Source organism: Arachis stenosperma, chromosome 10 (genome assembly GCF_014773155.1).
Source record: "Arachis stenosperma cultivar V10309 chromosome 10, arast.V10309.gnm1.PFL2, whole genome shotgun sequence".
NCBI lineage: Eukaryota > Viridiplantae > Streptophyta > Magnoliopsida > Fabales > Fabaceae > Arachis > Arachis stenosperma.
The window spans coordinates 55,774,007-55,845,566 of record NC_080386.1 but is presented as its reverse complement, the minus strand read 5'-3'; the positions used below and the strand labels follow the sequence as shown (position 1 = coordinate 55,845,566).

The window sequence follows — 71,560 nt, the reverse complement described above, 5'->3', positions numbered from 1 at the left end:
ACATGCCTTCATGCTTCACCTTCAATACTCATTTCCAATTACTTACTTATTATTTTAGGTCCCTTGGAAATAATAATAAAAAAAATTCATTTTCTGCATTTCCATTATTTATTTAGTATTTGCTTACTTGTCAATTGATAATACCTTTTTTTTTATCATGTTGTCAATGACCGTTATATATAAGGTGCAACAATCTTCATTGATTCAACATCATGATGAGGTTTCTCAATCTTGAAAAATACTCCAATATAGTGTAACACCTTGATTACATGTATTGCTTGGAAGCATTGTTAATTAAATATCGAAAATATTTGGTAATAAAATAAATTAATTTAAAATAATTAAAATTTGGTTGATTTAATATTTATTAATTATTAATAAATATTAAATAAAATATATTTTGATTTTTTTTATTTTTTTAATATTACTGATTAAATATATAATAAGAATTTTTCAATTTTAAAAAATATAAAAATATTTAGCAATTAAAATAAATTAATAAAAAATAACTAAATAAACTAAATTTTGATTATTTTTTTATTTTTTTAGCGTTACAGTACAAAATGAATGTACTCCCTCAATATCCCTTATAGATAGGGAAGAGGCTTTATTGCCCGTACAAGAAGAGTAATCAAACCGGGGTAGTAAAGGAAAGAACATAATAATTTTCATGTTTAATGTTTGGCCTTTTATTATGTTGTATTTCCCTATTTGTACCTAAGCTTTAATAAATAAATTTTAAAGAAATACATGCAGACACAAAGATGCAGACATATATAGAGTTTGATGCAACAATTAAATAAACTAAATTGGAGATAGATGCAGATGAATGATGGCAATCTTTATTAGGTATTAGTTGCATATTAATATCCAAAATCGTAATCTAGACAACGAAAGGTAAGGTGGGGTTTGTTATATTTGGAAGACCATAGATATTGATTATTATTTTTATGGAGAACAACTGTAAAATATGGAATTTTGCAAGCATTTCTATTTTCTAGCAATTTTCAAGAGGCACTCTTCTTTTAGTTAATGTATATTTTACACTGACTAAGTAACAATAATAATAAAAAAAAGTCAATCAATTGATTTGGCACATTACTAAAAATGGCTGATTTTCAAGAATTTTTTATTATTAAAATTCTACCTATTAATCACATATATTATTTTTAACATAATTTAAAAATAAAAAATCAAGATTTTTTAACAAAGAGAGGTGCATCCAGACGTACTTCTGAAAGAACATACCAAGGGACCAATACATCCTGTCATCTCTATCCCGATTTCCCACTAAACTCATCTCAATTGGGGATTCAAGGGACCTTATGACAAGATCGTCATGGATGCCGATATGTTCTTTCTTTCCAATACTGGAACTTCTTATGGATCGGATCAGTTTCATTTCTGATAGGCAGGATCCTCAAGACTGAGGCAAGCCTAGAGCATACGTGAAACTAGTAAGCAAAGATAAGCATATTGGAGACTCAAGATTTCAGGGAGAGAGAGATTTAGAGAGTATTCATGGTGAATATCTTACAATGGTTATATTGAAGGATTCCGTTCTTCTTCTTTCCCCCCCTTCTACAATGGGAGAGTCCTCTTTATATAGAGGCTCTTGGGTAGTAGAGGATAAGAAAGAATCTTATCCATCATTACAACAAAACAAACAACTTTAAGCAAACTACTTAAATACAGACACGTGGACCGCACTACTAAGAGATAAGAAAGGAATCTTATCCCTAGTTACATCATGACAACTTTATCTCACATCACTCCTTTTTATGATTACAAAAGGACAAACTTACTTTATGTCACACCATATTTTACATGATTATAAAAGACAAAATATCATAATTACTCTTTGGACATTATGGTTGTTGCTGGGTCCCATTCTTCACAGATTGTATTTCGTAATGGGCTCATGTTCATCAATGTCATCCACAAGGTGATGTGGTCCTTCTGTGTATTGATCCTCAGTATCATCGTCTTCAATACCAGCATCCACATATGTTGGGCTTGGCGGTATTGGATAGACCCTTGATCCTGGTTCCTCATCTTCAATATTTCCGTAGCCATAAGTGGCTTGATCTTCAAGATAAGAATTCCATGGGTGTTCATCCTGGTAGAGTGGTGGTGTAGGATAAATCACAGATGAAGCAAGAAAGTTGGCTTGGAATTCTCTTAATTCTTCCTGAACAGTCCTGGAGGAGGAAGCTTCCTCTTCTGATGAAAGTGAGAGTCCTTCAATGGCTTCTGTGAGTACATCAACGTCAGGATTGTTGTAGAAGGTGAGATGTTTGGCCAGATTGTTGAGACAGTATTTTTCATCCGTTGGCCATATCTTTTCCGTTTTTACAATGGTGAATATCGGCATCCATGACGATCTTGTCATAAGGTCCCTTGAATCCCCAATTGAGATGAGTTTAGTGGGAAATCGGGATAGAGATGACAGGATGTATTGGTCCCTTGGTATGTTCTTTCAGAAGTACGTCTGGATGCACCTCGTGGTATCAGAGCCTTAAAGAACTAAAGCAAAGAGAAGGTATATTGGAGATGATAGAGAGTAAGAGAGATTTGAAATATTCATGTCAAACCCTGAATCTAGCCAACCTATCTTTTATAATACAGAGCTTTCTCTTGATCGTTTACCACCATCTGTTCATAAAACTCTATCCAACAAGATAGAAAACCTTGTAGAAATCACACATGTTCCAGAAGACTCAAAGATCCCTGCTACTCAACAACCTCTCATAAACCCATATACTTTTTACCATAGAAAAAAGCAGTTTAGTATTCGTCACCTCATAAGAAGGGAATCATCACCTCCTGTTAAGGAAGTGATTCAAACTTCCCGTTTAAAACAATGTGGTCTTCAAGCCACCTCTGCAGAACAGTACGTCACTATTGAGATCCCTCAAGAACTTATCCGTGAATACTTATCACAAGGATATACTCACCTTCACCTTGGAGCCATAAGGTTGATTCTGACCTTACATGGCAGAAAAGGACTGCCTGTCACCGCAAAGATCGCACTTTTAGATACCACCTTCAAAGAATATCAACATGCGCTTATTGGAGCGCTTGTATCCACTCTCACCAATGGAAGTGTGATTCTTACAATCTCGCCAGATTTCACCATCAGGCTTACAGATCCGACCCTTTCCCAAAGGATCCGGATACAAATCCAGTTGATTGGTGTTACACAAGAAGCTAGTGCTGAACAAGCAACACTCCATCACCAGGTGTTGTACAGAATCCAAGACCATGCTTTGGATCTGAACCTTCCAAACACCACCCATGATGCACTTTTAATGTTCACAGACAAGAATCATGGTCCGGCCATAGTTAGCATCCCAAGGATGATTCCTCCAGATGAGCTTGCTGCTATAGTACCACTGGAATGGATTACTAACTATGAGAGAGCTTTTCCACAAAGCACTCCTGACGTTCATACAACGGCACCACCAGCGGTCACACGAGAGACTGACGGAACAGTCAGAACAGTTTTTCAGAGGCCCGGAACAGAAGGACGACCATCCTTTTCTAGACAATCATCTTCCAGGAGAATCTATATGATCTCTCCTCTCACTGTTCAACATACCAGTGATCAAGATGACCCCCCAATCCACTACTATGAAGAAGGAAAGCCAGTCTATGTCTCACACGTCAATGGCCATTTCATATGGGATGTTGATCACAGCATGTGTGACTCAGATTGCGACTGTGATGCTTGGGGAGAATCAGAGGATGAGGACTACTACAAAAAGAAGAAGTCCAAGAAGAACAGGAAGCAGAGCTGTACTGCTCCTCCAAAGTGCTACCCATCAGATGACCCTGAAGAACCACCAAAGTTTTACCTAAGGCAGAAGAAAAAGAAGATCCTTAGGCCTCAGGTCTCAAATCCTATTGCTGTACCATGTATAGCAACCCTCAAACCTTATGAGCAGGAGTTTCCTCCTCTACAGGTTTCCACTGACAGTCAAAGGATTACTAGGCGGCCATATATAGCCCCAAAAGGAGTAACTCCACAAGGAGTCCAGTCAACTTCGCCTCAAGATGAGGTCCTGAATTGGCAAACGGAGAATGCTGTTAGCCAAAACAAAGTCCTGTTGAGAATCGATCACACCTTGGAAACACTCGTTGAGAAGACAGACAACCTTTCCTCACAAGTGTACTCAGTTCAAACTCAAGTTGATGAGCTAAAAAGAAGACTGACCATACAAGCCCAAAAACTTGACCAAGACCTAAAAACTTACATCCAAACCCATTACTTTGGCCCAGATTTCCAAAAGAAAGACCAAGAGCTTACCCGTATTAAAGCCCAGATCAGACAAATCGAACAAGACCAAGCTAGACAACCCAAACCACAAGCTTTGGCCACAGATCCATTAGCCTTATATCCGCCACAGTATCCCATATACACACCCACTTACATCCCTCCACAGCAGCCAACCATAAATGAACCTGACTATGACAACATCTTCAAGACCCATTACCATCTTGCCCGAAGACTACATACAAAGCCTAAGCCACACCCGGTCCAACCTACAAGGCCTTCACAAAAAAGGACGCATAACCCACCATGGTCAGAAAGAGAATTTCTCAGAGGAGAAACCTCTGGAGAAAAAACTGAGACAACTTCCAAAGGAAAAGAAGAACAGGCACCCGAAAAGGACACAATTGGAATGCTTAATACAGACATTACTTCAAGTGATTCGTTTGAAGAAGTAACGTCTGACTCATCAGACTTTTCGGTTGAAGAATCATCTGAGGAAGAATAAATTGCAGATCTTTCTGCAATAGCAATGGTTGATCAGGCCAACCCAACCTCAGAAGAAGAAGGAGAAGGAATAGTCGTAGAAGAAGAAGATGATAATCCTCCACAGACTAAGTCCACTCAGACAAAAGCAGGCAACCACTATTTTACTTTCGATAACCTTCCTCCTCACAAGTACAGAGAAAGGTTGAATGATTTTGGAGCCTGGATTGATACCAAGATGTCCAGCCCTAATGCAGATATCCAGCAAGTACTCTCTGAGTTTGTCACCAGGATGACCGGCAATCTTAGAGAATGGATAAACACACTAAGTGAGTATGAGCGAATGCAGCTCACTGGTGGAAGCGCTGCTCAGTTTCTAGGAAGGTTGCATACAGAATTCCTAGGAGACATTGGGATTATTCAGCAAAGAAATTCCCAAGAATACTATGAGATGAAATGCTGTTCACTCAATAAGAAAGATCTGGAAAAGCATTTCAAAAGGATGCAAGCCAAATACTATCCTCTTGGAGGACAGAGCAACTCAACGCTTAAAGAAGTGTATCTTGCTTCACTTCCAAAAGAGCTCCTACCAGAGATACGAAGAACAATGACCATCTACCAGAAGGATATTCCAACAATAACCTTCGGAGAGATCTATCAATTGGCTCTGGCAGCTCTCGATAAGCTTTGCAATCAGCAAGACCTGTTTAAACAATTAGCCAAGAATTCCCTCAGATTAAAGGGAGCGTGCAACAAGTCTTATCTGCAGATCAAATGCAAAGATAAAGACTCTTGTGATTGCCACACAAGAAAGAAGCACCACTTCAGAAGAACCAGACGATCAGATTTTGATCACAGCTATTTCGGTAGAAGAAGGAAGTTCAAAGGAAAGAAACGGTTCTTCAGAAAAAAGACTTTCAAGGACAAGCGAACCAACAAATGCTTTCTTTGTGGACAAACTGGGCACTTTGCCAAGAAATGTCCCAATAAGAAGCAGACAAGCAAAAGGGAGATAAAGATGCTTCAATCTTTACAAGACGCTGTCTTAACTCGAGAAGATGAAGATCTCGAATCCATCCTTGAAGAACAGTCAGAAGCAGATGAATATACAAAGTATATGCTTCATAATCCTGAAGATAGTTCCTCTGATGATGACTACAGACCAATCCACTGTATGGCGCCTGCTCCACCTCAACAGCGGATGACAGAAGGAGGATGTCTAGGAAGCTTAGGATCCAAAAGAATTGATGGAATCCAACGACCCCACTTTAAAGTCAAACTTTTGGCGTCCAAGTATGATGTGCCAAAAAAGGCCGTAGCACTACTTGATACAGGATCTTGTGCAACCGTTGTCAGGCCCAATCTGTTACCTGATGAAATTTGGGCTCCTCATGACAAAATCTACACAACCGTCAGTCAAGGAAGATTCACTATTGACCGTATCTCCAAAGGAAATATTGGGATTCAAATATTTCCTGAAATGATGATTTGGCTGAAGGTTCTGGGAAGCTACCTCCCTGAGAAAGATATACTGTTTGGTTTTGATGCGTATTATCAAACACAGGGAATGTCAATATGGCCTGAAGGATTGAAATTCAAAAAGAAGTTCTTGCCATTTATTGGAAACAGAGGTATTTATGAAATTGGCAAGGCTCCTTCAGACTATGAAGCTATTCAGAACAGGTTACTGAAAACTTGTTGTGACAGCCATGACAAGTTCGACCACCCTCTTCCTTTATGGAAGAATCAAGAGTTCTTCATTCAATTGCCCTTCAAGAAGAATGAAGACATCAACCCTACCAAGGCAACCCATTCAGGAATGAATCCTGAAGATCTGAAATTAGCAAAGGAGGAATGCGCTTCGTTGCTGAAGCAAGGTTTAATCGAACCAACAACTTCCAACTGGGCATGCCAAGCATTCTATGTGGAAAAAAGATCTGAACAGATCAGAGAAAAGAAGAGATTGGTTATTGATTACAAACCCTTAAACCTCTTCTTGCAAGACGACAAGTTTCCACTACCAAAGATTGACGCCATAATTCCTCGGCTTAATGAAGCTAAGCTTTTCAGTAAGTTTGACCTCAAAGCAGGATTTTGGCAATTGGGCATCCACCCCAAAGAAAGATATAAAACGGGCTTTTGCATACCTGATGCACAGTACCAATGGACTGTCATGCCATTTGGACTGAAGGTAGCCCCATCATTATTCCAAAAAACTATGATCAGAATCTTTGAGCCCATACTCCACTCAGCTCTCATCTACGTAGATGACATCCTACTGTTCTCAAAGGACGGCCCAACTCATCAGGCCCTTCTGATCCAGTTTACTGAAATTGTGGAAAAATATGGAATAATGCTATCTGAAAAGAAAAGCCTTATTGGTCAGGCCCAAATAGACTTTTTGGGAATGACTTTCAATAATAGTTTTTTCCAGCCTGGAGAGCACATCTCAAAGGAACTGTTAAACTTTCCTGATGATCACCTGACAACAAAGCAGGTCCAACAGTTCTTAGGCATCATCAATTACATCCGTGACTTTATTCCGGATGTGACGAAACATACAAGCCAGTTGTCAAAGCTACTAAAAAAGCAACCCCCACCTTGGGGTCCTGAGCAGACAACAGCTGTCAAGCACCTAAAAGAAATAGCACAGAAACCCCCACCATTGAAGATTCCTAGCAATGGACAACGCATCTTGCAAACTGATGCTAGTGATAACTACTGGGGAGCTGTTCTCCTTGAAGAGATTGATGGAACAAGACACTACTGTGCGCATGCCAGCGGACAGTTCAAGGAGTCAGAAAAACACTACCATGCTACATACAAGGAGATCCTCGCAGTCAAAAGAGGAATCGAGAAGTTCAGTTTTCACTTGAGTGCATATCATTTCATTGTGGAAATGGACAATACGTCCTTTCCGTCTATGCTGAACACCAAAGGGAAGATACTACCAAACTCACAACTTCTGAGATGGAAAGATTGGTTTTCACGTTATAAATTCACAGTAAAGCACATCAAGGGAAACCACAACACCATAGCTGACTACCTTTCCAGACCAACCAAAGAACGTCCACCCAAAGTTCTTCACATCCTAACCATGAATAGAGCTTCACCACCAACCTTCCCTCTTCCAGACTGCCCTCAAGATCACAAGTTCTATAGAAAAGAACCTGGACCGTTTCCTTTTTCTCTTCGACCTAGGACTACCACTGAGGTCAAGATCCTAGCCGAAAACTGCCTGTTTTACTGGTTACACAGGCTCCTCCTTGTTACCCAAATCACAGCAAAACCTCAACACTTTCACCCGAAAACACCTTATCATATCATACCCACCATTAAAGGTGAAATTCCTGAAGAAATGCTGTGGTTCATGTGGGCGCTCTCTGTTCAGTATGATTGCGCCATCATAGTTCCTGGAATTGCTATGTACAGGTTCCTCTGTGACAAAAGCTTCACAGGAACAAATCTTGAGAAACTTCTCAAGATGTTTGCACCTATTCCATTTTGGAGAGGAAAACTCTTCACTGCACTAACAGACCATGATGTTTGGAACATTTCTGATAAACGGAGACACAAGTTTTACTATGCCTTTGTCTTAAGAAGGCTATTTGTTTCCCGTCAAGAAATCCTTTACACCAGAAACAACATCAACATTGTTGGTTATTCAAAGATATGGCCAACGGATGAAAAACACTGTCTCAACAATCTGGCCAAACATCTCACCTTCCACAACAATCCTGACGTTGATGTACTCACAGAAGCCATTGAAGGACTCTCACTTTCATCAGAAGAGGAAGCTTCCTCCTCCAGGACTGTTCAGGAAGAATTAAGAGAATTCCAAGCCAACTTTCTTGCTTCATCTGTGATTTATCCTACACCACCACTCTACCAGGATGAACACCCATGGAATTCTTATCTTGAAGATCAAGCCACTTATGGCTACGGAAATATTGAAGATGAGGAACCAGGATCAAGGGTCTATCCAATACCGCCAAGCCCAACATATGTGGATGCTGGTATCGAAGACGATGATACTGAGGATCAATACACAGAAGGACCACATCACCTTGTGGATGACATTGATGAACATGAGCCCATTACGAAATACAATCTGTGAAGAATGGGACCCAGCAACAACCATAATGTCCAAAGAGTAATTATGATATTTTGTCTTTTATAATCATGTAAAATATGGTGTGACATAAAGTAAGTTTGTCTTTTTGTAATCATAAAAAGGAGTGATGTGAGATAAAGTTGTCATGATGTAACTAGGGATAAGATTCCTTTCTTATCTCTTAGTAGTGCGGTCCACGTGTCTGTATTTAAGTAGTTTGCTTAAAGTTGTTTGTTTTGTTGTAATGATGGATAAGATTCTTTCTTATCCTCTACTACCCAAGAGCCTCTATATAAAGAGGACTCTCCCATTGTAGAAAAAGGGAAGAAAAAGAACGGAATCCTTCAATATAACCATTGTAAGATATTCACCATGAATACTCTCTAAATCTCTCTCTCCCTGAAATCTTGAGTCTCCAATATGCTTATCTTTGCTTACTAGTTTCACGTATGCTCTAGGCTTGCCTCAGTCTTGAGGATCCTGCCTATCAGAAATGAAACTGATCCGATCCATAAGAAGTTCCAGTATTGGAAAGAAAGAACATATCGGCATCCATGACGATCTTGTCATAAGGTCCCTTGAATCCCCAATTGAGATGAGTTTAGTGGGAAATCGGGATAGAGATGACAGGATGTATTGGTCTCTTGGTATGTTCTTTCAGAAGTACGTCTGGATGCACCTCGTGGAACATTTGGAGTAAGTTCTAAAGTTGTCCTTAATGTTTAAATCGTCATATTTAAGTCTTTAATATTTTAAAATTGGCTCAATGTTGTTTTAGAGATCCGTTAACAAAATTGACAGCGGGACAAAATTGAGACGCTTTTGAAACGTTAGGGACTTAAATAGGATAAAAACGTTGGAAACAAAAATGATATATAGAAATAAATTTTAATTTTATCCTTCAATAATATCAATTTTTTACGGTACATAATTATTCAATTATTTTTTAATCATATCTAAGTAAATTACACTTAATCACATTACTTTTATTATAAATAAATTTATTTTTTTATAATTTTACTCTTAAAAGTTTTTACTCATCATAAAATATTTGTAGAATAGCTAGTGCATAAACTTGCAAAAAAGAAAAAAAATTATACATATACAATAAAGTATAAATTGTACTTTTTGTCTCTAATGTATTAAAATTATTTAATGTTTAATTTAGTTAAACTTTATTTTTTATTTTATTCTTCAATAATATCAAATTTTTACGATAGCTAATTATTCAATTATTTTTTAATTTTATTTTTAATCACATTATTTTTTTCTAAGTGAATTTATTTTTTATTAAAAGAAATTTTAAAAAATAAATTAAGTAATTATTTATCATAAAAAATTGAAATTATTAAAGAAAAGATTAAAATTTATTAAAAAATTAAAATTATTGAAATTATTGAAAAAAAGTTTTTTTAACTTTTTAATAAATTTTAATCTTTTCTTCCGTAATTTTAATTTTTTTACAATAAATAATTACTTAATTTATTTTTTAATTTTTTTCTTAATAAAAAATAAATTTACTTAAAAAAATAATGTGATTAAAAATAATTGAATAACTATGTACTTACACAATTGATATTATTGAAAGATAAAATTAAAATTTATTTCTATGTATCATTTTTATTTTTAACGTTTTTGTCACGGCCCAAAATGAGCCATGACTGGCGCTCAGGGAAAATAATCCCCTAAAAGTCCACACTTGGGTGGCTCCACCTCAATAGGTAGCCCTTTCCTCTCGTGTGTCCTAATAGAATAACAGTTCTAACGTGTAGGTACGTTAGGCTAGCAACACCCCTGCTAGCTGGGGTCTGAGTTAGATGCATCTAAGTTAACGTCATAACAGTTTTCTAATACGAGCCTCCCAAACCAATTCAAAACATATATTTTCAAATACAATAAATCTTTAATCTTTCAAATATATAAAGTATCGAATCAAACCAAATCAGATAATACCTTTTCGTCATAAATCTTTTCTAATCATACATTTTCAATCATAAGAACAAAATTTACAATTTTAAAGTAAGTGAGTGTCAACAAATACTTTAATGCTTTAAAAGTATATATTTGAGTAAAATCAAATATTCTAAAATAATATAAAACTTTATCAAATATATATATAGTCTCACGTAAAATGTCTAAGGTATGAGCATAATAAAAATAGAATAAATTACCATTTGTACCCATGAAAGATATAGACGCTGACAAATGTACCCATATAAGAATAAAACGACAATTGTAATCACGGAACATGGCCTTCGTGTGCCAAAAGTACCCGGATGTTGGTTATGCAATTGGTCTGTTAGGGTACTTTTGGCACACATAAACCATCTTCTGTGGTTACAATTGTCGTTTTATTCTTATATGGGTACATTTGTCAGCGTCTATATCTTTTATGGATACAAATAGTAATTTATTCATAAAAATAATTATCCAACTATAATAAATTAACTAATTTAATCAAATCAAAGTTTTTCAACAATAGTTTTATAAATATAATTAAAAACTCAGAATAGCATAAACCACAAGGTTAATTGTTATAAATGTAAAGCCTACTCACAACTTGGTTCCAAAAGATCGAAGATACCGAACCTGGAGTGCCAGAATCCAAGGTGAGGAGGATTGAAGTAGAATGAAACGAATGAGCGTAGAATTTAGATTGGGGCAGCGACAAGGTGGAACTGGCGATAATTTAGGTTAGTGACAGGAATGGTTCAACTCCACCAGCGGCAACAACAGCTCCAGTAGCAACCAAGGTTCACCCGAACGGCGACGCAACAGCGGTGACGGAACAACCCTCTATTCATGGCGGCTCCTCTCGCACATCCTGTTTCTCTCTCTTCAAGCTCTCTCTTCTCTCTCAATAATGGCAATAGCGACTTGGCATGGCAGCGGTTGAAGCTCAGTGGCGACGGAGACAAGGCGCGGCGACACCCAGCGACTCCTCCTTCCTCTTGGCTTCGGCGGCAGGATAAATGGCGAGAAATGGCGACGAAGGTGGCTAGCTCCAGTGACGGTGACAAGTCGCGATGGGGACGACGATGGCGACCCTCCAGCACGCGCGAACAGCTTCCCTCTCTCTCCTCGCGTTCGCCTCTCTCTCTCGTCCATCGTTGGTGAGTGGTGACGATGACGGCAAGGCGGCGCGATAGTGAGCTGAATGCGGCTGGGCAAGACGGGTGCGGTGGCGGCGCGACGGTATGCTGGACGACAGTGAGGTGCGGCGCCGGTGCGGTAACCCTCTCCCTCCTCTTCTTCCTTCTCTCCTCCTCTCCCTCACTCTCTTGATCTCCATCTTTCTTTTCTTTCTTTCCTCAGCTCGTGGGTGTGTGCTGTGAGAAAGAGAGTGAGGGGAGCGAGGGTGTGTGCGGCAGTGAGAGGTGAGTGAGTGTGTTAGAAGAGGGTTAGGGTTTGGTTTGGAAAAAAGGAGAATAAGGGTATTTTAGGAATTTTACAGTTTTCATCCTATTTAAGTCCCTAACGTTTTAAAATCGTCTTAATTTTATCCCACCATTAATTCTGTTAATGAATTCTTAACAACAGGACAACATTGAGCCAGTTTTGAATCATTAGGGACTTAAATAGGACAATTTAAATGTTAGGGATAACTTTAGGACTTACCCCAAACGTTAGGGACAAAAACAATACTTTATTATTCTTAAAATTTTCTTAAACCTTAAAATCATCAATGTTCAATCATTAAAAAAGAAATACTTGAATACGAAAGCATACCTGAATTTATGAGCATAATTAGAAGAATTTGATTTTTTTATCTTCCTCAACTAAATCCTTCTTTATCGCTAATAGAGCTAAATTGTAACTCTTCTGATGGGAAAAGAGCTACGAAAGCAAATTTGATGTGTTGGGAACCAAAATCTTGAAGTCACTATTTATATTTGAACATGACATCCACTAAACCCTAAAACCCAAATAAAATAATATTTAAAGCCTAAATAAAGATAATATCTGATTTTGTCCTCATTTAATTCTAAATTAAAAGTAATTATAACTTATTCAATTTAGCATTTATAACAATAAATGAGCACCGTTATATAAGTCATTTAATTTGAAATGGCTTAATTTGTGATTATAATTAATATATGTATTGCCCACAAACAAATTAGGAAATTAAATAATTTCTCAACAATCTTCCACTTGGCTTATACATATATTCTTTCTTGAGATAATCACATCTTATAAACTTTATGCGCATATATAAATGCTATTTCACTCATTACTTTAACAATTTGGTCCATCTCATATATTAGTTACGGAATTACCACAACTTTTTATCACATTACTATCGCGACAAAATTACGATTATCACCATACTAATATACTCAACGATGTAGAACAAATTTGGATGGGAAAATTCAGAAATTACATGCGAAAATGATCTCATACATGCCTATTAATTTCCAACTGATCCAACTTTGATAAACTTTATGAGATCATGAGTCAAAGTGAAAATGAAACTTAATACTTTATTTCTGCAGAATTATCTATATTCGTAAATTTGTCTAAATCATATGAGCATTCAAATACACACTCCCACTGAAACAACGTATCATAAAATGATCACATCCACTTGAATAGTACCCACATACAAGACTTTGGGCGCTTATTTCTTATTAAATAAATATGCATGCATTTATGCAGTATGTACTAATATGCTCAATAGACACTTAAATACTTTGAACTCTTGTTTAATTACAATAAATATTAGACTACTAATACATTGTCACAAAATAATTCAAGTGGTCTATCAAATTTATTTTTCATAATTTGTGACAAGTATTAGTAGTCACTAAAATGAATGCCTTCAAAAGGTGTTTTATATTCAATTATTTTAGTAGAAAGAGTAACAAGTATCTTTTTAACACCTTTCCAAAGAGTTCTTTCAATGAACATATGAATATACTTGCAATTGATCAAATTATCTAAACATCCAACAAAGTCAGAATTTGAATATCAAATGATCTAACTTTAGTTTTTGACTTCATATGTGTGAATATGTAATATTTTGCTATAACAAGACTTATTTATCTACTATTTAGTGATTCATTCTTAATTGATCCAAATATCTGCCAAAAATACCAATAAAGTACACAATAACTATAAATGTATATATTTGTTATCCATCAAACTACTGTTGAAGTATAATAAAACTTATACACTATTGAGCTTTATAACTTTCTTGAATCATCTAATAAGATTATACTTGTCTTTCTTAGAGTTAAGTATATAACCTTATTTATAATTATGTATGCTGTTGATATACAAGAATAATAAAATATACTTACTCCCACTGAAATGATATAAATCATCAACTACATTTATCTCAAAAAACTATATGAGATAATAATTAATTTGATGAAATATAAGTTATTAATGACAGAAAGTCTCGATTTTTTTTATTCAAACAAATCTATTTAAAAATAAATTAACATTGGCAGATATAACTTGAAAGCAAAATAATATATTCACACAAGCTACATATTATATGAATAAAATTCATATAATAGTAGGCTCATCACAAATACTCAACACAACATTAATATTTAGTTTTTGGACAAAAATATTAATTTGTAAATGGTATTTTAATTTGGTAATCAAACATTGATAATAAATTCCTTTAAATAATAAATTTATCATAAAGTGTTTATCTTTGGACAAACTTATTATTCACATAGAACCAAATAAGTATCACATGTCTATTACACAAATCTGTATGTAATTTAATTAAGTACAAAACTTTCTTTGGGCCGATCTGTACTTGTATAAATTACGTACACATAAATTCATTTAGTGCGATTTACCAAATATTCTCAACAAAATTATGTCGAACAATAAATCTATCTTTAGATTGACTCATTATTCACATGAAAACTTGAGAATTTCAACTACTTGTTACCGCATATATTTTTTATTAATTGGCCAAACACCAACTTTTCTTTGAGCTGATTAATGATTGTATAATTAAAATAGAAAATAAACACAAAGTTCAATGTTTAATTTGGCCAAACAATAAACTTTTTTTAGATCGATTATTGTTCGCATAAATAATAAGCATTGATTTATTCTTAATTAGTTACCCAAACATATATTTATCATTAACATATATATGTAACTGTGCCAAATATAGATCCTTTCTTTTGGAATAGATCGACTAATATTCGCATGAATTACATATCTTTATATCCTTAATATTTTAAATTAAATCAATTTTCACAAAAAAAACTATTTTAATAATATTATATTCAATCAATTTATTTTAAACTTAAACCTTATAAAATATATGAGTATAACTGTTATTGATTTTTTTATGTAACAAATTTAAAATGTTTATATAGCATAAAATAAAATAATAGACCACAATATATATAACCGCATAATATTGGGAATCTTTATTAATCAATTGTTATTATTTTTGTTTAAAACGAACTTAAATTTAAGACAAAAAGATTCAAATAATAAAAAGACAAAACAATTTTTAAAAATTAATCATAAATTAATATTTATGTCATAGACAATAATATAGACAAAAAAAAATCTTATCATCAATCACATACAATACATGACAAAAGGGATTCATATTTCATAAAGAGAAAGTCTAAGGGCCAGTAACTTTTGTGTTTTGTGGCCAGCACTTAACCATCAAAAGAAAAATGAGTAATCTCTCACCATTAAATGTAATTTCACACCATTAAAAATATTATTGATGGTCAAATAATGGTTACAAAACACAAAAGTTGCCGGCCTCCTAGCACTCCTTTTTCATAAATTCTAAATTTTGATATTAATTCATTTTTAAATAATCAGTAACCACGTCAAATATTACAAGAAAATTTTCTTGTGATATTAATTCATGTCGTGGTTTGAATTTGATGATTTCATACATCCTTCCGAATTGCGGTGATATCAATTTAAAAAAAAAAGTTTAATTAGCGAGTTAATTTTTTTAAATTAATATTAATTATTTTTTAGAATTTAAAATTTAAAATTTTCTATCTTAAATTTTGATTCTAAATTTTAAATTTTCAAAAGTAAAAATTACAAAAAAACATTTTTACAATAAAAAATATTAATATTAACTATTTAAAAATTAATTTTTTATATATATTTTTTGAAAATGATAAACTATATGCCACTACAAAAAATTTAATACGAGAGTAATTTGTAGCATTATTCCTTTTCTTTAAATAAGATAAATAATTAATTCATTACTACTTTGTTTTTTTATAATTTTGTATTAATTCTAAAATATTAAGAACGAAAAAATATAATAAATAACAAAGTTTAATCATGAAATAACATTTTAGATGAACGAAAAGTCAGAATATTTGTTAAAAAGAAAAGAAGACTACGGAATTGATTGACACTGACTTTACACGTTAAATTGAATTCAATCCATGAGGGGAGGGACAACACAAATTGAACAAATAAAACAAAATAATTGCTAAAGTCATTTTTGTTTATCATTATAAATTATAAATATAATAATATAAATAGAATAGAATAATAGTATTACCTAGGAGTTTGAGGACCTCATAATTATGATCGCTGGCTGTTTAACCCTCAAATTAGTTGTTAATAATGGACCCCGAGTCTTACCAATTAGCTCACTCTAATCCCTAATTAGTGTCACATAGCTAAACAGCAACATCCCAAAAATAAAAAGGTTCAATTTTTTAATAATAAAAAACCGCCATTTTCAACATAAAGGTGCCTTTTTTTCAGGCTAATTAAGAGGCTAGTTTTCTTGATGAAAATGCATTGATTCTTGGCACTCACTTGGTAGCTAAACTCTCTGTGAATCAAAGTTTCAATTTTTTGTTCTCACTCTTCTCTGGGTTTTCTTCACACTTTGAGTTCAGTTTCCAGTGTCACTGTCACCATCCTTCTCATCCCAAATTCCCAACCAGCTAGTTGGTTATTCTTTCCAGTGGCAGTTACTAATTCTTGGATTTTAAACTGCTTCCTTTTTTTCTTTCCCTCCTCACTTTGTTTATCTCAATCATTTTAAACTGCTAATTAGCATGCATTCTTTGGAACCATTGAAGTGGTTGTAGCAACTAGCTCATATATTCTTCAGTCATGTATTCGGTTCTGCTGTTTTTGTTCTTGGAAAGAAGAGGTCTTTGGTTCTTGTTAGATATATAACAGAAAGTGGAGAACTTTAGGGGGAGAAAGAAAAGGGAAAGATGAAGAAGCTATGCACTTCATTGTTGTTGTTGTTTCTGGGTTTGGTTTCCATGTTCGCTCTTGTGGCTTCTGATTCTCTGCCCCCAACTGAAGGTATGACATTCACTCCTTTTGTTTTCAGATCTCAATTGATTACTTTTTTCTTTTCAAATCTTGTTTTCGTTGTAGTAATGTGCTAACTTTATACATTGTGGGGTTCAATTCAATGTAATGAAGTTGCATTGCTTTATATTTGTTCTGTGCAGTTTGGGCGCTTTCTAGCTTCAAAGAAGCCATGTATGATGACCCTTTTCTAGCTCTATCCAATTGGAATACGATAGATTCAGATCCTTGTAACTGGTTTGGTGTCTTATGCACTACTGCTAGAGATCATGTCATCAAACTGTAAGATATTACTTTTTTATTGCTCCTTCTGCTTCTGTTGCATTTGAAATGTCTTGTATGATTGTTATGAGCAATATGATGAAATGAATTTTCTGAGTTAGCACATTGATTGGGGTTGTTCTTTGCAGAAACATTTCAGGATCATCGTTGAAGGGATTTCTTGCACCAGAGTTGGGGCAAATCACCTACTTGCAAGAACTGTATGTTCATTTTCCCCTCTTCCTTGAATACCTTCTGTTTTGATCACTGTTATGTTATCACCAAGTTTCTTAGTTCTAGAATGTCATGGTTGAAGCTAAACTTTGGTTTTTCGTGTTTGTAGAATTTTGAGCGACAATGAACTCATAGGAATAATACCTAAAGAGTTGAGCATGTTGAAGTCCCTTAAGGTGCTGGACTTGGGAAATAATCAGTTATCCGGACCAATTCCTCCAGAGCTTGGAAATTTAACTGAACTTGTGAACATGTAAAAAGAAATTCACGATGAATAGATAAACAAATATTGACTCTCTTTCCAGTTTACTCCTATACTTATTCCTCTCTGTGTTCTTTTGTAGGAATCTGCAGTCCAATGATCTGACTGGCAGGTTACCTCCGGAGCTTGGGAATTTGAAATACCTTCAAGAACTTCGGCTCGATAGGAATAAGCTCCAAGGGCCTGTTCCTGGTGGTGACAGTTCAAATTTTTCCTCAACTATCAATGGGATGTGAGTACAATTTAGTTGGTATACTTTGCTTAAGGCATTCTGTATCCTTATTCGCATAATTCTTTGTTAAGTGAACCTCGAAAAATGCTAGTTATGCCAATCAAAGTTTGACTTTAGTTAATTGATGCCTTAAAGTTCCCATAATTTCTTCAGGTATGCTACAAATGCAAATTTAACTGGCTTCTGTCGTTGGTCTCAGTTAAAAGTAGCGGACTTTTCGTATAACTATTTAGTTGGCAGCATACCTGATTGCTTGCATTATCTTCCAAGGTATTCTTCTGATACCATTGTCATCTTGGTTGGTTGGTTTTCTACTCCACCATCATATTTAACAAAAATATGTTTTCTGCCAATCAGTTTATACTTTCAAGGAAACTGCCTTCAGATTCAGAACAAAGACGCAAAGCAGCGGCCCTCTATTCAATGTGGTATGCAGGACATGACCTTTTTTTAGCATTCAAAAATGATGAATGTAATTAAGATTTCTCTTCCTAGATAATCTCAAAGATTAAAAAGTAAAGTGTCATTTACTGTGATACTTAGAAACGTAAGACCTAATGTTCCTAAACTAACTATGAAATATTATCTCATAGCCGGTGCATCACCTGCAAGAAGCCAGCCATTGGTGAATCCTAATATGTATGTGTCGAAGCATCATGGAGCATCAAAACCTGTTTGGCTTCTGGCTCTAGAAATAATAACGGGAACCATGATTGGTTCTCTCTTCCTGATTGCTCTTCTCGCTGCCCTTCAGAGGTGGAATAAAAAAGCATCCATCATTATTCCTTGGAAAAAATCTACAAGCCAGAACGACAGCACGACAGTATATATAGGTTCAGCTTCTTTTTGTTTTACTATCTGTTCACATTAATGTTTATAGAGCCGTTTTTCAATGTAATTAGCTTTATTACTGTACAGACCCCGAGATGTTGAAGGATGTGAGAAGGTATACCAGACAAGAGCTTGAAGTTGCCTGCGAAGACTTTAGCAACATAATCGGGTCATCACCAGACAGTGTGGTCTACAAGGGAACCATGAAAGGTGGACCTGAGATTGCTGTAATCTCCCTCTGCATCAAGGAGGAGCATTGGACAGGATATCTTGAACTCTATTTTCAAAGAGAGGTAAATGCAAACATTCAAGTGCTTATGAAATTGCAAGATTTGGCAGACAAATATTTAGCTAAGTTCTCTAATGTTTATTCTATCATGGCATTCAGGTGGCAGACTTGGCAAGGTTAGATCATGAGAATACAGGAAAACTGCTGGGGTATTGTAGAGAGAGCACTCCATTTACAAGGATGTTAGTTTTTGAGTATGCTTCAAATGGGACACTTCATGAGCACCTACATTGCTGTAAGTCAACTTTCTTACCAATGATTCTTAGCTTGTGTATTATAATTTAGGCGTTTCCAGTTCATTAAACATGAAATTTACGACTACAGACGGAGAAAGATGTCAATTCTCCTGGACAAGGCGTATGAAAATCATAATAGGCATTGCACGTGGGCTCAAGTATCTACATACGGAAATTGAGCCTCCATTCACTATTTCAGAGCTGAATTCTAGTGCTGTATACCTTACAGAAGAATTTTCCCCCAAGGTTTGCATGCTAACTAGTTCAAATCTTGTAAATTAGCAATCACAAGCAATCATGATTATGTTTAATAACATCTTATTCCGGTTTTAGAATGAGTGGAATAGAGTAATGGACATGGCTATGTATTATTGGAAACCAACATCTTGTTTAAGATTGTCATTGCTTTGGACCTGAACTGCAGTTGGTTGATTTCGAAAGTTGGAAGACAATCCTTGAAAGATCAGAAAAGAATTCTGGTTCTATTGGCAGTCAAGGTGCTATTTGTGTCCTTCCAAATTCCGTCGAGGCTCGCCATCTCGATACAAAAGGAAACATACATGCTTTCGGGGTACTTCTACTGGAGATAATCAGTGGAAGACTTCCATACTGCAAGAACAAGGGGTACTTGGTTGATTGGGTAATAAAAAACTTGACAAAATGTTATGTTAAAAAACGTTTGGTTTGGCTAAGTGGTTATGCTAAACGTGTATATGTGATGCCTCTGCAGGCCAAGGACTATCTTGAAATGCCAGAAGTGATGTCATATGTGGTGGATCCGGAATTGAAACATTTCAGATATGATGACCTCAAAGTGATATGTGAAGTAGTGAGCCTCTGTATCAACCCTGATACCACTGCTCGCCCGTCTATGCGAGAATTATGCGGCATGCTTGAGAGCAGAATCGACACGTCAACTAGCGTGGAGCTCAAGTCATCATCATTGGCCTGGGCTGAACTTGCACTCTTATCATAATTGAGTTCAAAACTCAAAGAACTAACAGATCCTACACTAAAGCATACATAGATATACAAGAGCAAGCAGCACTTATTCTTGTTCTTTCTTTTCAATTATCTCTTCCTATTGTAAATGATTGCTATAGAAGGGATTATGCTAGGTTTAATCATGACAAGGCCTCGTTGTAAAGCACTTTCCAGAAATTGTTGAATAGAAGAATTATGTATATTAGGATTAGGTTTAGAGTTTAGAGTGCATGTATATGTTAAGAAACTTGAGTTTCAAGCCACTCATTCATTATTCCTCTTCTATAGTACAGAACAGGTTGTATCAATATACATAGAAGAAAACAAAAGAAAATGAGAGAATAGTGGCAGGCACTCTAAAATAATATATCTGTTGAGCATATAATTGAGTGAAGTCGAAGATAATAATAGTACATGCGAGTGAGTTTTGTTTTGGATTAGTGAAAGTTGAATCCAAGCTAAGAAGAAAATGATGAAACAAACAGTAGGAGGGATTGAATTGATGATGCCTTCTAAGATCAGATGGCTCGGGCTTTGACAATGTCCAAGCTCATCTCGCTTGGATCAGTTGCTTGAAGTTCGACTTGAATGCCATCCAACTCCCTCTTGAATCTGTCCTTGGAACTTGCATACACCATCTTCATCCTCACCCTTGAACTGTCAGGGGACCTGCATGCATGGACGCACGTGTGCACGCACGCACGCATCGTTAAATATTATAAATAACAGAAAATACATGATATTGTATATCTAAGAATATTATTATACCATGCAACAAAGAAGATCTTGCTCTTCTGGCATTTCTCGTCGGTAGTGAAATCGAAATCGTAGACAGCATAACGACACTCGTCGTTTGGCAAACTGGCCTGGAAATCGTCGTAGGTGTCATGAGGTCCTCCTAATTTATCGACCACAACTTGTTGCTGATCAATTCTGAATACAATGTATCGATAGATCCTCTTTGCTTTTAGTTCCTGGAACTTCAATTTGCACTCATCGTGCACAGCCATTCCGGACGCCGCATTTGCCTGCCATGCATAAAACAGAAACAATAATTAATTATTATTATTTAATAACAATAACTAGCGTTGATTGCAATGGAGATACCATTTTGCCAAGAATAATGAAGAAGCGCCCTGCGAAATGTGGAAAGAAGGAAAAGGGTGGGGGGGAGCAAGCAACAGAGAATGGGAAAATGGAAGGAAAAGCTATGCAGAGAAATTAAGGAATTAAGATCCTTGTTTTTTGGAGTCACGAGAGGCGCAAAATTTCACAACACTAACTAACGTAATTAGTTAATTACCCAATTCCCACATCATCCATATTTGGACAACCCTTAATTATAGATATCATATCATTATTCCTATCCATTAATATCAACTTTTTTTTCTTAACTATATGCTTATTTAGATACTTTTACCCTCCACTTTTAACAAACATTTTTTTATGTCGGTATCCGTTATTATCTTTAATTATCAAGGGAGAGGGATATTTGATAACTCGTATAAAAATGTCTAATAATTAAGAATCATTAAAAAATTAAAAGAAAAGTATAAGTAACCAATAACATTTTTAAATAATGTGTGAAGAATGTGAATTAATAAGGTTAAAAGAATAAATTTAATTAGTAGCATTAAATAAAGGTATAGTGTACTTTTATTTGATTAATAGTTGTTTATATTGTTCAAAATAGTCATTATTTACTTAGAGCAACTCCAACGGTTCAAAAATTTTGAACCTCATTTACTGTGTGTTAGTAAAAAAGGAGGATCTATCGTTGGAGCAAATAAATAATGAGTTCCTTCACAAACTTCGGAAAAAAAAAGCCCTACTCAAAGGGACTCTATCTCTCTCAAAAAAAAATAATATTTTATTAATAAAATTAATACTTTATATATATATATATATATATATGTATGTATGTATGTATTGAACCGTTACATATAGTATGCTTCATATACATCATACATATTAACGTTATATATAATTAATTAATTAATTATTATAATTATTAATAAATTAAATATGATTTAATTATTTAATATAATTATATATATATAATTAATTAATTAATTATTATAATTATTAATAAATTAAATATGATTTAATTATTTAATATAATTTATATTATTATATTAAATTAGTCGTTGCAAAACTAGCCGTTGTAAAATTAGTTGTTGGAAACTAATCGTTACTATGTTACTGTTATTATTAATAAATTAATATTTTGTTACTCTATATATACCACTTAGATATACTTCTATTCTCACACTCTTTGCTACTCTTCCTCATCTTCTTCCAAGTTTACAAAATCAAAGTTCTACTACTATTATTTTTTGTTCGAAAAAATGGATCCAAACCAACTCAACTCTTTCTTCAATTACTTACAAAACTTTCCTCAAATTTCAAATACCCAATAATCTCAAACCTCAAACACTCAAGTTCCAAATCAAAACTTCACACTACCAAATACATTTCAAAATCCAAATCCACAAAATCTTTCTAATTTTAATTTTCAAGCTCTTTATAATAATCAGTTTCCAATATTCCAACCGCAAAATCAAAATTCACAAACACCCCATTTTCCATTTTCATCCATATATTAACCCCTCTATCGGAAATGTTACTCCAACTTCCTTGCCGTTTCCAACTCAATTCAGTGCATCAAGACATAACGCATCTGGTGTTGGTGGCTCTTCTAACCCATCCTCTCAGACTCCTATACAATCTAGTCCAAGTTCGCAATATTCTGATTTTGTCAACTCTCGTGGATTAGATACTATCGACCTCAATGATGATGATATTGAAGATCGGAGGCAAGATAGTATTCAACACTGGCATTGAGAAGAGGATGAGATGTTGATCAGTGCGTGGTTAAATGTTTTAATTGACCCTATAGTTGGTACCGATTAAAAGGGAGAAATATTTTGGAGTCGAATTCATAGCTACTGTGTAGAATTTTGTTCCGACATGACAAGGGGGATAGTTGCATATAAGAAACGATGGTATAAGATCAACAAGGCTGTTGCACAATTTGCTGGTTGCTACGATCAAGCTAGTCGAAACATAAGGAGTGGTTCGAACGCTGATGACATAAAGGAGTTGGCTTATAAACTTTATTCCACAAATTATGGTCAAAAATTCACCTTTGAGAGGCATTGGAACATGCTTCGGTTGGAGCAAAAATGGAGAAGCCAACTTCCTACACAGAGTGGCGGCTCAAAGAGAACCAAGGTTAGTGCAACTGGAGCATACTCATCCTCATCAAACCCAGAAACACCGTTGGCCGACGAACTCGTTGTGGACTCTCCCGTTCGTCCACAAGGATCAAAGAAGAGCAAGCGAAAAGGTAAGGAAAAAGCACAGATGTCTGAAGATTTTAGCGATGAAGATTTTAGCGAAAGAAAATCATCGCTTGTCAAAAAATTATCTCTCATGGAAGATATTAAGAATGTTAGAGAAAAGGAACTAATGGATAGGGAAAAAGAAAGAGAAGAGGAGAAGGAACATAGAGTAAAGATTATGGCAATCAAAGAGAAGGAGTTACAAATTCAAGCGGCAATGAAAGAACAAGAATTACAAGCTCAAGCAGCAATGAAAGAAAGAGAATTACAAACTCAGAGGTACATTAAAGAAATGGAGATAAAAGCAAAAGAAAGGGAAATGGAAAGGATGGCCAAGGAAATGGAAAGGGAGATGGATATGCAAATATTTAATGCTGACACGTCTACAATGAGTGAAAAACGACGAGCTCTTCATGAGATTGCATGTGAGAAAATAATCGTCAAGTGGTTTACTTAATGGTTCCTTGTATTCGTAGAGTTATGTAGTATGTTCTTATTTTTATTGCGTATTACTGGTTTATGATGTAGTTTGTTTTATTTACTTCTGATATAAGTTTTTAAATTAGTCAATATTATTGTGCCCTTATTGTTCATGAAAGTGACCGTTGCAAAACTAGCCGTTAACTAGCCGTTGCAAAACTATCGGTTAACTAGCCGTTGCAAAACTAGCCGTTAACTAGCCGTTAAGGTACTTATTGCAGACACACTTATAAATATCAACTATCAATGACTCTGCAACTCCACTTCAACTCTTGTTCTCACCTCGAAAGAGAACTAAAAATTACATTTCTAAATATTGCTAGAAATTTTGATGATATGTTTAATGAGGCTTTGTATGGCAAAAGAAGACGGCAAGATAACACAGTCATAGATAATTGGATCGATGAGTGTTTACTCCAAGATTCAGAAGAAGAAGATATCGATAGAAGCTCTATCCCAATTACTCGTAGATGGATCAACAGAGATCGAGAAGCAGGACATAATCGCCTTTTTCAAGATTACTTTGCAGATGAACCGGTGTATAATGCTGACATTTTCTGACGGAAATTTCGAATGAGAAGACATGTGTTCATTCAGATAGTAGACGCTCTCTCAAACGTCTATCCGTATTTCCAACAGAAGGTTGATGCAACTGGAAGAAAAGGCTTGTCGCCACTCCAGAAATGTACCGCTGCGATACGGATGTTAGCATATGGCGTAGGAGCTGATGCTGTTGATGATTATGTGCGCATAGGCGAGAGCACTACAATTGAATGCTTAGAAAAATTTGTTGAAGGTGTCATTTCGGTGTTCAAGGATGAATACTTGCGAAAACCCAAACCAAATGATGTACAACGCCTGCTACAAATGGCGGAGGGTCGTGGCTTCCCTGGCATGTTGGATAGCATTGACTGCATGCATTGGCAATGGAAAAATTGTCCAAAGGCGTGGAAAGGTATGTACATGAGTGGTTATCGTGGGGTTGCAACCATAGTACTTGAGGTTGTAGCATTTTCAGACCTTTAGATATGGCATGCGTTCTTTGGAGTTTATGGTTCAAATAACGATATCAACGTGTTAGATCGTTCTCCAGTGTTCGATGATATTCTAAACGATCGTGCTCCGGAGGTAAATTATACTATTAATGGTAATAATTATACTATGGAATACTATTTAGCAGATGGTATTTATCCTGAATGGGCCACATTTGTCAAATCAATCTCAAAGCCACAAGGGGAGAAACACAAGTTATTTGCATAATACCAAGAAGGGCAAAGAAAAGATATGGAGCGAGCATTCGGAGTGTTGCAAGCACGCTTTGCAATTATACATGGTCCAGCTCGTTTTTGGGAAAAGAAGAAGCTTGCCAACATAATGAGAGCTTGTATTATATTGCATAATATGATTGTTGAGGATGAAAGAGACACTTATGCAGGAAATTTTGCTCAAGGCTTAGAGTATGATGATGTCGAAAATGACTTATCACAACCTCAGCTGGGAGAAGAAGATTTTGCACCATACCATCAATTTCTCCAAAGAAATGCCCAACTTCGAAATAGGCAGCAGCATAGACAATTGAAAGAGGACTTGATTGAACACATATAGCAATTTCACAATGCTTGTCGTCAACTATAAAGCTTAATTATGTTTTTCTTTGTATTAAGTAATTTTACAAATTAGTGTAACCCCGAATTATATATTGTGTATTATTATTATATATGAATTTATTTAATATTGATATCTTTTAATAGTGAATTATTTTTAAATTTAATAAATTTAAATTATATTATTGAAAAAAATTAATTACATTAATTTCAATTATTTTAATTAATTAATTAATTAAGTGGGACCATAACAGGAACTAAAGTTAGTTCCTCCTAATGGAGAAGAGAGAGATGTTTTGAGTTCCTATTTACTGTTTATGACGCAAAAGTTGATGTGGAATTACTTTTTATGACAAGTGAGTCATAAACAGAAACTGGAATGAGTTCTCTACTGGAGATGGTCTTAGCACTCCCCATCATTAAATAACGTGATTTATGAATGTATCTGACTAAATTCATATCATAGAAACTTATCTTTTTTGGGATTTGGTGAGAGAAACTTTTGAATGGATTTTTCTTGTAGTGTCAAATCCAACTATGGTTATCCAGCTTCAAAGCGTAATTCATGATAAATCCAATGGCCCAGTTCAATAATGCCCATTGCACCATAAGAAACAAAAAATGAAGACATGACCAACAAAAAAAAAAAAAAACAAAAAGCTGAAGATAAAATAATAACTTTAATCAATTTGGGTTGGTCGAGTGGTCAGCTTACTCGTCCGTTTAAGCAAGTGTCGGAAGTTTGAATCTCGCCTTGTGCAGGCAAAAATCCATTGAGGACTGACATGCTAGAATATATATATATATATCACATTACACAGAAAACAACATACAGTACAGCTTGTTCTGTGTTGAGTCACTTTTTAAGATCTTAATATATATGTTTATTATCGTCACACCAATTTACTTGATAATTAAGCTTATCTTTATATTGCATTTTCACGAGCAATTACTCTAATTTTAAACTAAAAGTCAGCATAGTGTTAACTTCTTATTTTAGCTAGTTTCCTTACTATTATACAGTGCACTACTGCATATTTAATGGTTCCATCGACATCGTACAGCCAAATTATAATTTTTAAAGCCTAGTTAAATTCTTCTTTTAGTTTATCAAAGAAATTTAAAACTCTTATTAGCACTTATAATAATGCCAATGTCATTGTTGGTCATTACAAGTCATGAGTTGGATATGTTAAAATAAGCAAAAAGTCAATCTAATTTCTTATCACCAAATATTTCAGCTTGTTATACCTATATAGTGGATGATGTTACGGGACTAATTAATAAACCAAATGCTTTTATTTTTCACTCCACAAACAACCAAATTAATATATACTTCTATTTCATTATATTATAACTTATAAATAATGCGGAAATCACTGAATAATAATTAAAGAGAAGTTGTCAAATTTGATTAGACGTGGAGTATGTAGTGCGTGCTTGATAGCGACAAAATAAATAATAATGATAATAATAAATAAATAACAAAATAACAAAAAAAATTGCTATCTTACTGTCTTAATAATGATAATTATGGGGATGAGGATTGCAGTGAGAGAAAATAAAAATACAATAACTTCAAGATTATTATTCATTAGAAGAGACAAGTCCCATTCAGGCCTCATTAACATAACTTCAAGATTTCAATTGACATTTACAACAAAGTTTTTTTTTTTTTCCAGAAACAATATTTGTACAATTTTTTTTACATCTCTTTCGCACACCTTCTTTATATGGTACAAAGGAAAAGTCTTTTATCTTCTCTCACTTTTTATAAATTATTTTAAATATAAAACTAAAAAATATTACCACCAAAAAAAAAAAAAACTAAAAAATATACAAAAAAACATGTACCAAAAATAGTATATATAAAATATTTTTTTCGTATATAATTTGTCATTGTATACTACAATTGAAATCCGATCTGTACATGTAAATGTATATATGTAAGATGCCTGGTAGTAGTGGGTAGTACTCCATTGAAGACTAGAAAGTATCACACGATCGATAATTATTGCTTATTGCATGCCCTACACTATGTATAAGCTTAGCTTCCACTATATATATAAGTATTTTGTCAAGTAGTGTTAAGAACAAATAAAGTTAGGGACTCCTACTTATAGGGACATACATATCCGGCACTATATACATACAAATAAAAACAAGGTTCTGCATATATTTTATAGGTATATATGCCAAAAACCTCTCCCCTCATTCTGCATGCATGTTGTGCATGCTTCCATGATAGTTTTGTTCCTCCTTACGTTTGTCATTGTGCACATATATAGCATGCATATCCTTCTCACAATAAGATTAATAAAAAAAGAGTAGAGTAAATTTCCAAATTTGTTTTTAAGATTGTAATGACTAATAAGTATGAGCGTATGGTTTAATATATTCTTTTGTCATTTTAAAATGTTTAATTTTATTGCTAAAATTATTACACTTCATTATTCAATTAATTGTTTATAATTACTGACATTATAAAAAAAATTAAGTTATTTAGCACTAAATTGAACTTTGATTAACGAAGATAATAGACAAAGAAAAAAAAAGAAGAAAAAGAGATTATCAATTTGAGAGTTGATCATATATATAAGTTTTTATCTATGATGGGTACATTAGAATTAATTATTAATATATATATTAAAATATAAAATATATATTAAAAATAATTAATTAATAATATACATATTTATATATAATGCTTTTGTAAAACTTTTTTCGTTAAACTAATTAATTAAAACCAGTTTGCTCAAGTAGTCTTGTTTGTTTAAAAAAGGGATGATGATGTTTCATTAGTACTAACTTAATATGTGTGACATTATTAAATTTACATAGTTGAAAAAAGATTACTCAAAAGGGAGAGTGGAACCGAACTTCTAATTTAATAATAATAAAAATGATATTTAAAAAGATGAGAAAGGACACTACTATAGATATACATACTCCTCCATTAATTGGTTGATGAAGCATAGCGTTAATTAAGGCAATTAGGAAATAAAATATAGATTTTGTTAGGTAGATAATTATTTTTAATAAATTGAATAAAAGAAAATAATTATTTAATTAAAAATAATTAATATAATATTTACATACTTATTGAATTGAACATCTGATATATTTATTGTTTATATTGTTTAATATTTTCATTGTCTACCTCTAATTTTCATAAAATAATTAACGATCAAAGACATTATGCTCTTACACGAGCTAACTTCATTTCCATAGACAACCCCACCACCCTCCTTTCTCTCTTTTCTTCTTTTTTTTTCTCTTTTCTCTTTGGATTCTATAAATAGAGCTAATAGTAGCCATAGAATTTATTCTCACGGTTAACAAAAAAGAATTCTATCTTAGCTTAGCTTGCGAAGCAAGAGATCGAAGATAGATCAATAATGATGGGTAGAAAGTTTGAGAGTTGGGACTGCATTAACAGCTTCAAGTGCTGTGGGAATCTGTCTCCTCAGCCACACTACCCCTCCATGACGACATATCCTAAAAGGATGTCGCCGGAAGCGGCAGTGGTGGCTGAAGGATCGGAGGCGAAAGCGGTGTTGAGTGTGATGGGAATGACATGTGCTGCTTGCGCTGGATCTGTGGAGAAATCTATCAAACGCTTACCTGGGATTCTAGAAGCTGCCGTTGATGTATTGAATGATAAAGCTCAGGTTCTATATTATCCATCTATGGTTAATGTAAGTATAATCATTAGTTTAATTTATCTCTATATATATAAGTGATGAATATAATCTCCATATTAGTGTTACACTTATTCTTGTTAGCTTGTTAAATTGCTTGTGTATGGTTTTCTTGTGCTTGCCATAAAATATTTGTGACAACTCAGAACTGTTGTATACTTTTTTATTTTCTTTGGTCAACTATTTAAGAGGTTCAGCTTACCAAGATAAATGATTTGAAAGTGTGAATAACATTTAAAATAGGTTTTTCTAAGAGAGAGAGAGAGAGGGGGGGGGGGGGGGGGAGGGGGGTGTTTGTGGCAATTACATTATTCTAAGTAGTTAAAAGGGATCCTATTAATCAACCAATTAAAAATATGTCACAAAAAAATTTAAAATATTTGGTAATATGGACCTTTTAATTAAACCTGAAAATTATTCTGAAGTGTGTAGAATATTAATACTTCGGAACAAAAAAATGTAAAATTGAGAGAATTATAAAATGATAATGTAAATAGATTAATTACTGTCGAATTTATAATTTTTATTATGTGTAAATTCTATCACTTTAATTTAAAGATGATTAAATTTTTATTTTCTTATTTTACTAACTTTTTTCTTTTAATCTAAAAGAGTTTAAACTTTGATCCAATACTTCTTACATGATCATTTATTGGAATGATATTTAAGAATTCTTTATTAAACTTAAGATATTTTAATTAAAATATGAAGTTTTTATTATATTAACTAATTAACTTTAGATTTATTATTATTTATTATAATATATACATTTAATTTGAAAAAAACAAATTAATAAACACATTTTTACCTGTTAATTACTGCACTAATACTAATCATAGCGTCATTTCTTCCAAGTTTTAATCCAGACTTTTAGCAGAACGAAGGACACGTTCTAACAAAGATGATTCATTTAATAATTATTGGAAAGTGATATTTTTCGTTGTCAATATCTTATGTGTGTGGGGATCACTAAAAAAAAAAAAGCATATTTCAAGGCATGTACACGTTCTACAATGTCTTTCGTCCAAATAATTAAGCAATTGGTTATTGGTCAATATCTTTTAACTTGTAAAAACGAAATCACAAAATCAATAACTGAATAACATTCTAATAAGGGAGTCACTTTGATAAATATATGTTTAAAATTTTTTTTAAAGGTATTTTTTAATAATTAAAATTTAATATATATAATTAATTAAATCGTATTATTTTTGTCAAAATTAGGTTAGATAAATTAATTTGACTGAAAAATAATGAATTAAATTTTAAATCGGTCTAAATTAATATTATTTTTTATAAAAATAACTACAATACTATTATTATAGAAAATGACTAAAATATTTTTATTATACATATTAATTTTGAGAATCCTAAATTTTAGCCATTTTTTTTTGTCGTCATAGGATTAGAATTTAGAATTTTCAAAATTAATATATATATATATATATATATATATATATATATATATATATATAAAATGATATTTTAGTTATTTTTTATAATAAGGATATTGTAGTCATTTTTTATAAAAAATATTAATTTATACTGGTTCAAAATTTAATTTATTAATTTTTTGGCTAAACTGATTTGTCCGATCTAATTTTAATAAAAATAACAGTTTAATTAATTATATGTGTTAAATTTTAATTTTTAAAAAATATCTTAAAATAAAAAGACATTTTTGACATCTTTATCTAAGTGGCTCCTTTCTAATAATGCTTTATATATGGCCGTGTTTCGAAAATGATTATATTCATGAATCATATATATGTTGTGAAATGGACGTGAAGAATTTTAGGTACTATGTGTTTCGAGGATTGTTTGAAATGGTGATGTGGGTTTGAACGTGAGCTCCAAACTCTTTCTGAGGCAGCATCCGATTTCTTCTGGTGTGGAGGTACTGCCGTCCGAGTTCTTCGCAAGGAGGTGGGGAGTGGTACCTGTAAGAGATTCCGATAAAGCATTGGGACTTGAATATACCTGTGGGTGGTCAGTATAATTATGGTAGAATAAATAACCATCTTTTGGAGTAGTTTTACCTTTGTTATTGGTGGATAACCGTCCCCTTTATCTTAGAAATTTGTTGAGATCTACCTTCTAGATGAGGTAGAGATAGTAGAAGATAATTAGAGAGGTAGTTACTTATTCAGATAAGTAGGGTCAGACCTCCCTTATTGTGTCCGACTTCTTATAAGGTCGGACAAGTAGAAGAGACCACCCTTTTTGGGTGGACCTTTATCCTTATTAGGCTTGGCTTTATTTTTTTGGGTCACGATATGAATAGGTTCCCTACTTGAGTCCAAGCTTTTATAAGGACGAGCTCAAGTATTTGTGGCTTCAGTTTCTTTTGTCGGGTACACTGCCTTTAGGAGGTCAGGTACTCGACGTGTTTCAAAATTTTGAACTATTGTGTCGTTTAATGACACGGTGTGGGTTACGCTGCAATTTTCTTGGGATCCATGCGCATTATTAAAGAGGAGTGTGAAATGTCTCTTTTTTCCTTGTGTCTTATAAATACTTCACTTTTTTCCTCTTCTTTTTTTTTTTCGTTAATGAAACATTCGCTCTCTCCTTTTTTCACTTTCTTTGTTCTTCGCTCCATCATTCGAGATTTCTCTATCTTGAACCCTTTTAGAGGATTTCGTTTGCGCTTTACGGGAGGACCGTTCACGTTTTTACCGTAAAATCGTGCCCTTCTGTCTTCGCGCATCTTTGAGGTTGGTATTCTTTTCTGTCTTTTTCTTATTTTTCTGTATTCTGGCATGTGTGAATGAATGGTAGTTGTGAAATATTGCTTGTGATTGTCACTCTAACTCTGGGATTTTGTATTCTTGAAAATCTAATTTTGATTTTTTGAAAAAAATTTGAAAAGATTTTCACTGTGGTTGTTTCACTGTTGCTATGGTCCTGTTCTTGGGGTGGTTTTATGCTGCCCCCAAATGATGTCATTTTCAGATAGAAGATGGCTTCATTTGTATTTGTTAGAGGTATTGTGTATCTATTTGCGTTCTGGCTTTTGGGAGGGTTTTACAATATTGGCCCGACCTCTTTTGTGATTTTGTTGATGCATGTGCTGTTGTTGTTTTTCGTCCAGGAAGTTGGTATCGACTTGTGATGTTGACCCAACCTTCTAATTGCTTAGCTTTCTTGGCTTGATTTGTAGTGATTATTTTTTATTTGTGTTGTACATGTAGCTTATATATCTCGTTCAATAGTTCACATCATGTCGACTAAAGTTCCGTCCGACTTGACATGGGTAGATTTATCTGTCCTTACCCCTGTCCCTATTGTTGATAATGAATATGGCAAGGCCTTTATTTGGTATCATAGGCTGTGTTCAAGTCAAGAGGATGAGATGAAGTAGGAGATAGTTGCTGCCGATTCTGAGGAGAGAGTCTGCTTTCCCCGACTTGATAAGTTGGAACGACATTTCATATATGTCTATGACTATTTTTTCAAAAAGTCAAGGGTTACCTTCCCTTCTGAGTTTGAATCTAAGGTCCTTAGATTTTGCAACATTGCCCTTACCCAATTACATTCTAATTCTTGGGGTTTCTTGAAAATATATCAACTTCTTTGTCGGGAACTAGATGTCCGACCTTCTCTCAATGTCTTTTTTTATCTCTTTGTGCTCACCAAACCCTTTAGTTCTAAAAAACTAGGATGGCTATCTTTAGGTACTATCCTATCTTTGCTATCTATAATGAGTCCTTTCATGACTTCAAAAATTACTTTTTTAAGGTTTGAGCTGTTGAGGGTGCCCGATTTTTTTTAATGATGAGGATGAACCCGTCTTCCCTTTGTATTGGGAAGATATCCCCGTGATAGTTAAGTATAACTCAGATGATTTAGATGAGGTAGAGTTGAGTGTGGTCGAGGTGTTTTAGGAGTTCTGGGGCCAAGCTCCTTATCTGGACAGAAAGAGGTATTTAGGGAACCGAGCCAACTTCAGTCCGAGCTAGGTAGTATTCTCTTCCCTTTTTAGATTCTACTTGTAAATTTATTGATGAGTAATGTTCTTTTATTTGGATGTTACAGAAGGATGGCTCCTAAATCAGTTGCCATGAAAATGCTCTATTCTACTAGAAAGAACATTGTTGCACGAACACATTCAACTGAAAGAAGCTGGTAACCTCGCCGTCCTGTCCTCACCTGAAAAGTTAGACTCAGGCCCTTCAACTTCTCAGAAGATTATTCCTGACCCGACCTCTCAATCTACTCCTCCTCCCGACCCGACCAAACAAGTAACTCGGCCTCCCCCTGTTGCCGTCGAACTAAATTCTAAGAGGCGCAAGACCTCGAAGTCGGAGAGTATATACGAGTAGGGCTTTGATGGCCTTGCGTAGAGTGAAAAGAATATCCTTCCTCATAGCTATATTAGCAAGGATGATGTGGCCATTAAAAGTCACCTTTAGCTCTTGGCCCGAGGTGGAGTTCGAACGGTGGGTATATGTGCATCCTTGGCTATGGAGTAGGAGAAGACTCTCCTCAATGCCACCCATAGTCTTTTAGTGGCCTCACAGGCCAAGGTAGCCTCGTTAAAGGAGACCAAAAAGGAGCGAGGAGAGGGATGCATTGCTCTCCGACCTTGGTAAAGTTCGGGCCAAAATCAAACAGGCAAAGGCAGCCTTGGCTATGTCAGAGGGTTTGAAAAAGAAGGTTGAGAAGAGTTATACCCGCATCTTTAGGGAGAAGCTTGATCTTGTGGATGAAGTGACTAAACTCGGGACAAATATGCGGAGCTCGAGGAGTCTGTGGCCAAAGGTATGGACGAGATGGTCACAAATCTGAAGGCCCAGTTCCGAGTTATTTCTCCCGAGGTGGACCTTTCCTTGATCAGCCCAAACAACATAGTGGTAGATGGAAAGGTCGTTTCTGCTTCCGATGAGGATGATGATACTCATTTGCTTGACCCAAAGGCTTCAGAGGCAGAGGTCGGCCAGACTTCTTAGGATCCTAATCTTCAACCCGGAGGCGAGGTCATTGGCGGTGAGCTCTTTCCTCCTCCAACTCGTCTAATTCCTGCCGTGACAGTCTCTGAATACGATCCGACTTCCTCTGTTCACGTCGAGAATGCTGCCATAGGAAAACAACTTAATCTTCTGTAAAGTTTGTTTTCGTAGCTTCTGAATGGCCTGGTCTGTGGGTCTAGTAGTTGGTTTTGAATAATTTTTATAACTTTAGAATATTATTAAAAACCTTTCTTCACTTGATAAGGATTTTAGGTTTTAAGTGATTGCTTCTTTTTTGAAATATATTTTAATACAGCTATTTTAGTTGAAAAATTTGCTTCGACAACTTTTAATGTAGCTATTTTTTCGCTAAGTTAGAGATGGTATCAGTGAAATAGGTTGGTCCTTTTTGGAGTTTGCCTATACAAAATATTACGTTTTTCTTTATAAGTTCTAACTTCGTGTAATCGAACTTTGCCAAGTTACTTTTACATTTTGTTTTTGTTCCAACTTGCTTTAGAGGTTGGTTTACGGATTGTTTTCATAATTTCTTACACTAATTTGTACCTCGTCGCTTTATCTTGCCTACTATACAGGTTGGTCAACAATTTTTCCGGTTTTTCGAGCTTAAATTAATGCGTTTGAGAATAGAAAATCTGGTAGAAGAGATATTTTATTACTGATAAGAAAAATGGGTTTACATAATTTTTCTACTAAAGATTTTCTCATAATCTCTAGCCCTTGCTGTGGTGCCTCATTAAAACCCTTCAGAAAAATCCTTTTCGAAAAAAAAACTATGAAGTTGGAAAAAAAAGTATATCAGGGAGCAAAGTTCACTTCCCTAACTGTAATACCTTTTTAAGTTACATGCCTGCCCCGACATTGGGAGCTCATTCCCTTGTAAGTCGGACAAAATATAGTAACTCTTTTCTAAGACCTCGGTGACCTTATAAGACCCCTTCCAGTTTGCTGCCAGCTTTCTCTCACTCGACTTCTGAACTCTTATATCATTTTGGATCAGTATAAGGTTGTTGAGGGCAAGACTTCTCTTGATTACCTTCCGGTTATACCTTAAAGTCATCCTCCTCTTTAATGCTTCTTCTTTGATCCGAGCTTGTTCTCAGACTTTTGGGAGGAGGTCGAGTTCTTTCTTTTGTGCTTGGATATTGACCACTTCATTATAGAATATAACTCTTGGAGATTCTTTAGTGATCTCTACAAGAATCAAGGCTTCTATGCCATAAGCAAGTCAAAAATGTGACTTCCCTGCTGTTGAATGAGGAGTTGTCCAATATACCCATAGAACTTGAGGAAGCTCGTCTGCCCATGCTCCCATCACATCTTGTATTCGGCATTTCAACCCAGCCAATATTACTTTATTTTCTACTTCATCTTGCCCGTGGGCTTGATGGTGTTCTAATGATGTGAATTGGTGCTTAATCTTCAGGCTAGTCACCAAATTTCTAAAGGTTGAGTCGGTGAATTGAGTTTCATTGTCTGTGGTAATGGAGTGGAGAACTCCAAACCTTATGACAATGTTCTTATAAAGAAATTTTCGACTTCGTTGGGCTGTGATGGTCGCTAATGGTTCCGTCTCAATCCATTTAGTAAAATAGTCAACTCCTACTATGATGTATTTTACTTGTCCTGGAGGTTGAGAGAATGGTCCGAGAAGATCAAGACCCCACTTTGCGAATGGCCAAGATGAGGTGATGCTGATGAGCTCTTTGGGAGGTGCGACATAGAAGTTGGCATGCCTCTGGCAAGGCGGGCATTTTTTGACAAACTCGACCGCTTCCCTTTGCAAGGTTGGACAAAAGAAACCGGCTCAAATCACCTTCTTGGCTAATGATCGGGCTCCTAAATAGTTTCTAAATATGTCATTGTATACTCCCTCTAGGACATCTCTGGTGTTAGAGGTTGGGATACATTTTAATAGAGGTGTTGATATCCCTCTTTTGTATAGAATGTTGTGGATCAGAGTGTAATTTTTTGCTTCCCTTATGAGTCTTCGTGCCTTCTTTTCATCTATAGTAATGATATCAAATTTAAGATAGTTGACTATGGGAGTCATCTATCCTAAATTTTGGTTGAATATGGCCATTACTTCCAAGCTATCATCTTCTTTTGACACCGATGGTGCGTGGAGAGTTTTCTGGATGAGACTTATATTGTTGCCTCCTGGTTTGGTACTGACTAACTTGGAGAGGACATCTGCTCGGGTATTGGATTCCCGAGCTATATGTCGGACATCTTCTAAGTACTTTTTCATGTTGGAATCTTTGACTTGATAAGTGCCATTAACTTGGGAGGTTATTACTTGAGAATCACTAAACACTATCAACCTTTTTGTCCTAACTTCTTTAGCCAGTTTCAAGCCAGCAAGTAAGGCTTCATACTCTGCTTGGTTATTAGAAGTAGGAAACTCAAATTTAAGTGATAGTTCAATCCAAGTTCCTTGCTCATTTTTCAAGATAACTTTGGCTCCACTTCCAGCTTTGTTAGATGATTCATCTACATATAGGTTCCAAGTTGTCGGAATTCCTTGACCTTTAGTGTATTCGGTCACAAAGTCGGGCAGATACTGGGACTTAATTGTTTTCCGAGTTTCATATTTTAAATCAAACTCGGATAATTCCATAGACCATTGTAGCATCCTTCCCGCAATGTCTGTCTTTTGTAGAACGTGCTTCATGAGTTGATTAGTTTGGACTTTTATAGTGTAAGCCTGAAAGTAAGATTTGGGATTTCTGGAGGTAAGGATAAGAGCATATGCGAACTTTTCTATCTTTTGATAGTTTAGTTCTGTCCCCTGTAGGGCTTTGCTCACGAAGTAGATGGGTTGTTATCTGTTCTTATCTTCTCAGACTAGGGTCGAAACTATAGCTCGGCTTGCAACAGCTAGATAGAGGATGAGCTCTTTTCTAGCAACAGGTCATGTCAGTATCGGAGGTTGACCCAGACACGATTTAAAATTCTAAAAGGCCTGCTCGCATTCCTAGGTCCATTCAAATTGTTTCCCTTTTTTTGAGTACTGAGTACGAAGATAGAGACTTCAATGCTGATCTTGCTAGAAATCTAGACAATGCTGCCAACCTTCCATTTAATTGCTGGACTTCTTTGAGACAAGTCGGGCTTTTCATTTCCAATATTGTTGTGCATTTGTCAGGGTTGGCTTCTATGCCTCTTTGAGTAAGCTTGAAACCTAAGAATTTTCTTACCTCTACTACAAAGGTGTATTTTGAAGGATTCAATCTCATTCTATGCTTTCTTACTGTGGAGAATACCTCGTAGAGGCCGGACAAAAGAGTGAAGTCGTCCTTGGTCTTGACGAGTATGTCGTCCACATATACTTCCATGAGTTTTCCTAAGTGGGAGAAAAATACCTTATTCATCAGTCATTGGTATATAGCTCCGACATTCTTTAATCTAAAAGGCATTACTACATAACAATAGTTAGCCTTCGAAGTGATGAAAGAAAATTTTTCTTGGTCCGGTTTATATATCGGGATTTGATTATATCTCAAATATACGTCCATGAAAGACAAATACCGATATCTTGAGGCTGAGTCAACCAAGGCATCGATGCTTATTGAGGTCGGTGTAATTGACACACATCTTTTATTTTTCATTCTACTTTTTTACCAAAACCACGTTAGCCAACCACAATAGATACTTTACCTCTGTTATGAATCTGGCTTCTAATAGGGCCTGCACCTATTCCTACACCACCTATGTCCTTTTGGGATCGAGATTCTGCTGCTTTTGCTGAACAGGTCGGACCTAGGTAGACAGCGAGCTTGTGAGACATGAGGTTGGGGTCTATACCAGGCATATCGAAATCTTTCCAGGCGAAGAAGTCGAGGTTCCTTTGTAAGAGATTAACGAGTTGTGCCTTTAGACCAGGTTGGCCCCCATACCCGTTATCTTTTCAGCACAATCCTTGATTTGCACACTTTCTATCTTTCCTTCAAGTTAGGGACGTAACTCTTTTTGAGTCCGGACACCACCAAGTTCAATAGTGTTAACTTCTTTATCTCTTATACCGCCTATTAAATTGAGGCTTTCATTGTAATATTTTCTTACCAACTTCTAATCTTCTTTTACGGTGGCAATTCCTTCTGCAGTTAGAACTTTTATGCATACGTGAGGTATAGAGACAATTGCTTCAAGGTGGCCCAGCCTATCAAGGTGTTGTAAGTAGACATAACGTCGACTACAATATAGTCGACGCTTATCGTCCTTGACCTCGTGCTCTTTCCAAAGGCAGTGTATAACGAGATGAATCCAAGAGGTCGGATTGATGTGTCTCCTAGTCCGAAAAAGTTATCTATGTATGCCTTTAGATCCTTTTCTTCTAGTCCGAGCTTGTCGGAGGTGGGTTTAAATAGAATATCTGTTGAGCTCCCTTGGTCCACCAAAATTCTATGGAGATTTGCATTGGCAAGGATTATGGTTATCACTACTTGATCGTCGTGGCCAGGAGTTACTCCTTGTGCGTCCTCTTTGATGAAAGAGATGGTCGGTAAATCGAAAATTCTATTGTCTTCTCAACTTAGTATACTTCTTCTAGATGTCTTTTATGTGAGGATTTTGAAATTCTTCCTCCAACAAACCCTCCATTTATCATGTGTATATGTCTCTCAGGAGTTTGCGGGGGTTGATCTCGCTGTCCTTCGTCATCATCATCTCTTTTCCTCTTTCTTTGATTGTCCAATCTTTCGGCCAGGTACCTACCTATGTCGGGGAAGGTTCGCTAAGTCGAGAATTTTTCTCCATGTTAATATACTTTTTTGCCCACTCTTGTACTTCGTACAAGGAAGTCGGGTGTCGCTTGGATATGAATTGGGAGAACGACCATTCTTTAAGACCATTAACCAACCCCATTATTATTGCTTTAGGAGGTAAATTTTGTATTTTCAAGCAGGCTTTGTTGAATCTTTCCATATAGTATCGGAGTGTCTTTCTGACTTTTTGTTTGACCCCTAGTAAGCTTAGAGCATGTTTCGCTTTGTCTTTCTGGATTGAAAATTTGGTAAGGAACTTCCTTGCCAGGTCATCAAAGTAAGTTACCAACTTGGGTGGTAAGTTATCGAACCACTTCATTGCAGTTTTAGTCAAAGTTGTTTGGAAGGCTTTGCAACGAGTTGAATCAGAGGCATCAACTAGGTACATCCGACTTTTGAAATTACTAAGGTAATGCCTCGAATCGGTTGTTCCGTCGTAGAGATTCATGTCGGGAGTTTTGAAGTTTTAGAGGACCCTGGCTCACATGATTCTTCAACAAATGGATCTTCACCTCCAAGAGGGCTTTTCTCCCTATCTGTCCAATTACCCCGTCTTCGGAGGTCGGATTCTAACCTCAAGAGCTTTTTCTCCAACTCTCTATGTCATCGTACTTCTTTTCGTAATTCCCGTTTAGTTTCTCGTTGTCGCTCAGTCTCCAGCTCGAGTTGTTCTAATCGTCTGTGGTAGCTGTGAACTAACCCTAGTATCTTGTCGGACAGGGAGGTTCTTCATCTTCGGGCAGGTGGACCTCCGAATGAATCCGTCGCGGATGAGGGTTTCCTGATGTTCCTTTCCTGTGGGGGAATTTGTTCTCTCTCGGGGTGGAGGTAATGCTAGCATCAGGTCATCATGGTGGGGCTCTGGCTCCGACTCAAACATTGTATGACCATCTTCATACTGATTGTCCGCCATATGTTGATATAGACTTTCAGGTCCCCGGTAACGACGCCAATATTCCAAGGATTACCTGAAATGGCGATTTGGGTCTGAATGTGAGGTTTAGACTCCTTCTGAGGCAACATCCGACTTCTTCCGGTGTTGAGGTGCCGCTGTTCGAGTTCCTCGCGAGGAGGTGCGGGGTAGTACCTGCAAGAGACTCCGATGCTTATGTTAGCAAGGGATTTGAGCAGGTTTTTAGTAGATTGAGACTTGAATATATTTGAGGGATGTCAGTGTATTTAAAGTAGAATAGATAACCACCTTTTGGAGTAGTTTTACCTTTGTTGGTGGCTAACTGTCCCTTTAATCTTGAGAGTTTATTGAGATCTACCTTCTAGATGAGGTAGAGATATTAGGAAATATTTAGAAAGGTAGTTACTTATTCAGATAAGTAAGGCTGGACCTCTCTTGTCGTGTCCAACTTCTTATGAGGTCGGACAAGTAGAAGATGCCACCTTTTTTGGGTGGGCCTGACTTTATGTTTTTGAGTTAGGGCATGAATACTATGTTTTTTGGAGATAAATTGTTTAATTGTAAAAGAATTACAACATAAATTTTTGAAACTTTAGAAATATCTAAGAATTTATTATATTACATGCAGAAAGAATTTATTATATTACTACCATAACATATTGCATGGTTAGAAAATATTGTCTTTTAAGAAATAATAATAATAATAATAATAATAATAATAATAATAAACTTAGAGTACTTGTTATACCCAAACCTTCTTTTTAACATAGTTTACAAGCTGTTTCAATTATGTAGCAGATTTATTAAAACTTACTACATTTACCCTTTAAAGAGAAAGGGGGGGTTGTTTATTTTACATAGGATCAAAAATAAGAAGCAAGGAGAACAATTTTTATTTGATTTAATGATCACATTTTTATATATAAATTATCAAAGGGATTTGGTACAACAAAAGTGATTCACATTTTAGTACTACTTAATTAATAATGCTGCCCACTTGTTAACCAATATGCTTAGCTTTTTGTATTATCGTATATCTTCTTTATGGTATGAGGAACTTGATGATTAGCAGACATATCTAATATCACTTTTCATAGTGGATTATTTACGATATAATAATAATAATAAAAAGGTGAATGCTATCTTACCCTCTCTAAAGTAACATGTAAGTTATCCTCTCTGATGTGTCATATCTTAATTGGGTGTTTATTTTAACATGAGTTACCTTCTCCACTCTTTCGTCGTCGTTGCGTCTCCCAAGCATCACCGTCTCATTGGTGTTTTGTTTTCTTTTCCCAAATCATTCTTCTAGAAAAAGTACTCCAACTCTCTCTAATTGCGTTTACTCCTTCCCACTGCTTCATCGTCCTCATTCAGCCTCCCAAACATCACCGTCTCATTGGATATCTTATTTTATCTTGCCAAATCATTTTTCTAGAAAAGGTACTCCAACTCTCTCTAATTGCTTTACTCCTCCCCATTGTACTCCTTCATCGTCGTTGTTACGCCTCCCAAGCATCACCGTCTCATTGGTGTCTTGTTTTCTCTTCCTAAATCATTCTTCTAGAAAAGGTACTCTAACTCTCTCTAATTGCGTTTATTCCTCTTCACTTCTTTGTCGTCGTCGTTGTGCCTCCTAAGTATCACCGTCTTATTGGGTGTTCTATTTTCTTCTTCTGTCAGGCCGTCACCGTCTTCTAAGATATTATTAACTCTGATGAGATTAAAGTAACTCAGGTTAAAATAAACACCCAATTAAAATATGACACATTAGAGAGGGTAACTTACATGTTACTTTAGAGAGGGTAGGGTAGCATTCACCTAATAAAAATATATAGAATATATATTCACTACTAGCACGCCTCATGAATTCAATTCGTTGGTTGATTTCATTTTTAATGGATGTCCTTGTAACATGTTATCGATATGCATACTCCACTTAACTCTTTCCTGTGGCCATTAATTTCATTCTCACACAGCAACTTGCATGAAATTCTTTCAATCAATATTCCTGTAATGATTTTATCCTACAATTTAACCCAGTAACTTACAAGTCTTATGATTGATCATTTTAAATCTTATCAGTAGTATTGAAATTCGATGAATATTAATACACTTTATAAAAAGGATATAAATTCTAAATCTCTTATATTTTAAATTTGAATCACTAATATAAAATTTAATAAATGAAGGGCTAAAATTTATTTAACTAATATTTAATGCATGCAGGTGGAGAGAATATGTGAGGCCATTGAAGATGCAGGATTTGAAGCAAAGCTTATTGAAGAAGAATCAAATGATGAACACCCTTTTGAGATATGTAGAATACACATAAGGGGCATGACTTGCACTTCTTGCTCTTCAACTCTTGAATCAGCTCTTCAATCCCTTAGAGGTGTGCACAATGCTCAAGTTGCATTGGCAACTGAAGAAGCAGAAATTCACTATGATCCTAACATTGTAACCTATGATCAACTCAAAGAGGCTATAGAGGACACTGGATTTGAATCCATATTAATAAGCACTGGAGAGCACATAAGCAAAATACATCTTAAAGTTGATGGAATTAAGAATGAACAATCAATAAGTGCTATTCAGAAATCTCTTCAATCTCTTCCTGGAGTTGTAAACATTGACACATATATTGACATCAACAAAATTTCTATAGCTTATAAACCTTACATGACAGGGCCTAGAACCTTCATTCAAGTCATAGAATCTGCAGGTTCTGGATGTTTCAAAGCGGAGATATTTCCGGCCGAAGAAGGAGGGAGGGAGACACATAGGAAGCAGGAGATTAAGCAGTACTTCAAATTCTTCATTTGGAGTTTGGTTTTCACCATTCCTGTGTTTCTAACATCAATGGTTCTTATGTATGTACCTGGAATTAAACATGTTCTTGATATCAAAATTGTGAATATGCTTAAAGTTGGACAGTTATTGAGATGGGAATTGGCTACACCAGTGCAATTCATCATAGGAAGGAGATTCTACATTGGATCATATAGATCATTGAGAAAAGGCTCTGCCAATATGGATGTGTTGATTGCATTGGGAACCAATGCGGCATACTTGTATTCTGTTTATGTGGTGGCAAGAGCTGCATTCTCAAGAGATTTCAAAGGCAATGATTTCTTTGAGACAAGTTCTATGCTGATTTCGTTTATTCTGTTAGGGAAGTATTTAGAGGTGTTGGCCAAAGGGAAAACATCTCAGGCCATTGCTAAGCTTATTGACTTGACACCTGATACAGCAATCCTGTTGAATCAAGATGGTGAAGAACAGATTGATAGCAGGTTGGTACAAAAGAATGATGTGATTAAAGTTGTTCCTGGCGCCAAAGTTGCTTCGGATGGAATTGTTATATGGGGCCAGAGCCATGTCAATGAGAGCATGATAACCGGAGAGGCAAGGCCGGTGGCAAAAAGGAAGGGTGACATGGTGATTGGAGGCACAGTGAATCAGAATGGAGTCTTGCATGTTAAGGTAACAAGGGTTGGATCAGAGAGTGCCCTGTCTCAGATTGTTCGACTAGTCGAGTCTGCTCAGATGGCGAAAGCTCCAGTTCAAAAACTTGCTGATCACATTTCTAAGTACTTTGTTCCTCTTGTAAGCATTCTACTAACTACTAACCACTTTTAATTTTGATAATGTTCTTGAGTTGTGGACTAATTTCTTCTTTTTTCTGTTTTTTGCAGGTCATTCTGCTTTCTTTTTCAACTTGGATTGCTTGGTATTTAGCAGGAAAGCTGCATGCATACCCAAAATCATGGATTCCATCTTCCATGAACAGCTTTGAGCTTGCCCTTCAGTTTGGGATATCGGTAATGGTCATTGCATGCCCTTGTGCTCTAGGCCTAGCCACTCCTACAGCTGTTATGGTTGGTACTGGAGTTGGTGCAACTCAAGGTGTGTTAATCAAAGGTGGACAAGCTCTAGAAAGTGCACATAAGGTTAGCATTGTTACTTTACTTTGGTTATATCTTTTTACTTCATTCTCAAGTTTCATAATTTTGCAGGTGAATTGCATTGTGTTTGACAAGACAGGTACTCTCACAATTGGGAAGCCAGTGATTGTAACTACAAAGCTCTTCAAGAACATGTCAGTTCAAGATTTCTATGAACTTGTTGCAGCAGCAGAGGCAAGCCTTCTTCTACTACTAAACACTACACTTGTTTACCTTTGAAACAATGTCTCTAAACAACGGTTATGTTATTGTCAAAACTCAAAACTAATATAGGTGAATAGTGAACATCCCATAGCCAGGGCTATTGTTGAGCATGCCAAGAAGATCATCACAGAAGATGAACAGAATCATACCTGGCCAGAAGTGCGCGACTTTGTTTCGATATCAGGCCATGGAGTTAAGGCCATTGTTCAAAACAAGGAGATATTGGCTGGGAACAAAAAACTGATGATGGATCACAACATAGCCATTTCAGTGGATGCTGAAGAAGTTCTAGCAGAAGCTGAGAGATTAGCTCAAACTGGGATTTTAGTATCCTTAGATGGAGAAATAGCTGGAGTCTTGGCTGTATCTGATCCATTGAAACCTGATGCAAAGGAAGTTATCTCAATTCTCAAGTCCATGAAGATCAAAAGCATCATGGTCACAGGTGATAACTGGGGTACTGCTAATTCCATAGCTAGACAAGCTGGTATTGAAACTGTTATGGCAGAAGCCCAACCTCACACTAAAGCTACTCAAGTAAAAGATTTGCAGGTACATACAAATTTCATCTTTCTTAATTCTAACATATCATAATTTGATAGTTCCAACAACAAGGGTCAAAATGTTAACACTAAATTCATGTGATTAATTCAGAATTCTGGCTACACTGTGGCAATGGTGGGAGATGGAATCAATGACTCACCAGCACTTGTGTCGGCCGATGTAGGAATGGCGATTGGTGCTGGCACAGACATAGCTATTGAGGCAGCAGACATAGTTTTGATGAGAAGCAACTTGGAGGACATAGTAATAGCCATAGACCTTGCAAAGAAAACCTTCAACCGAATTCGCCTCAACTACATTTGGGCACTTGGTTACAACCTCTTATCAATCCCAATTGCTGCAGGCATACTTTACCCTTCCACTAGATTCAGATTGCCACCATGGATTGCTGGGGCTGCAATGGCTGCCTCTTCTATCAGTGTTGTTTGCTCCTCCCTCTTGTTGAAGAATTACAAGAGACCAAACAAGCTAAACAAATTGGACTTAAATGCTATAAAGATTGAGTGACAAAACTATTTACATCTCCATTGCATAAAGTTGTATATAGAACTACTCTCTGAATGTGATAAATGGTTCAATGATACAGATTTTAGTGAAGTCTATTCTTGTTCTCTATGTTGATTACAGATTTTGGAAAATTATAGAATAAGTCCACAATTTTTTACTAACCATTTATCACGAAAAGCTGTTTCGGGTTTAGTTAATTTTCTTTTCCACCATTTGAGGAAAGAAATGGGCCGCTTGAGATAGGGGAAGAACCAACATCAACCATGATTTGACATTTAAGAAAGTCAAATATTTGAATGACCCCACCTTTTTGGGAGGATTAATGTTCAGTGCATCATGAATATCATTCTCAATCTTCAAAATCTGCTAATATGGGAGCACGATGGCATAACTGACACATAATTAGTCCAATCATGCACATTATTTAATTAATTGAAAGTTGGAAACTAACTACGTGCTTGCATGATGATAAAGCATTAGGCGAGAAAATGATATTTGATCTAATAATAAGATCTTTACACTAGAAATACCATAAGTAAGGTGTTCTGGATTCAAGAATTGTAATCACCTAGCAAGAAAGAAATTGAAATGGCAGTGTCAATATCCAGAAGAAGATCAAAACCATATAGAAAGCAAGAAGCTAAACAATCATATTTTTATTTTAGTGCCATATACAACTTTCTGAGTAGAATATCTGTTGCATTGTTCCTTCTAATCCTTATATACATGTGGTGTTCCTTCTCCACCATTATAACTGGAAACATAGTTCATGTTTGCTTCTCTTCTTCAAGGAAGCTTCATAGCCTCTATTGTCTTTCTGCAGGCACTCATCCCTCCTTTGAAATCCCAACTTCCACAAACAATCACAGTTTCTTAGCACCTCGAATATTCGAAGGCAACAATGCAACTGAGCCTGTTAAGTTTTCAGTTGGATCAAATCTTGTTACTAGCAACAATGGAAGATATGATGAAGAGGTTGCAAATGCAGTGAAGGTTGTTGAGGAGCATTTGCAGGTTCACCGATCGTGGAGGTCGAATAGAACCAATGCAGAATCATGCAGTGGTGAAGGGATATATGTGTATGACTTGCCATCCAAGTTTAACAAGGATTTGGTAGGTCAATGCAGCAAGATGATTCCATGGCAAGATTTTTGTAGTTACTTAAGCAATGATGGATTTGGAAAGGCTATTATTGCTGATAATAAGTTTGGTAAAGGATGGTATCAAACTCATCAATACTCACTTGAACTCATATTCCATTCAAGGATTTTGAAGCATCCATGCAGGGTTTATAATGAGAATGAAGCAAAGATCTTCTATGTGCCATTCTATGGTGGCTTAGATGTGCTGAGATGGCATTTCAAGAATGTTTCAAATGATGTGAAGGACGGTTTGAGTTTGGAGCTGGTGAATTGGCTTCAGAGACAGAGGCCATGGAAAAGAAATGAAGGTAAGGATCATGTTCTTGTGTTGGGAAAAATCTCATGGGATTTTAGGAGAACTAATAATAGTGAATCTCCATGGGGAACTAGATTGTTAGAGCTTGAGAAAATGCAGAATCCAATCAAGATCTTGATCGAACGCCAGCCGTGGCATGCGAATGACATTGGAGTTCCTCATCCAACTTACTTCCATCCAAGTTCAGACAATGACATCATTTCATGGCAACTGAAAATCATTAGATCGAATCGCAAGAGCCTTGTTAGTTTCGCTGGAGCGGCGCGCTCTGATGCAGAGGACAGCATAAGAAGAATACTAATAGATCAATGCAGTAGCAATGGTAGATGCAAGTTTCTGAATTGCAGTTCTGCCAAGTGTAATGAGGCAGAGTCAATCATAGATGTTTTTGTTGAGTCAGAGTTTTGCTTGCAGCCTCCAGGGGATAGCCCAACAAGAAAGTCTGTTTTCGATTCGCTGATATCGGGTTGCATCCCAGTTCTGTTTGATCCTTTCACAGCTTATTACCAATATCCATGGCATTTACCTGAGGATCATGACAAGTATTCAGTGTTTATAGATAAGAAAGAAGTGAAGGAAAAGAATTTGAATGTGGTGGAGAGGCTAAGCAATGTTTCATCAAGAGAAAGGGAAAACATGAGGAGGTATATTGTGTATGAACTTCTTCCTGGTTTAGTATATGCTGATCACAATGCCTTGCTTTACAAGTTTCAGGATGCATTTGCTATTACAATCAATAATCTGCTTCTGAGGGGTACAAGATTAGCTACATGATTCTTTCATTACACCTTTAATCAATATTTGTAACTATATTTTTAATCAATGACAATGTGTTAATTGTTTGAATTGGCACAGGCCGGTTTCCAATTCCACAATCAATAAAATATTATATGGATACGAAAAATGAGATAATACTATAACACTTGTGGATTCCTATATTCCAAGGCATATTCATCCTAATTTGATTAACTATGTGAACACTAAGAATATACCAGTTCAATTCTTATGATGCTTACTCTAGAAGCTGATAAAAGTATTAAACTATGTATAGATATAATAGTTGGACAAATAGCACTCTAGATTCTAGTGTTTGTTCCCCATTGGATGAGAATATTAACATCGTAATCTTAGAATTATTTTAGTTGCCTTCTTAGTCATGTACTTGTACTACAACATACTTTGATCCTTCATTAGTGTTAACAGTTCAGAAATCACTTTCATTAATTAGTTTACAAGTTCAACTGAGTTTGAGAACATATCACAGAATGGCAAGCCAATCAGTTCATTATTTCATAGTTAAAGTATGCTCTTTTTCTTATACACTAATATGAATATGATACCTACTACACTTATTTATCTCCTTTTTCTTTTTAATATATTATAATCTCTTACCTTAATTGGTTTGTAGGATGGGAGGGGAAATGATGTGAAACTGGGAGATTACAAAGGAAAAGTCCTTCTCATTGTTAATGTTGCCTCACAATGGTAATTAATCTCCAAATTAATTAAGTGCTTCAGTTGAACTTACCATGATTTCATAGTTCATATACAAAGGTGAAAAAGCTTTATAATTTTCATTGATGCAGTGGGTTGACCAATTCAAACTACACAGAACTTAATCAATTGTATGACAAATACAAACAAAAAGGTGTGTTTTTCTTGTCATATATATTTCCTTTCCAATTAGGAGGATACAAATTCATTATTGAATGATCATAAGATAAAGCTGTGCACTGTGCAGGGCTTGAAATTCTAGCATTCCCATGCAATCAGTTTGGAGCACAGGAACCTGGAACTAACGAAGAGATAGCAAATTTTGTTTGTACTCGCTTCAAAGCTGAGTTTCCCATTTTTGACAAGGCAAGAATTCTTTGGTATCTCATTAGAATTCTTTTGTGTCTCCAAGTGTAACATAACATGTGCATGTTGTTGATTAAATTCGAATATAGGTGGATGTGAATGGTGAGAATGCTGCTCCACTTTACAAGTTTCTGAAATCAAGCAAAGGTGGAGATAATATCAGGTGGAACTTCTCCAAATTTCTTGTTGATAGAGAAGGCCATGTTGTTCATAGTTATGAACCCACAACTTCTCCTCTTAGCATTGAGGTATCTATATATATATATGCATAGCACAATTTCATTTGTGTGATTTCATGCACATGATCCCAATAAAATGTTTCTCATTAATCTGCAGAAAGACATCAAGAATCTGCTGTAAGCATGAATGAGCAATGGAGATTTGCCGCAACATATGAATTGTAATGAATAAGAATTACTCCTTCTTCATATTTGTGAAATAATTAAATGTATTCATGATCTATTCATAAATCATAGTAACTATCAATCAAGCCTGAGGCTACTTTTCTTTTGGGGATATGCATGTGACCTCAGATTCTAAAAGTTACAAATCCAAATTTAAAACTGAACAGTGGCTATTTATTTTGTCCTTAAAGTTGTAATTATATATAGTAACAAAAGAGATCATCATGCTACCTATAATATGGTAGATGTAAAAGAAATCATTATACATGAAGTTCTCAAGTTTGAATAGTGGATAATACCACAAACCAAAATAGTCATTCATCTTTTTTGTTATGAGGAAACAACAAAAATAAAAGAGGAGATGAATGCCAAAAGATACCTTATAACAACCATCAATAAGGAATCTTAATCCTAACAGAATAAAATATGGAGGAGTGCTAGGGACTAGCAACTTTTGTGACTTGTAGCAATCAAATAGCCATCAATAATGATTTTAATGGTATGAGATTGGTGTGAGATTTCATCAAATGACTCACTTTTTCTTATTGGTTATATGCTGGCAAGAATTTAATAAAGTTGATGGTCCCTAAACTTTTCCTAAAATATGAGCAATGAACAATGAACATGCATGTGTTTGTGTACTTATTTATTATGCCACAAAAAATTGCATAAGATAACTTTTTTTATATATATTTATACATAATGATTTACATATTTTTTAATTAAATAAGTAATAATAATAATTTTTTATGAAAGAAAAATATATATTTTTATATATTATAGTTTATCGATTGCATATATATTTTTTGGCGGATTTATGGAGGTCTACAGTGGCTATAGTCTCTCTCAATTTTTTTTAAAAATAATTTGTTACTAGTATATGTAATATGTATATTGTTAATTAATAAGTATATATTAATATATTATACATAAAAAATTATGTTTAAACAACTCATTACGTATAATGTGTATTACAATATATCAATAGCAAGTACTGTCTAAAATAATAATAATAATAATAATAATAATAATAATAATAATAATAATAATAATAATATAGAATAACTGTATTATCCATGAATATAGAATAAATTTATAATAATATGAGCTAAATAAAAATAATAAGTTATCCCATTTAAAAATTAAAATGATTCAAACAAATTAAATTTATTATTTATTTTTAATAAATTCTATTTTTTCATTTTTATGCATTTTTCGTAAAAAAAATTAAAACTTTTACTTCATATGACAATAACAACAATTGAATGCGTTTTTTTAGGTATGAAAATTATTAAAACAGAATTTTTTAAACAAAGATGAAATATAAAATTTTAAAATATTATACCATTGTATATATTGAAAAAAAATTAAAATTTACTTCAGATATAATAACTAAGTATTTTAGTTGTATGAAATATTACAAAAAAAAATCTAAATAGACTATAATCATTAAATATGTTGCTGAATATAATTTGAATTTTTTATTTAAATAAATAAAATAAATGTAATAATTACTGAAATAAATAATTTAAAAAATAATTACCGTTTTACATTCTCAAGTCATATCTCGTTTACCGTGTAAATGAGATGACAGTTCATGTATCTCGTTTACACTGTAAATGAAATATGACATGTCAGTTGCAACGTGTCTATCTCGTTTATACTGTAAACGAGATACATATATATCGTTTACAGTGTAAACAAGATATATAGAATGCAATCGCACCAGCTATAAAAAGATGTCTAATCGTTGATATTCTTCACAAACTTTTCTTATCCTTTTTGTGTCTCATATTTCTCAGGAATACAAGGCATTAATGGCCAGTAATAGTCCATACATAATTGTGCTTATTTATCCTAATTGCTGTATGAGAAATGGCAACAACATGGTAACATTTGAGTGTGAGGATTTGATATTGTTTCGCACTCAGCGTGTGGATACGTTGTCGGATTTGAAGAGTTTGATATTGAGTAAGCTCGGTGATACACAAGCGAGGGACATCGGAAGGATGGCGTATAGGTTGCTGGCACCCATGGGTAACGGAGTCTTCTGGTTTCGACTATTCCGACTTCAAGAGGACGAGCATGTGCGACTGATGTTTGACATCCATGAGAGGATCATGGTGGAGTAGGTAATGGAGCAAAATACAAGACGATGGCGTCCGGTGGAGGAAGGGTATGGCTCACTCGTCGGGGCATTAGAAGGCGAGGCCTCTAAACAATAAAATAAAAATTCAGCCTTATAAAGAGATGATCATAAATTTATGCACATAATTGAATTCTTACTCTCTTTTTTTTATTTTTTGCGTTTAAATCAGCTTAACATGTGATACACAGCAAATCTTTCTATCTAACTTACAGTTACTTCTAATTAAGAACGTATTTCCATGTTTCTAGTCTACACCTGTCTTTAAATTACATATGATAGGATACCTTTCATAATTAGAATGTTATACATACTAACAACCTAGCACAAGAAAAATAAAGTTCTAAATCAATAATTAAGTCATAACAACCTTGCACAAACAAATAGAGTTCTAAATTCCTTCTAAAAATCTCTCACTAAACTATTTAATTAACTACATTGTTGTCAATTCAGGACTACCCTAACAACGGCCACATACTTAGATTAAACAAACAGAACGCAACTAACCTCGAAGTCGGCCGCCCCAGCGTAATGCGATGTGTCGTTCGGCCTGTTCGCTGCCTGGCGCGCCATCATTGTATCGGTCTAAAATAGGGTAAGAAAGGGACAAAGGAGGAGAGAAAGAGGTTGACTCAGTCAAAATGAGGCCCAACCGCTGTAAACGACTTCTATTTATAGGCGCGGACATGCCTTATCTCATTTACAGTGTAAACAAAATAAGGGGTCTATCTCGTTTACACTGTAAAGGAGATAAGCACGTTGCAGCTAACGTGTCATATCTCATTTACAGTATAAACGAGATATATGAATTATCATCTCGTTTACAATGTAAATGAAATATGACTTGCGAATACAAAATGGTAAATATTTTTAAATTATTTATTTCGGTAATTATTACATTTATTTTATTTATTTAGATAAAAAATCTAATATAACTTCTATATAATATAATTATTGACTTGATATATATCTCATAAATTATAATTTGTTAATTTTTTGTTATATTATATTATAATTTATTTTATGCTTATTAGTTTGGCCGAATTTTTTTCTGTTATAAAATAAAAAACATTAATTCCTATAACAAATTATTCTATCATTATATTTTCGAATTCAATTATTTTTGGTAATTTTTATAAGTTCGCACATGACATAGGCGAACTTATGGAAATATGCTGAAGTTCATCTACACATCGGCAAATTCCATAAAATTGACAGAAGTTTGTCTAAGCCAGCGGCAAACTCGTTGCGATGCCTAAGATTCGTCTATCTTTTGGACGAACTTGTCCCTCTCCCTCAACACAAAATGCATTCTATAAATGATAGTCAGCGAGTACTCTTTATTTATTTTTATATTTATTTCTCATTCTACTTCTTTTTATTTTGATTCTTATCATTTAAAATGTTTGGAATACCATTCAAAGGCGAAGCTAGGTAATATTTAGTAAAGGACCAAGATTTTTTTTGAATTTTTTATTTTAATAAGAAACTATAAAAAAATTATATAAAAAAATTAGTTTAAAATAATAATTAAGACTTAAACTTATTCCTTACAAAATATTTTTCTTGAACATATCGTATATCAAAATAATTAAACACAAATATCTTAAAACTAACCTCAAAATATTATAAAGGTAGGTTGTTGCAATTAAAATATACAAATATTATTCAATTTTTTTAGATGTTTCATGCAAAATTATAAAAAAAATTATTAACAACAATATCTATGCTTTATTTAAATAATTTAAATCACAACTATTATTTATGCAATGAAAAATTAATAATAATATTATTAAAGTTGAAATGAATTAAAATTTACAACTTACATAAATAATTGGGCTCGACATTTTTTCTTTGATTTAAAGTCATCTATTATTAAATTCGTATTAAAAGTAACTGTAATTTCTTTTTCAATGTAAATGACTAAATTATTTGCAAGAAATTTGTCTGCTATTTTATTTCAAAGTCTTGATTTTTCTGTTTCTTTCAATTTTTGACATAACTCAAAAAATGTCTAGACATCTTTTAAATAATTTGATATATCAAATGCATAATATTACAATTAAACATTCAAAAGAATTTTCTCATGATCAGAAAAATCTTAAGGATAAAACGTTTCAGCTAACTTACATATATTTTAAATATTAAACAACTTAAAATTGTCTTTAGGATCCAAAGCAGTGTTTAAAGTAAAAAATTCTATGGTTTTGTCATTGAATCTACTATTTAACTCTTGTATTTGAGAGTCAACTACTGTCAAAAACACATCTACTCAATAATGATGCTCAACTATTATCTTTGGTTGATGAGATCGACCTCTTCTAATCGTGTACTGTGCATTCATATCAAGGATGTCAATTTCGTGCTTCTTACAAAACTTCTTAACAGTCTCAAGTAAATTACACCGACCGTTATCTTTCAATTTTGAAGTAGTTTTGATGTGAAAATAACGTGCATTAAATTTAAAATATTTTGGGATTTTTGTTGTAATGCTTAGCACAAAATATTAGTAGTTCCATAAGTTTCTTTATCAAATATAATGCAAAAACAAATTCAAACAAAGATAGCACTTTAAGTCTCACCTTTTTACGAGAAGTTGTACCATCCTCAATAATCAATTTATTTATTCTTCCATTCTTATTATATAAAAATTGATACCAACTCTTTGTACATTGAATCTAAGACATGTTTCTTCTTCTAATGATGACACGTTATCGATTTTGATTACTTGACAAAATCTTAGAAATTAACCAATCAATTTTTAGTAAAATATTAAAAAAATTAAAACCATAACTTCCGTGTATAATTAATTAATTTATTACGTATTATTATTCAATAAAAATATAAAACATTAATTAAATGTAATAAACATCTACATTAAATTTATCGTAATAATAATATTATCACAATAAATTTTAAGTTATAAAATATTCAAATTCTATCCTATTTGACCTACTTATATATCATACATAAGACTTTTATCACTATTACCTCATTTTACAATTCGTGATTCGTCTATGAAAAATATTTACACCAACAAATAAAGAAGAACTTATATACTTAAAATGATTCTATTAGATAATTAGATACAAAATAAAAATATTTATTGTATTTTTAAAATAAATTTACAAAAAATACTCTTATTACTTTTGCTATTTATAATTTTTAAGTTTTTGTAATTATTATATATAATTATATTTTAAGATCCTTATAATTATATTTATTTCAATATGCTATTTAAATCAAAGAATAAACTTTGATCATTTTTTAATACTATTTTGAATTTGTATCACTTGAGGCATTGTTTAATAGAGTGTGTTAAAAAAATATTAACAGATATTTTTACTTTATGCTATTTAAATTATTCTTATTAAAAATAACTTATTCAATATATATATATATATATAAGACAATAAATATTCTAAAAAAATTTATTCTTATTATTATAAATGTCATTGAAAACTTGTATGCACTAGGAGAAGAAAAATAAGTAGATATCAAAGAAAAACCTACAAAAATACAAAAAATAAAGTTTTCGTGCAACAACATAAAAAATTATTATAGATTCATGATGAGTTTGAAAAACTCCAAATTAATATGATGATGATCAAACATTATTAAAATAATTAATTACAAAATTATTAATTTAAATTTTAATTCACTTTTGTTAATTAATAATTTTGTTGCTTGCAGATTTTATCATTGGGCATAAAAAACTCAAAGCCCAAAATGGTTGGCAAAAATAATCAACCTTGTGCAAAAATATTTTAAAATATGTGGCTGAATTATTATTGTGAAAGTTGGGCCAGATTTTGTTGAACAAGTCTAAATTAAATCTTTTGGTGAAAGACCAATTAGCTTGATCCGAAATAAAAGAAGGAAGAAAGCAAGATTGTATGCTTTCCACGGATAACACTTTCAATGTGTTATGTAATTCAAATTTTGATTAACTTGAATTTATTACATGCCTTGGTAACATAAGAGAGAAAGCTCACATTGATTTGATTGCCATCATTACTCTCACATGTTACTAAGCAAGGGGAAGTGAAAAATTAATTCATTTTTAATTTCATTCTTCAATTACATTGAAAGTTTTCTCCCTTCTCTCTTCTCTCTTATTGTTTCGTCACAGAGAAGAAGAAGAAGCAAGTTATCAGAGATGAAGCACTGTAGTAGTGAAGCTAGAAGCAAGAAAACGGCTAAGGTGATGATGTCCTTAGCAAAAAGAAAATCTACAGTATGGTGTGGCTGAAATCTTTGCCACTAATGGTAAGATGTGGTGAAAAAGTCTCAAGCTTTCCATACCCAAAAATGGAAGAGATCCAACTTGGTCAGAGAAGAAGATCCCTTGGGTATGGCTCGTCTCTACTCTCTGATCAACTATCACAGAAGGTAGCTACTGTAGCTACGTGGGGGAAGAGGCAGAAGATAGGCAGATGGAGCTGTCAAGCATCAAGGATCAAGAATCCTTCTTGGGAAACAAGTCAAGATGGAAGGCTCGGATTGATGAAGCTTGGTGAGAAGGGATAAGGAAGAGGTAATTGCATGTTGGATTTTACATTCGGTTATCTCTCTTCTCTCTCAGTCCGAACCGGTTTGATGCATGACGAAGAAGAAGTTGGCTCGGTTCAACCGTTTCAACCTTAGAGGCTTCTCCTTCTATATTAAGGGTGAACAGCCAAGGCTTGAAGCAAGGAGAGTAAGCACAGAGTTCTCATAGCTACCCAAGCTAACAGAAGTTCTTCTCCTTCAATGTTTTCATTTTGTATTTTCTTTAAGTTTTGTCTGTCTTGAGTCTCATGGTGAAAAAGGCAAACAGTGTGAAGTTTGTAAGAAAAAGCAGTGAGTGAAAAAATGCAGAGTGTACAAAATTAAAGAAAAAGTCATAGATGTCCTAGAGGTCCTTTGTACATCTGTGTTGTGTTTCATGATTCTGTGGAAATTCCCTTGCAAGTTGAGTTAGCATTTAGCAGTTGAAAGCTTGGTAGGTGACCAAGTCAAGTTCAGGATTGGGGATAGATTCTGGACTTGTCCCGAATAGGAAGGGTAGTTCCTAGGGAGAATTGGTGTCTGTAATCCGTTTGATTATAGTGAAATTCCATCATTGTTGTGATAGAGACTGGATGTAGGTTGCATTGCACTTAGCAGCTGAACCAGGATACTTCTGGGTGTGATTCTCTCTTTCTACTCTACTCAAATTCTAATTCTGTTCGTAGGAGAAAAAATTGAAAAATATCTCCTCATTGGTTACAAGACAAAAAGAAAAAGTCTCTTGACTAGTGACGAGACAAAAAACAGAAATATCTCCTTAAGCAGTTTAAAAGGGCAGCAAGATTTACTCAGCAAAAATGGGTTAAGATTCAACCCCCCTTCTCTTAACTATTGATAACCATCAATTCAAATTATAAAAATTCTATTAAATTCCATCAAATTATTCATCAAATTATAAGTTACTAACTCAATCAAATTAAATTAAAGGTTGCAAATTAAAGTGCTACAATAACTTTTGTGCTATTTGATAAAAAAAAATGATTAGACACAACTGTCTTAAATCTAGTTACACTCCAAGTCACCAATGACATTAAAGCACTATCTCAATTGAAGAATTTATACAATCTCACACTTATATTAGAAGTCAAAGTAAATGATTTTAACTTTAAAAAAGACTCTCAACTGTTACCAAGATATTTGTCCCAATAAAAAATACTGACACTCGACCCCTATTACAACAAATCTAATAGGTAATACTACAAAAAAAAAATTATTTATCCAAAACATCATTTATGTTGTTCATTTATATTCTTCATTAATTATAGGAACTAACTTAACCAACACTAATATCATCATATCTAGATGACATACAAATCAAGAGATTAAGGAGAAGAAAAAGTCGAATCTAAGACACATCTTCACATGAAGAACATACATACAAAGATGGAACAAAAAAGATAATAGAAAATGTATACAAGTTAACAGTTTAGAAAGAATATGTTTTCATAAGAATCTATGAAAAAAGAAACAAGTCTAACAATAACAAAAAAAAAGAGGACAAACACCACATAAAAAGACTAAGTCCGTTAATTAAAACAAATGCGAAAATAAAAACAACAAATGAAGATGTAGCTTTGTATAACTTCAATATAAAAAAATTGTGTATTATAAAATATTTTAAATAAAAAACGTATCAAATTTAATATTAATTTGTATATTTTAATTAATTTTTAAACAATATAATACTCATTAAAATATATTTTATACTATCATTAATTTACCACTCTGTGCATCGCGCGAATATGAATCTAGTGTTATTAAGAATGGTATGAATAGTTGTAAACATTCTGATAAAGCTACAAATAGAATAAAAGTGAGAACTCCATCTTGTATCTCCAGCTCTTTGCAAAGTACCTACTTGATTTGCACATTGACTTGTTTCTAGCTCATTATTGGCAATCAATTTTGTATTTTTAATTTCTTGAGCTTCTTGTAGTTGATCATGTCGTTTGTAAGATGCACCAACAATATTAATAATAGCAGTTAATTGTGTGAAAAATTCATGAATTTGAAGTACTTTTCTTTAAGCATCTACCAGTGCTAACTACAATTTATGAACAAAACAATGGACATAATACGCTTGTCGAAAATCATTAAAAAATAAAGCTTGTAAACCATTTCATTCCCTTCACATATTGCTAGCACCATCATACCTCTGACCTCGAATGTTTTCAATTTAGAGATTATAAATAGAAATCATAAACACTAATTCTTTTTTCAAAGTCAAGGCACTAGTGTCATTAACATGTACAAGATTAAAGAAGCGTTCACGAACAAAACCATCCATATCAACAAATCTCAAAATAATTGCTATTTGCTCTTTTTTAGATTTATCACGAATTTTATCAATAATAATACAAAACTTGGCATCTCCAATATATATCTTTTTTAATTGAATTTCTCACCATTGTAGCAAGAATATGTAGAATTTTCTTCTGAACATTACTTGAAGTATATTTAGCAAATCTAGGAGCATTTTCCAAAACAAGCTTTTGAACACTACTATTGTAAGACCCCAAAAACTTTTAACAATTCAATAAAGTTACCTCGATTATATGAACTCAAACTTTCATCATGCCCCTATAAGCACAACCTTGAAAAGTCAACCATCTAATACAATCAATAGATACTCTAAATCTATGTCGATTATTCTCAATTTTCTCTGATATTTTTTGTTTCATACGTATATCAACATGTTGTGATTGTTTCATCAAATCATCACATGATTTTGTTGCCTTGTGATGGAACGAATTAGGACATTTGTCAATATGATTTAAAAGAGGAAAATCCTTTCCACTATTTACCTTCTTCCAATTCTTGAAGCCATTTTCAATGAAGGCATTTGAACCTGTGTTGATTGAAGATTTCTTAGCAAATAGGTAGCATGATAAACAATATACAACATCATCTTCAATAGAATACTCTAACCATGAAGGGTATAATTCAAACCAAAAAGTTTGAAAACGACGACGATAACTTGTATCGCTCGAGAATGGATAATTGTCAAGTATTGGTTGATTCGTTCCAGCTTTGAGATAAGCTCGATGAATTTCATCTCTTAGATGAAACTTTCAAATTATTGGTCGAATTCCCGTATCTCTTACCAAATGACATACTTCCATTTGTACAAGATTAAGTCGTGGGCACTTTGACTTTGAACTATCTTGTTGAGGATCTAAAGTATTGACGTTTGATACCTCAAGTGTTGAAGAAGTTGGTTGTTGATGTAACAATATTAGAAACATTTTCACTCTTTTTGCCGGTCTTTTTAAAAAAGAGTCTATTGTTTTTATCTTACCCATAATTCAACTAAAATTCTACAATTGAGAATATACATAGATAAATATTATGCAACTTAGCAAAATTTAATTAATTTTATTTTTTACAAATCAATAATATCAATATCACAAACAATTAATAATAAGAAAAAATTAAGAAAATATATGCTAGGTTAACATTATAATTGTATAATTATCATCTTCAATTTTTTTTCAAAAACTAAAATTGCTATTATAAAACTATAAACTAAACAAATACATAAACTTAAGGTGGAAGGCTAAAGTTATCAATTAAACTTTTTAAAAATAACAAACTTTGAATTTTAATATATTGATATTCATTAATATTTTGATAAAAAAATTATGATAATAATATAACCTTTAAAAGTCTCACTGCTCTTTATTTTTCAATGATAAAGACTATATATCTTTTTACAGTATAAACATTGTTGTGTCACTAGTGTCAGTAAAATGACTTCTTAACAAATAACAATTACAATTTACAAGCCAAATAAAAAAAGAAGATGGACATATTAATACGGAATTAATTAAAGCAAGATTCATAAAAAAATAACTTACAAAGACAAAAAACAAAAAAAAAAAAGAAAAATAAGTGAATGATTGTTTTATTTTTTATTATTTTGGTTAGAGACTCAGAGAGTGACACTAAGAAAGAGAGAAGAAAGAACATATTTATAATTTTTTATTCAATTTAAAAATACATCATATAATAAATGATTTATTAGGGTTTTTTTTTTTTACTTAAAACTACAATTAGTCCATGGCTCAAATTAAGTCCATGGTCCAAACTAAATCCATAAAGTCTGAATAAGTAGGAAGGTCATACATTTTTAACTTGGGAGACCACTCTTTTTTTTTTGTTTTTTAATAAAAAAAGTATTTTTTTTTGGAGCCACTGCCTCCCCACCCTAGTATGTAACTTCGTCCTTGATATCATTGTAATCAATTTATTATGATGAAATTTTGTGTTTCATCAAGATGGATCTACTGTATTTGGTTATGTTCAACTAACTTTTATATACTTATCAACTGAAGTGAGGGATCTAATAACATTAAAAAATTTTGCAGTACACGTCATTGGTCAATACCATACAAAGAGAGTGAGATAAATTCATTATAGATATTCGATGGAGGTAGACGACACTTTCATTTAAAAATATATTATGTTATTCACAGCGTGTATTTAATTTTTTATTGTTATCTTATTTTTCATAGATGATACTTTTTATTATTATTTTAATATGTCATTATCACTTCTAATATATTTTTTTTGTTGGATGTAGGTATCGAATATGTTGAATTTAAAAAAATAAAAAACAATAATTTGATGATGATTAACATTATAGTTTTGGGTTAAAAGCCCAAAAGTGTGGTTGATGTATGTATTTAGTGTGCAGAAAATTAAAATATGTTAAACAGGTCCAAAACTCCCAAGAGCCAGCACTTATTCTCTTCTTTGTCCCATATCCAATGTGCCTAACACTCTAACTAAACACTCTCTTCTCTCTTCGGATTGTAACCTAAGTGACTAACTTTAAATCAAGGATGAAAAGTTTCACAAACAAAAAGCTATGTTCAAATTAGGGTTTCATCAAAATAAACAAGGTGATCACCAAGTCTCAACATTAAAGAGAAAAAAAGAAGAAAAAGTCAAATGCTGGTGCCAAAAGCAAAAATCAAATCAAAGGCCGAAAAAGAAGAAAAACTAGCATAGCAATTTTATTTTTGTGCAACCACTCTATCTTGTTGAAGCTGCCGTCTTTTTGCTACACATTTTTGGCTAAAAAAAGAAAATGGAGGTTGCCCTTCTCCGTTGCAAATAAAAGGTCACAATTGAAACTTGAAGCTAAAGAATGGATTAATTGTTTATATTTTTGAAGTCAAAGAAAAAGATAGAAAGAGAAACAGCTAGGTAAAGATTTAAGCCAACTCTACAAACCATGAATCATTGTTGTTATCTCATCTCTCCTTTGCGTCTCTACTTTGAATTGTGGGAAAGAAGAACAAAGTCAAAGGTGTTCAACCAAGCTCAAATTTTGGAAGCTTTACTCTTATTTAAAAGGATAAACGGCCAAAAATTGAAACGAGTATAATGAGCACACTGTTTGATTCTTCATAAATTTCGAGCTACATCTTTTTCTCCTTCATGATTTTACATTGAATTTTCTTTTCTTCAATTTTATTTTTCTTTTCAAATCAATGGAAAAAAGGCAAATTTGAGAGGAATCAGTAAAAGCCATTAAAAGAAAGGACTAAGAGAGTAATCATGGAGAAAAATCAGAAAATTATTTCAATTTTTTTGTATTTATTTCTATTTATATTCATGATCTTGAGAGGATTTCCTTACTAAGTTAGGTGAGCACTTAGTGGTTCAAAGTCTAGGAGTGAATCTAGCCAAATCAAGTTTAGGTAGAAGTTTGGTTTGTCCCTGATAGGACTAAGTAGAATCTTTGTAAATTGGTGTTTGTAATCTTTGAAAAAGATAGTGAAAATTTCACCACATCTGGATGTAGGCCACATTGCACATGGTCGTTGAACCTGGATATATGGCTGTATAATTTTCTATTCTTTGTTCTATTTCTATTTTTCATTCGATATGAGACAAAATGAAATTATCTCCTGCCTAATTGATCTCACAGACGTCACAACAACTCAGTGTATACAAAAGGAACTTGTTTGCTTTGTTACTAATCATTTGCCAAGAGACAAAACCAAATTGTCTCCTACATAATCAATATTGTAGACTCAACAACAACACTGACTTAATCCAGTGTAAAGTTAAAGTGTAAAAAGATTAAAAAAGACCATAGATTCAACCCCCCTTCTTTAGAACATTGAGAACCTTCAGAATACATGATAATGAAGACATACGTCTAATCACGGGTTGGCACAATCATTTTGTAAATGCCCATCTATTGGTCGACCTGTGTGGGAGGACTTATTTAGAAGTTGGTGATGATAACTCCACAAGTGGGGCACCTAGAACAAATATCAAGAGGTTGATGGTTGATCTGAACATGCCACCTGAGGGAAGTGAAGGAGGGTCAAATCCTGAAGGTTACAATTATGGGATGTTGGCAGATTTTGAAATCCATAATAGTTTTGCGATCAGAGATCCAATGATGGATTCTTTTCAAATTAACCATGTGTTCAATGGTGAAATAGTAGAGGATGAACTTGTGGATATACCAAATGAGGAGGATGAAGAGATAAACAACTTCATAGTCTCACAAGTCATGCTGACATAGTCTGCTATTTTCAGACTGTACAATCATCCTGTTTACTTTTTCATGTTGAACCTTGAATCAATGAATTGAGATTGGTCTTTTGATCAAGGAGGCCTCAAAGATGATCTAGCGAATGAGTTTGAGATTGGACAACAATTTGAAAACAAAAAAGAAGTCATTGTGGCAATTAAAATGTATAATATCAGGAGGGCTATAGAATATAAGATATTAGAGAGTGATGAGTTGAAGTATGTTGTATAATGCACTCAGTTTGGGTTGGTTTGTCAATAAAGCATGTGCCTTTTTTATCGCCAAAGCAGAAAAAATAGGAGGTAAGAAGATACAACGACCCTCATTCTTGCATGCAAACATCATTAGGTCAGACCATGGAAGGCTGAACTCGAAGGTAGTAGCTTAACACATATTCAAAATGGTCAAAACAGATCAAATGATTAGTATAATAGTTCTTCAAGGATTTGTTGAGAATCACTTTGATTACAAAGCGTCTTATAGAAAAGTTTGGCTTGCAAAGTAGAGAATTATTATCAGGATATATGGAGATTGGAAGAAAGTGTACAACGAACCTCCTAGGTGGTTATTCGCAATGCAAATGTACTTATCCGGTAAGATTTATTACATTGCATTCAGTTACATATGGTTGCTTATATTTTAATATGTTCCAACAACTATGGTGATTTAGGTACTTGGTGCAACTTGTAACACAAGGTGATAATAACAGTGCTATGTTTCGTTAGGTATTTTCAACGTTTCCTCCTTGTGTAGAGGCTTTTAAGCATTATAAACCACTTATCTCCTTGATAGCACTCACTTGGATGGATCATTAATGTGTCGCGGGACATAGGCTGAAGGTGGTGGAGAGGCATGTGGTTCGGAATTTATAACCCATAAACTAACTGGCAAGTTCACCAGGTTGTACCAAGTAATACCTCAGGTGAGTGAAGGTCGATCTCACAATGATTAATGGATCAAGCAACATTAGTCAATTGATTATTCTAGTCAAATAATCAAAATTTAGGGTTTTAATAGCAAATAACATAAAAACAGAGAATTAAATAAAAACAAACTAAAATTGGTTAAGAAAATAATATGATAAAGATAGTTAAGGTGTCAGAGATATTTAAATTTTTGAATTAATTTCAATGTTAACTACCTTGATCTTGCAAAGATTATGTTTATGACAAACTATATGTGACTAAACCCTAATTTCTTATACCTTTTTAGTCTCCTCTAACCTTCATCAACCGCCAATTCCTTGGTCACTTGATTCCGATTAGAGAGTCAAGTTCAAAACTAGTTTATGAGCCATACAAACCCTAGATGCCAAAAAATAAGACGATTATATGTCACATATCGCGTTAAATTCAGATAACTAGAGAGTTGTCAGAATTTGATTTCAAGATGTAATTCTAATGATATAACTTTTCCAAGATTCAAATAGAATTCAAGTTGAATTAGAGTTATTTTCCAATAATCACTAATTCTTAGGATGAAGAACGAAATCAATTCTTAAACAATAATCAAAACATTAATCAAGAGTAGAAGAACAAATAATTATTAATCCATCAAAGTAAATAGAGCTCCTAACCTTAATGATGAGCGGATAATTTGTATGCTTTTTGGCATTGTTTTTAGTATGTTTTTAGTAGTTTTAGTTGAGTTATTAGTATATTTTTATTAGTTTTTAGTTAAAATTCATTTTTCTGGACTTTACTATGAGTTTGTGTGTTTTTCTGTGATTTCAGGTATTTTCTGACTGAAATTGAAGGTTCTGAGCAAAAATCTGATCCAGAGACTGAAAAGGACTGCAGATGCTGTTGGATTCTGACCTCCCTGCACTCGAAGTGGATTTTGGAGCTACAGAAGCCCAATTGGCGCGCTCTCAACGGCATTGGAAAGTAGACATCCTAGGCTTTCCAGCAATATATGATAGTCCATACTTTGCCCAAGATTTGATGGCCCAAACCGGTGTAGCAAATCAGCATCAGAAATTCCAGCGTTAAACGCCGGAACTGGCATAAAACTTGGAGTTAAACGCCCAAACTGGCATGAAAGCTGACGTTTAACTCTAGAAAATGTCTCTACACATAAAAGCTTCAATGCTCAGCCCAAGCACACACCAAGTGGGCCCGGAAGTGGATTTTTCTGTCATTTACTCATTTCTGTAAACCTTAGGATACTAGTTTACTATTTATAGGATCTTTTGACATTGTAAATGGTACCTTATGACCTCATAACACTTTTTACACGTTTCTTGTACCTTCCACGGCATGAGTCTCTAAACCCCATGGTTGGGGGTGAGGAGCTCTGCTGTGTCTTGATGGATTAATGCAATTACTACTGTTTCTTATTCAATCATGCTTGTTTCCATTCTAAGATATCACTTGCTCTTAACCCGGATGAATGTGATGATCCGTGACACTCATCATCATTCTCAACTATGAACACGTGCCTGACAACCACCTCTGCTCTACCTTAGATTAAGTAGATGTCTCTTGGGTTCTTTAATCGGAATCTTCGTGGTATAAGCTAGAACTGATGGCGGCATTCAAGAGAGTCCGGAAGGTCTAAACCTTGTCTGTGGTATTCTGAGTAGGACTCAATGATTGAATGACTGTGACGTGCTTCAAACTCCTGAAGGCGGGGCGTTAGTGACAGACGCAAAAGAATCACTGGATTCTATTCCGGCCTGATTGAGAACCGACAGATGATTAGCCTATGCTGTGACAGAGCATCAGGGACGTATTTTCACTGAGAGGATGAGAGGTAGCCATTGACAACGGTGAAACCCTACATACAGCTTGCCATGGAAGGAGCCTTGCGTGTTTGATGAAGATGACAGTAGGAAAGCAGAGATTCGGAAGATGGAGCATCTCCAAAGCCTCAGCCTATTCTCCACTACTGCAGAACAAGTACCTTTTTCATGTTCCTTTGCTTTTTACAATCAATCCTGATAATTTCTGATATCCTGACTAAGATTTACAAGGTAACCATAGCTTGCTTCAAGCCGACAATCTCCGTGGGATCGACCCTTGCTCACGCAAGGTATTACTTGGACGACCCAGTGCACTTGCTGGTTAGTTGTGCGGGATTGCAAAAGTGTTATTGCAATTTCGTGCACCAAGTTTTTGGCGCCGTTGCCGGGGATTGTTCGAGTTTGGACAACTGACGGCTTATCTTGTTGCTTAGATTAGGACTGCTTTATTTTTGTTGGTTTAGAGTCTTTTAGTTGAGTCTAGTTTCATATTTTAAGTTTGGTGTCAATTGCATGCTTTTGTTTTTTTCTTTTGATTTTCGAATTTTGCATGTTCTTAGTCCCTTTTGATTCATAAAAGTTCTAAGTTTGGTGTCCTCTTTGTGTTTTTCTCTTTAAAATTTTCGAAAAAATTTGTGTTTGATTTTCCAAAATTTTAAGTTTGGTGTCATTTTGTGTTTTTCTCTTTCCTCTTTTTTAAAAATCAAATCTTTTTCATAAAAACTTTTCAATCATATCTTTTTAATTGCTGTTTTCAAAATCTTTTTAATTAACTAATTGATTCAGTTCTCAATTTGCTTTGATCTTCTTTTCTTTTTGATTTTCGAAATTTTATTCCTTTTTTTTATTTCTTTTTGTTTTTATTTTTATTTTCCGTTTAATTCAAAAAAAAAACAAACAAAACAAAATTTATCTTTTTGCAATCATTCTCATTTCCCTTTTGTCCATTATGGACTTAAGTGGAATTAATCAGTCCAAAAGGACTCTGGGGTCATATGCTAACCCCATTACAGCTGCATATGGGAGTAGCATCTGTATACCTCCCATCAAAGCAAGCAGCTTTGAGCTAAACCCTCAACTCATTATCATAGTGCAGCAAAATTGCCAGTATTCCGGTCTTCCACAAGAAGAACCTACTGAGTTTCTGGCACAATTTTTACAAATTGCTGACACAGTACATGATAAAGAGGTAGATCAGGATGTCTACAGACTATTACTGTTTCCATTTGCTGTAAAAGATCAAGCTAAAAGGTGGTTGAATAACCAACCTACAGCAAGCATAAAGACATGGAAACAGTTATCAGACAAATTCCTGAATCATTTCTACCCTCCAAAGAGGATGACACAGCTAAGGCTGGACATCCAAGGCTTTAAACAAGAGGATAATGAATCCCTTTATAATGCCTGGGAGAGGTATAGAGGTATGCTTAGAAAATGCCCCTCTGAAATGTTTTCAGAGTGGGTACAGTTAGACATCTTCTACTATGGGCTCACAGAAAAAGCTCAGATGTCTTTAGACCACTCAGCTGGTGGATCTATACACATGAGGAAGACAATTGAAGAAGCTCAAGAGCTTATAGACACTGTTGCTAGAAACCAATACTTATATTCTAGCAATGAGTTCGTTCCAAAAGAGGAGGTCATGGCATTAGTCACTGATCCTAATCCTCAAGAACAGATGAATAAGCTTAATCAACAATTGCTCCTGATGACAGAACAGTTAGCAGAATTTAAAGAAATGCTCCATGATACTAAAGTTGCTAACAAGAACATAGAACTGCAGTTGAATCAAGCAAAACAGCAAATATCTAAACAGATAACAGAAGGATGTCAAGCAGTTCAACTAAGGAGTGGGAGAACACTGAACACCACTGCTCAAAGGAGCAAGAAGGCAAACAGAGAACAATTGACAGAGGATAACCAAACCACTGTTCAGAATCCCTCTGAGGACAACAAGAGCCCAGAGAGGAATATTATTGGCGTTCAAACGCCAGAAAGGGAAGGAAAGTTGGCGTTAAACGCCCATTCCTTGCCCAGTTCTGGCGTTCAAACGCCAGAAAAGGGGGAGAAGTTGGCGTTTAACGCCCAATCTTCACCCATTCCTGGCGTTCAAACGCCCAAGGAGGATCAAACACCTGAGAGTGCTGATAATTATCCCTCTAACAAGGCTTCTTCAACCACTTCTGTAAGGAATAAACCTGCAGCATCTAAGGTTGAGGAATATCAAGCCAAGATGCCTTATCCTCAGAAACTCCGCAAAGCGGAACAGGATAAGCAATTTGCCCGCTTTGCAGACTATCTAAGGACTCTTGAAATAAAGATTCCGTTTGCAGAGGCACTTGAGCAAATACCTTCTTATGCTAAGTTCATGAAAGAGATCTTAAGTCATAAGAAGGATTGGAGAGAAACTGAAAAAGTGTTTCTCACTGAAGAATGCAGTGCAGTCATACTAAAAAGTTTACCAGAAAAGCTTCAAGACCCTGGAAGCTTTATAATACCATGCACATTAGAAGGTGCTTGCACCAAGACAGCCCTATGTGATCTTGGAGCAAGCATCAATCTAATACCTGCATCCACTATCAGAAAGCTTGGGTTGGCTGGAGAAGTCAAACCAACCAGGATATGCCTCCAACTTGCTGATGGCTCCATTAAACACCCATCAGGCATAATAGAGGACATGATTGTCAAGGTTGGGCCATTTGCCTTTTCCACTGACTTTGTGGTGCTGGAAATGGAGGAGCACAAAAGTGCAACTCTCATTCTAGGAAGACCATTCCTAGCAACTGGACGAACTCTCATTGATGTACAAAAAGGGGAAGTAACCCTGAGAGTCAATGAGGATGAGTTCAAGTTGAATGCTGTGAAAGCAATGCAGCATCCAGACACACCAGATGACTGCATGGGCGCTGACATTATTGATTCTCTGGTAGAAGAGATCAATATGACTGAAAGCCTAGAATCTGAGCTTGAGGACATCTTCAAAGATACCCAACCTGATCAAGAAGAACTAGAGGAAGTAAAGGAATTTTCGAAAATTCCTCAGGAGGAGAATAAACCTCCCAAACCTGAACTCAAACCTCTACCATCATCCCTGAAATATGCATTTTTGGGAGAAGGTGACACTTTTCCAGTGATTATAAGCTCTGCTTTAAATCCACAGGAAGAGGAGGCACTAATTCAAGTGCTAAAGACACACAAGACAGCTCTTGGGTGGTCCATAAGTGATCTTAAGGGCATTAGCCCAGCAAGATGCATGCACAAGATCCTGTTGGAGGATAATGCCAAACCAGTGGTTCAACCACAGAGGAGGCTAAATCCAGCCATGAAGGAGGTGGTGCAGAAAGAGGTCACTAAATTACTGGAGGCTGGGATTATTTATCCTATTTCTGATAGCCCCTGGGTGAGCCCTGTCCAAGTTGTTCCCAAAAAGGGAGGCATGACAGTGGTTCATAATGAAAAAAATGAACTGGTTCCTACAAGGACAGTCATAGGGTGGCGTATGTGTATTGACTACAGAAGGCTCAATACAGCCACCAGAAAGGATAATTTTCCTTTACCATTCATAGACCAAATGCTAGAAAGACTAGCTGGTCATGACTATTACTGCTTTTTGGATGGCTATTCAGGCTACAACCAAATTGCAGTAGATCCCCAGGACCAAGAGAAAACAGCATTTACCTGCCCTTCTGGCGTGTTTGCCTATAGGAGAATGCCTTTTGGTCTGTGCAATGCACCTGCAACCTTTCAGAGGTGCATGCTCTCTATCTTCTCAGACATGGTAGAGAAATTTCTGGAAGTCTTCATGGATGACTTTTCAGTATATGGAGACTCATTCAGCTCCTGTCTTAACCACCTATCACTTGTACTGAAAAGATGCCAAGAGACTAACCTGGTTTTAAACTGGGAGAAGTGTCACTTTATGGTGACTGAAGGAATTGTCCTTGGGCACAAAATTTCAAGCAGGGGAATAGAGGTGGATAAGGCAAAGGTAGAGGTAATTGAAAAATTACCACCACCTGTCAATGTTAAGGCAATCAGAAGCTTTCTGGGGCATGCAGGATTTTACAGAAGGTTTATCAAAGATTTTTCGAAAATTGCAAAGCCTTTAAGTAACCTGTTAGCTGCTGACACACCATTTGTGTTTGACACACAGTGTCTGCAGGCATTTGAGACCCTGAAGGCTAAACTGGTCACAGCACCAGTTATCTCTGCACCAGATTGGACATTGCCATTTGAATTAATGTGTGATGCCAGTGATCATGCCATTGGTGCAGTGTTGGGACAGAGGCATAACAAGCTTTTGCACGTCATTTATTATGCCAGCCGTGTTCTAAATGACGCACAAAAGAACTACACAACCACAGAGAAGAGTTACTTGCAGTGGTTATGCCATTGACAAGTTTAGATCCTACCTAGTGGGATCAAAGGTGATTGTGTACACTGACCATGCTGCTCTTAAATACTTACTCACAAAGCAGGATTCAAAACCCAGGCTTATCAGATGGGTGTTGCTTCTGCAAGAGTTTGATATAGAAATAAGAGACAGAAAGGGACAGAAAACCAAGTGGCTGATCATCTGTCCCGAATAGAACCAGTAGCTGGGGCGTCCCTCCCTTCTACTGAGATCTCTGAGACTTTTCCAGATGAGCAACTCTTTGCCATTCAGGAAGCTCCATGGTTTGCAGATATTGCAAATTATAAAGCTGTGAGGTTCATACCCAAGGAGTACAGCAATGTGCAAAGAAAGAAATTAATTTCAGATACAAAGTACTACCTCTGGGATGAACCATATCTCTTTAAGAGATGTGCTGACGGAGTGATCCGCAGATGTGTACCCAGAGAAGAAGCACGAAAGATCTTATGGCATTACCATGGATCACATTATGGAGGACATTTTGGAAGTGAGCGAACAGCCACTAAAGTCCTCCAGTGTGGCTTCTACTGGCCTACTCTCTATAAAGATTCCCGAGAGTTTGTGCGTAACTGTGACAGTTGCCAAAGAGCTGGTAACCTGCCTCACGGATATGCCATGCCTCAACAAGGGATATTAGAGATAGAATGTTTGATGTATGGGGAATTGACTTCATGGGGCCATTCCCACCTCATACTCAAACACTTACATTCTGGTGGCAGTGGACTATGTATCTAAGTGGGTAGAAGCAATTGCTACACCCACTAATGATACCAAGACCGTGCTGAAATTCCTCCAGAAACACATCTTCAGCAGGTTTGGTGTTCCCAGAGTACTAATCAGTGATGGGGGCACTCATTTCTGCAATAGACTGCTACACTCTGCTATGGTTAGACATGGAATTAGCCATAAAGTGGCAACTCCGTATCATCCACAGACAAATGGGCAAGCAGAAGTCTCTAACAGAGAACTAAAAAGAATCCTAGAACGGACTGTGATGGCCCGAAGAAAGGATTGGGCAAAGAGCTTGGATGATGCTCTGTGGGCATACAGAACAGCATTCAAGACTCCTATAGGAACCTCTCCATACCAACTGGTGTATGGGAAGGCCTGTCATTTGCCTGTGGAACTGGAACATAAGCTTATTGGGCAAACCAGATTCCTAAACATGGATGCTCAGTTAGCTGGTGAGAAAAGACTGCTCCAGCTAAATGAGCTAGAGGAGTTCAGACTCAATGCCTTTGAAAATGCAAAAATTTATAAGGAAAAGGCAAAGAAGTGGCATGACAAGAGATTGTCAACCAGAGTCTTTGAGCCAGGACAAAAAGTTCTGCTCTTCAACTCCAGGCTCAAATTGTTTCCAGGAAAACTCAAATCCCGGTGGAGGGGTCCGTATGTGATTACAGGAGTGTCACCATATGGATATGTTGAGCTTCAGGATATTGATTCTGACAAGAAGTTCATTGTTAATGGACAGAGAATCAAGCACTATCTTGAAGGAAATTTTGAGCAGGAATGCTCAAAACTGAGACTTGAGTGATTCTTAGCAGAAGTCCAGCTAAAGACAGTAAAGAAGCGCTTGCTGGGAGGCAACCCAGTCATTAGGAGGGTATATGATTAGTTCTTATAGAGGCAAGTATCAAAAATGAAGGAATTCACAGAGTTACAGAAGGATTCAGCTCAAAAAGCAGAGAAAATGAGCTTACTGGCGAAAAAAACGCCAGTAAGGGGCATTTTGGGCGTTAAACGCCAGAATGGGTACCATTCTGGGCGTTTAACGCCAGGAATGGTGCCATTTTGGGCGTTAAACGCCAGAATGGGCACCATTCTGGGCGTTTAACGCCAGGTGTGTAGCATCCTGGGCGTTTTGGAAAAACGCCCAGTGACAAAGGAATTCTGGC

At 34.8% G+C, this 71,560-nt stretch overlaps 8 protein-coding genes across 9 annotated transcripts; 7 read left to right on the top strand and 1 right to left on the bottom strand.

Moving 5' to 3' along the window:
* Positions 1-16,598: 16,598 nt before the first annotated feature.
* Positions 16,599-20,872, top strand: LOC130954561 (probable LRR receptor-like serine/threonine-protein kinase At1g63430). 2 transcript variants are annotated; one of them, XM_057881323.1, is made up of 13 exons: positions 16,601-17,168; positions 17,321-17,459; positions 17,588-17,659; positions 17,782-17,925; positions 18,017-18,166; positions 18,320-18,436; positions 18,524-18,594; positions 18,760-18,999; positions 19,085-19,290; positions 19,386-19,521; positions 19,611-19,768; positions 19,947-20,162; positions 20,253-20,869. In XM_057881323.1, the coding sequence occupies exons 1-13, from the start codon at positions 17,075-17,077 to the stop codon at positions 20,496-20,498; spliced, it is 1,989 nt and encodes a 662-aa protein (XP_057737306.1). In that variant the 5' UTR covers positions 16,601-17,074; the 3' UTR covers positions 20,499-20,869. The 2 variants fall into 2 exon arrangements, with proteins under 2 accessions (XP_057737305.1, XP_057737306.1); XM_057881322.1 differs by having other exon boundaries at positions 16,599-17,168; positions 19,947-20,872.
* Positions 20,873-21,024: 152 nt separating this feature from the next.
* On the bottom strand, positions 21,025-21,546 carry LOC130956699 (actin-depolymerizing factor-like). Its single transcript, XM_057883709.1, has 2 exons — positions 21,275-21,546; positions 21,025-21,175 (listed from the first exon to the last, which is right to left on the bottom strand). Exons 1-2 carry the CDS (start codon positions 21,514-21,516, stop codon positions 21,025-21,027), a joined length of 393 nt encoding a protein of 130 aa, XP_057739692.1. The 5' UTR covers positions 21,517-21,546.
* A 1,930-nt stretch (positions 21,547-23,476) lies between these two features.
* Positions 23,477-24,307, top strand: LOC130957109 (glutathione S-transferase T3-like). Its single transcript, XM_057884000.1, has one exon. It carries the CDS (start codon positions 23,477-23,479, stop codon positions 24,305-24,307), a length of 831 nt encoding a protein of 276 aa, XP_057739983.1.
* A 596-nt stretch (positions 24,308-24,903) lies between these two features.
* Positions 24,904-25,590, top strand: LOC130957108 (uncharacterized). Its single transcript, XM_057883999.1, has 2 exons — positions 24,904-25,285; positions 25,412-25,590. Exons 1-2 carry the CDS (start codon positions 24,904-24,906, stop codon positions 25,588-25,590), a joined length of 561 nt encoding a protein of 186 aa, XP_057739982.1.
* A 24-nt stretch (positions 25,591-25,614) lies between these two features.
* LOC130957107 (uncharacterized) lies at positions 25,615-25,935 on the top strand. Its single transcript, XM_057883998.1, has one exon. It carries the CDS (start codon positions 25,615-25,617, stop codon positions 25,933-25,935), a length of 321 nt encoding a protein of 106 aa, XP_057739981.1.
* Positions 25,936-29,204: 3,269 nt separating this feature from the next.
* LOC130958191 (probable copper-transporting ATPase HMA5) lies at positions 29,205-45,620 on the top strand. The gene is made up of 6 exons (XM_057885156.1): positions 29,205-29,632; positions 42,517-43,896; positions 43,986-44,240; positions 44,307-44,429; positions 44,529-45,011; positions 45,114-45,620. Exons 1-6 carry the CDS (start codon positions 29,333-29,335, stop codon positions 45,528-45,530), a joined length of 2,958 nt encoding a protein of 985 aa, XP_057741139.1. The 5' UTR covers positions 29,205-29,332; the 3' UTR covers positions 45,531-45,620.
* A 498-nt stretch (positions 45,621-46,118) lies between these two features.
* On the top strand, positions 46,119-47,762 carry LOC130957105 (probable xyloglucan galactosyltransferase GT20). Its single transcript, XM_057883997.1, has one exon. The coding sequence runs from the start codon at positions 46,119-46,121 to the stop codon at positions 47,760-47,762; it is 1,644 nt and encodes a 547-aa protein (XP_057739980.1).
* A 295-nt stretch (positions 47,763-48,057) lies between these two features.
* LOC130958192 (probable phospholipid hydroperoxide glutathione peroxidase) lies at positions 48,058-49,338 on the top strand. The gene is made up of 6 exons (XM_057885157.1): positions 48,058-48,289; positions 48,397-48,473; positions 48,575-48,636; positions 48,730-48,848; positions 48,938-49,096; positions 49,185-49,338. Exons 1-6 carry the CDS (start codon positions 48,254-48,256, stop codon positions 49,206-49,208), a joined length of 477 nt encoding a protein of 158 aa, XP_057741140.1. The 5' UTR covers positions 48,058-48,253; the 3' UTR covers positions 49,209-49,338.
* Positions 49,339-71,560: the final 22,222 nt, after the last annotated feature.

What these genes read in the sequence shown, in the direction of transcription:
- LOC130954561 (XM_057881322.1), top strand. Translation starts at nt 17,075, where the DNA reads ATGAAGAAGCTATGCACTTCATTGTTGTTGTTGTTTCTGGGTTTGGTT. An exon ending in TGCTTGCATTATCTTCCAAG is followed by an intron (nt 18,437 to 18,523) that starts GTATTCTTCTGA and finishes TCTGCCAATCAG; the next exon opens with TTTATACTTTCAAGGAAACT. An exon ending in TCATGAGCACCTACATTGCT is followed by an intron (nt 19,522 to 19,610) that starts GTAAGTCAACTT and finishes TTACGACTACAG; the next exon opens with ACGGAGAAAGATGTCAATTC.
- LOC130956699 (XM_057883709.1), bottom strand. Translation starts at nt 21,516, where the DNA reads ATGGCTGTGCACGATGAGTGCAAATTGAAGTTCCAGGAACTAAAAGCA. An exon ending in AAGATCTTCTTTGTTGCATG is followed by an intron (nt 21,176 to 21,274) that starts GTATAATAATAT and finishes CCATGCATGCAG; the next exon opens with GTCCCCTGACAGTTCAAGGG.
- LOC130957109 (XM_057884000.1), top strand. Translation starts at nt 23,477, where the DNA reads ATGACAAGGGGGATAGTTGCATATAAGAAACGATGGTATAAGATCAAC.
- LOC130957108 (XM_057883999.1), top strand. Translation starts at nt 24,904, where the DNA reads ATGAGAAGACATGTGTTCATTCAGATAGTAGACGCTCTCTCAAACGTC. An exon ending in TTGTCCAAAGGCGTGGAAAG is followed by an intron (nt 25,286 to 25,411) that starts GTATGTACATGA and finishes TCAACGTGTTAG; the next exon opens with ATCGTTCTCCAGTGTTCGAT.
- LOC130957107 (XM_057883998.1), top strand. Translation starts at nt 25,615, where the DNA reads ATGGAGCGAGCATTCGGAGTGTTGCAAGCACGCTTTGCAATTATACAT.
- LOC130958191 (XM_057885156.1), top strand. Translation starts at nt 29,333, where the DNA reads ATGATGGGTAGAAAGTTTGAGAGTTGGGACTGCATTAACAGCTTCAAG. An exon ending in CTAAGTACTTTGTTCCTCTT is followed by an intron (nt 43,897 to 43,985) that starts GTAAGCATTCTA and finishes TGTTTTTTGCAG; the next exon opens with GTCATTCTGCTTTCTTTTTC. An exon ending in AACTTGTTGCAGCAGCAGAG is followed by an intron (nt 44,430 to 44,528) that starts GCAAGCCTTCTT and finishes AAACTAATATAG; the next exon opens with GTGAATAGTGAACATCCCAT.
- LOC130957105 (XM_057883997.1), top strand. Translation starts at nt 46,119, where the DNA reads ATGGCAGTGTCAATATCCAGAAGAAGATCAAAACCATATAGAAAGCAA.
- LOC130958192 (XM_057885157.1), top strand. Translation starts at nt 48,254, where the DNA reads ATGGCAAGCCAATCAGTTCATTATTTCATAGTTAAA. An exon ending in TGACAAATACAAACAAAAAG is followed by an intron (nt 48,637 to 48,729) that starts GTGTGTTTTTCT and finishes TGCACTGTGCAG; the next exon opens with GGCTTGAAATTCTAGCATTC. An exon ending in AGTTTCCCATTTTTGACAAG is followed by an intron (nt 48,849 to 48,937) that starts GCAAGAATTCTT and finishes ATTCGAATATAG; the next exon opens with GTGGATGTGAATGGTGAGAA.